Genomic DNA, 72089 nt, shown 5'->3' on the forward strand with positions numbered 1-72089 from the left:
GCTAATTTTTTATTTAAATATATATGTAACCCCAAGACTTTACACTTGTTTCAGATCTGCAAAACTAGGCTCCTGGAAAAGCGTTCTTGGGATTGCAGTTCTCTGATTAGGTAGGTGGCGCTGTCACAAAAAAATAGGGTCCTAGAAATGCGGTCCTGAAAGTGCAGCCTCCGGTATTGCAGACGGATAATGTTGAGTTTTGCAAGCGCGAGGAGGAAGGCGGGTCCACCTTCTTCTGTAGCCAATCAAATGAGCTGCTCGCCTTCCTATCCGCCTTCCTCCTCGCGCTTGCAAACTTCAGCGAGTGAGAGAATCATGCCAAAACTTTAAGCGCAGCTAAAAGAAAGACAGTACTGTACAAATCGGTTTCTCTCTGGAACTTTTTTGCCCTACGTACACAAGTCATGTAAACATTTGCAACAGTTTTTTTTTTTTTTACACAAAGGTTGGTTTTACACGGTCAATCTGTTTGATTTTGGCTGTATCTTGGCGAAAGAAACATGTCAAAAGTCTTAGCATGGAAAAATGGAAGAATACAGATCATATTTATTTTGCGTTAACATGAAGCTGCAGTTTCCCAATACATGAATTACACTTACGAATAACAGTAAAATGCTGCAAATATTTTTTTCTTACGCTTGAAAGGCAATTTACACCTTTACAAAACATATCTTGCACATGCAAATTTAATTTACGCTTGCAATCTTATGTACACTTTCACAAATCTTACCCTGCGCTTGCAATTATTTAAGGCATCAATTTACCTTCATATCTCCACATTGGAAGTTTTCAAAACAATTCCAATGACTGGGGAGCCGAAGCTCATTATAATATGCAAAACTGTTATTCAATCATAGCGGTGGGCATTTACTTCCATGTCTTCAATGCGGCATGCCCATAAAAACCGAGCGTTCCAGAAGCTAGGCTCAAAACCAGGGTAGAAAATAGCCTATTTGTCACCGAGTCAAGCTCCGTGATTCCCTCCTCTGACCGCCAGAGGGCTCCATCACCCGAGTATTGACTGTCTGTTCCCCACACTACATTTCCCATGAGCCCCGTACCTTGCTCTGATCCCTGCTCCAGCTGTAGCCAATCCCCTGGTCCATTTAAGCTGACTTTTCCCCTGTAATCACTGCAAAGTTTTGTATTGCCACGGTGTACAACTCTGAGCATATTTATTCTGTTCATTGCCTGCCTGTTGTGACTTCTCTGTGTTTATCGTCTACGACCCATCGCTGCCTGCCTTTCCGACCCTTTGCTCTATCTGGACCTGTGATCATTATCTGCCTGCCCTGACCCTTTGCCTGTTTTACCGACCTGTATTTTTATGCTCTCCGTTTGCCTGTTTTGCTGGTGCTTGACCCTTGCCTGTACGACTTCGATTATCAATAAAGTATGCACCTGGATCCCACTTCGAGTGACGAGTCCTTACAGAAAACTTCGCCACCTCACGATCCAGCGACTGTCCCCCAGCTCTCGTCAGCGCTGTCTGCCCAGACGAATCAACTCGCTGCGCACCAGCATCAGCTAAACCGCCTGACTTCGCTCACAGAGGAGCTCGTAAAAGCACTCCAGAGCCTCCATAGCTCACCACCAGAGGCTGCCGCAACTCCACCGAGCACCGCCAGTACACCCGTCTCTGGAACGCCGTCCCAAGTGAGTCCCCGTCTCGCATTCCCAGACAAGTTTGACGGAGACCCAACGAAGTGTAAGGGATTTATCCTCCAATGCTCGCTGTTTGTTGAGCAGCAACCCACGCTATATTCCACCGAGGCTGGTAAGATCGCTTTTGTCTGCTCCTTACTAACTGGAAAGGCTTTAGAGTGGATTAGCGCTGTGTGGGGAGAGGGAGGCATGGCTTTCCCGTCCTTTGATGTCTTTCTGCAACCTTTTCGCAAAGTCTTTGATCATCCCAGAGAAGGCAAGAGTGCGGGTGATCGCTTTCTAGAACTTTCTTAAGGCAGCATGACTGCAGCTGAATATGCCCTCGCGTTTCGCACCCTCGCCGCTCAGACTTCGTGGGTTGATGACACTCTTAAAACTCTGTTCAGAAAGGGATTACGTCACAAACTACAATCTGAGTTGGCCTGCTGCGACGAGGGAAGGGGTTTTGACCAGTTTGTTGAGCTTGCCATTCAGATTGACAACCTTATTAGATCACGAGGATCAAACACTCGCAGCATTCCTTGAGCACCCGCGACTCCACACACAGACGAAGGGGAACCTATGCAAATCAACACCTACCATTTATCCGCCATTGAGAGAGCTCGGCAATTGGCACAGCACCTATGTTTGTACTGCGGTCAACCTGGCCATCTACGAATTTCCTGTCCTTCTAGACCAGTCCCAGAATCCCAGAAGCCGGTGAGTGTTGTCCTAGACACTTTAAACCCTGATCTGTGTGTTACTGTGCCTATCACCATAACTGCTAATAGTCGTTAAAATGTCCACCACCGCTTTACTGGACTCAGGGGCGGCTGGAAATTTTATGTCCAAAGATTTTGCCCAGCTTAACAGCATTGCTCTCACTCAGTGCTCTTCTTCTCTCTCAGTTGAAGCGACAGACGGCCGTCCGCTGGGCCATCCGCTGTGTCATTTATCACCCAAGAGCTGTTGATGCACACTGGTGTACTCCATTCAGAGACGATCCAATTCTACATCCTGTCTTCCTCACACATGCCTGTCATCCTCGGTTTGCCTTGGCTCCACCTACACGATCCTAACATCTCTTGGAGGGCTGGTCAGATCACCCAGTGGAACAGTTCCTGCTACCCCTGAAGCAGCAGGTGAAGCGGCAGGTCAGATACCTGTCTCTTCTTTTATACACATATCCTTTTCAATTATTCTTTTTATTATATCCATAACCTGAATAATCAAGGATAATCAAAATAAATATCTCTTTCTCTGCTTTCATATGTGTAGTGAAGGTTCGTATGTGGATGTGGGAAGGAAGAAGACAGGGGTCGGCTTTCTGGGACTCGTAAGTACTTTTTATTTACTCTTTGGTCAGTTAGCAAGCTGCTGTGCACTTCGTATCACAATATTCATTTAACTCAAAACTTGTTCTCTAAATCGTCGGTTTGGGCAGTTCCTCTCTGCGTCTCTCCACTCTCTGTACACGAGTCCCAGTGTATCTCTCTCTCCCTCTCCACTCTGCTGTGCGGCTTTTATGCGGTCTCTCCACGCCAATTACTGCAATGAGACACAGGTGTTTGTTATCTGCACTTGACCTACTTACTCACCGCTCGGTCCCGCCCTCTCTCTCCCGCTGCAGACCTCGCGAAACCACGCCCCCTCCGCCACATACCCCCACCGCTTGTACCAGACCGGGGAGCCATCCGGTCTGCAGCCCCCCCCCCCCCCGTCCTGGAGAGGAAGTCCGCCACAGCCATCTGAACACCCGGCCTGTGGATCACCTTGAACTTAAAAGGCTGTAAAGCTAGATACCAACGGGTGATCCGCGCGTTGGTATCCTTCATGCGGTGGAGCCACTGCAAGGGCGCGTGGTCCGAACAGAGGGTGAACTCCCGCCCCAGGAGGTAATAACGAAGGGTGAGAACGGCCCACCTGATGGCTAAGCACTCTTTTTCAATGGTGCTGTACATAGTCTCTCTCTTGGAGAGCTTGCGACTAATGTACAGCACCGGCCGCTCCTCACCCTCCACCTCCTGGGACAGGACCGCGCCCAGCCCTCTGTCCGAGGCGTCAGTATGCAGAGAAAAAGGGAGAGAAAAGTTAGGAGCTTGAAGGAGCGGCCCACCACACAGAGCAGCCTTTATTTGGGTAAAAGCCTGCTGGCACCGCTCCGTCCACTGAACTGTATCTGGTACCTCTTTTTTAGTTAGATCAGTCAGCGGGCTAGCGAGGTCCGAATAATTAGGTACAAACCTTCTGTAGTATCCCGCTAGCCCCAGGAACTGTCTAACCTCCTTTTTGGTCTTAGGTCTTGGACAGGTCGCAACCGCCGCTGTCTTATCAATTTGGGGACGCACCTGACCATGACCCAAGTGGAAGCCCAGATATCTTACCTCCACCCGCCCAACCGCACACTTCTTTGGGTTCGCCGTGAGCCCCGCCCTTCTCAGCGACTTTAGAACAGCCCGCAAATGCTGCATATGTCGCTGCCAGTCCGCGCTGTAAATGATAATATCATCCAGGTAGGCAGCGGCATATGCAGCGTGCGGCCGGAGAATCCTGTCCATCAGACGCTGGAACGTGGCAGGGGCCCCAAACAAACCGAAAGGAAGCGTGACAAATTGGTGCAATCCAAACGGCGTGGTGAAAGCGGTCTTTTCTTTGGACATTGGTGACAAGGGGATCTGCCAATATCCCTTAGTTAAGTCCAGTGTCGAGTAAAAACGAGCGGTCCCTAGCCGATCAAGCAGTTCGTCAATCCTCGGCATTGGATACGCATCAAACTTCGACACCGCGTTCACCTTACGATAATCCACACAGAAACGGACCGAGCCGTCAGGTTTAGGAACTAACACAATCGGGCTCGCCCAGTCACTGTTGGATTCTTCTATCACCCCCATATCAAGCATCGCCTCTAATTCTTCCTGAACTACTTTTTTCTTATGTTCAGGCAATCGATATGGCCGGCTGCGAATCACAACTCCCGGCTCAGTCTCAACGTGGTGCTGTATGAGATCGGTGCGACCCGGAAGGGGCGAGAACACGTCAGCGAACTCCGCCTGTAAACGTTTGACGTCAGTGAGCTGCGAGGGCGAGAGGTGGTCTCCCCCCGGGGCCAGAGCGAGAGATTGAGGTTTTTGAACCGCCTCTGGCCCGAGATCCTCCTCTCCGCTCACCACCGTCGCGAGCATCACTGACTCCGCCTCCGACCATTTTTTAAGTAGGTTGAGATGGTAAATTTGACGTGCCCCGTCCCTATCGGATCGAATCACCTCATAGTTGAGATCGCTAACTCGCCGTGTAACCACAAAGGGTCCTTGCCACTTTGCGAGTAATTTTGAACTCGACGTAGGGAGTAACACAAGTACCTTATCTCCCGGAGTGAATTGACGCAGCCTAGTTCCTCTGTTGTACAGCTGTTTCTGTCTGTCCTGAGCCTGTAACAAATTCTCCAATGATAGCCGCCCCAAAGTGTGGAGTTTTGTTCGCAGGTCCAGGACATACTGAATTTCATTCTTACTCGCTGAAGGTCCGTCCTCCCAAGCTTCTCTAAGGACATCCAGCACCCCCCGAGGCTGGCGTCCATAGAGCAGCTCGAAGGGGGAAAACCCCGTGGAGGCTTGGGGGACCTCGCGGACAGCGAACAACAGAGGCTCCAGCCATCTATCCCAATTTTTGGCGTCTTCGTGAACGAACTTACGAATCATGGACTTTAACGTGCGATTAAATCGTTCCACCAGTCCGTCTGTTTGTGGGTGGTAGACGCTGGTGCGAATCGATTTAACGCCCAACAATTCGTACAGTTCGCGGATTGTCCGTGACATAAACGCCGTGCCTTGATCGGTGAGAATCTCTTTCGGGATTCCCACCCGGGAGATTAATGAAAACAGTGCACTCGCGACACTTTTCGCTGAAATAGTGCGGAGTGGAACTGCTTCCGGGTATCGCGTTGCATAATCCACCAGGACTAATGCAAAGCGATGCCCCCGTGCTGACCGCTCTAATGGCCCGATGAGGTCCATACCAATTCGTTCGAAGGGGACCTGCACTAAAGGAAGCGGGCACAATGGTGCTTTTGGAGTGGCCGGTGGATTTACCAACTGGCATTCACGACACGACGCACACCACTTGCGTACATTCTCGTGAATGCCCGGCCAGAAGAACCGGGCCATGAGGCGGTTTAATGTAGCTGTGTGTCCCAAATGCCCGGCCATCGGATTAGAATGAGCCGCCTGGAAAAGCATTTCCCGGCGGCTCTTCGGGATTAACAACTGGGTTGTATCTTGTTTTGACTGGGCGTCCTGGGTCACCCTATACAACCTGTCTTTTATAATCGCAAAATACGGGAAGGAGAGCGGTTGCCCAGGATGGACGAGGCAGCCGTCGATGGATCGGACCTGATTAAACGCATTTTTAAGCGTATCGTCCTGGGACTGTTCCAGGGGAAAGTCGTCGCGATCTGTGAGCACTGGCGCCCGCAGTTCGCTCGTTTCCCCTGAAACCGCCGCCAGAGGTCCCGGCTCCGCCTCACCCACGTGCGCAACCGCCACCTTCCTTCCCGAGCGGTTTTCCCAAGAGGCATCCGCACACAAATATCCCAACAATTTGTTAAACGCCGGCCAATTGGTCCCCAAAATCAGCGGATGCCGGAGGTGTGGGTTAACTGCCACCTCGACACTATGCGTTTGTCCCCTGAATTGAATTGTGACGGGCACTAACGGATAATTCACCACTTCCCCGTGCACACACCGCACCGTAACCACACGGCTGTTACCCAATGCCTCAGGCTGAATCAGGCTTTGGTGAATAGAGGTCTGGTTACAACCGGAATCCACCAACGCCTGATAAGTACCCCCCTTGATACTCACGGGTATTAGGTACAATCCAGCTTGATCAGGGGCGGCTTGTGGAGCGTCGGGAACCCGGACCAATGTCCCGACCTCCATGACCGGGCAGCGGTCGATAAAATGGCCCGGATCCCCGCAGCGCCAACAAGCCGGCCCAGACCTTCCCGCTGCCCTAGTGGCCGGAAGTAGATCGGCAGGTTGGCGTGGAGAGAGCGCGGGGGCTGGGGAGGAGGGATAGGGATCCGGCGCTGCAGCGCCTCCTCTCGGCGCCGATCGAAGAGGTGCCGGTGGCTCGCTGGCTCCGCCCAGCCTCCATCGTGGTAGCGGCCTGGGCGCCACGCCTCCACGGGACCTAGGGAGAGGGACAGGTCGAGACACAGAAGGGTTGGGGAAAGAAGAGGGGAGAGAGAGAGAGAGAGAAGCCGATGGCAGGGGCTCGCCGACCCCGTGGCACGCCACCATCTGGTCCTCCGCCAACTGGATGGCCTGGCTCAGCGACGTAGGGCGGTGGCACTGGACCCACTGCGCGGTCTTTCGCGGAAGCCGCGCGACGAACTGTTCCAGCACCACTCGATCTATGATGACCTCGACGTCGCTCCCGTCGGCCATCAGCCACTTGCGGCAGGAGTCCCGGAGCTGGTGCGCAAAGGCGAAGGGCCGGCCGGACTCATCCAGTGCCAGCGTGCGGAAACGCTGGCGATGTTGTTCCGGGCTCCGGCCGACCCGCTGTAAAATCGCGCGCTTGAGGTCGTCATAAGCCAGGAGATTCTGGACTGGCAGTTGGTGGGCGGCTACCTGGGCTTCCCCTGATAGCAGCGGCAGGAGCCGCATCGGCCAGTCCGCTATGGGCCATCCCCTGGACTCGGCGGACCTCTCGAAGAGGTCGAGGAACGCCTCCGGATCGTCCTCGGGCCCCATCTTCGAGAGGTGCAGGACGGCCGCCGAGTCTGTGTTGGTGGGGGGGACGGCCTGAATCCCCTGGCTAATCCAGCTCCGGAACAGCTCCCGGTCTTCGTGCTGGGCCCGGAGGAGAGCCTCAAAGCGTTTCTGCTGCTCCTCCCTCACGGCCAGCAGGTCCTGGTGTTGCTCCTGATGAAGACCGGCGAGTGAGTTGACCAGATCCGCAAGTGGCGTTTTTGGCGGAGTCTGCATGGCGGCGGCTCTCTTCTCCCTTCCCGGGTTCCGGCACCAGTGTAGTGAAGGTTCGTATGTGGATGTGGGAAGGAAGAAGACAGGGGTCGGCTTTCTGGGACTCGTAAGTACTTTTTATTTACTCTTTGGTCAGTTAGCAAGCTGCTGTGCACTTCGTATCACAATATTCATTTAACTCAAAACTTGTTCTCTAAATCGTCGGTTTGGGCAGTTCCTCTCTGCGTCTCTCCACTCTCTGTACACGAGTCCCAGTGTATCTCTCTCTCCCTCTCCACTCTGCTGTGCGGCTTTTATGCGGTCTCTCCACGCCAATTACTGCAATGAGACACAGGTGTTTGTTATCTGCACTTGACCTACTTACTCACCGCTCGGTCCCGCCCTCTCTCTCCCGCTGCAGACCTCGCGAAACCACGCCCCCTCCGCCACAATATGTAATCTAGAGATGATTGTAATTCTGTGTGATTTCATACCTTTATACATTTAGTTTGAGGATGATTTTGTAGTATTAAAACTAGTCTCCCCAGATGCTCTGGGTTGACCTCCATGCATGGCTCCCTCTCGCGATAGTTATGACGGAGTCGTTGTTTGGGTATTGAGTGTTCTCTAGATAAGCGGTCATAATCCCCTGACATTAATTAGAGTGTGATGCCCTAGTGCTTGTATGTGTGTGCGTCTTTACAAGTTCTGTGCAGGTTTGTTGGAGCTATCTGATTGGGGCCTGACCCCCTCACGGCAGGCAGGCGCCCTTTACGACGTCCGAGGCCAATCTCACCCTCCTGGATAGGATGTTGTGACGAGCATCCCGACTAAACTACGCCATTCCGGCATGTCTATGCATGTGTGACAAATGTTTAGACGTTTAGGCCTCCGTAGCCAATTAAGGCTTAGGCCATCTGTTATTGTTGATGTAATCAATGTCCTTGTAACCAGTATAATTGGTGAGCAGAATTCTCTGTGAGTTAGAGTCTGGCCGGCGATTCCACGAGAAAATCTGACGCTGGCTTCTGCTGATGAAACTGCAAACTATTCTTCAGTAAATATGTCTTTAATTAATCTAACTCTTGACTCCTGGTCTTCATTCAACATATCTGGTCTCTGGGTCTAAAACTGTGTCCCCAACACCCCAAATGTCTTTCTCAGATCTCGTCCGTGCCGGTCCGGTCTGTCACTGTCTCGGAGGAATGCACTTCTGTCCCCAATCTTCCCAACGAGTATGCTGATCTGGCTATAGCTTTCAGTAAGGTCAAAGCCTCTGAACTTCCACCACACAGGACCTGCGACTGCGCCATCGACCTGCTCCCTGGCTCTTCCCCTCCCAAGGGTCGCATTCCAGAGGGGGTCGCGATGGATGAGGGGAAGGTCCAAGCAGTTCTTAGCTGGCCACAACCCACCACCTTGAAGGAGCTCCAACGCTTCGCTAACTTTTATCGTCGCTTCATCAGGGGTTTCAGTTCAGTGGCCAACCCTCTAACGTCCATGGTTAAGAAGGGAGCCAACCGCCTCCAATGGTCCGACACAGCCGTCCAGGCTTTCGAACAACTGAAACAACGGTTCGTCTCAGCTCCCATCCTGCGCCATCCTGACCCTGATCTCCCCTTCGTCGTTGAGGTAGATGCCTCCAATACTGGCCTGGGTGCTATCCTCTCCCAAAGACAAGGTATGCCTCCTAAGTTACATCCATGTGCCTTTTACTCCAGGAAGTTGAATGCGGCCGAAAGGAACTACGACACTGGAGACAAGGAACTCTTAGCTATGAAAGCTGCCTTCGAGGAGTGGCGCCACTGGTTGGAGGGATCCACTCATCCGTTCACTGTCCTAACTGACCATAAGAACCTGGAGTACCTGAGAACAGCCATGAGACTCAACCCCAGGCAGGCACGCTGGTCTCTCTTTTTCACCCGCTTTGAATTCACAGTCACTTACCGCCCCGGCTCCAAGAATACCAAGGCCGATGCCCTGTCCAGGCAGCATGAACCTGACCAATCGCCTCAACTTCCTGCAACCATCCTGTCCCCCAAACTCCTAGTCGCTCCTGTCCAGTGGGACATTAAAACTGAAATCGAGCAGGTTAACGCTCAGGCAGAGGTCCCCAATGGTTGTCCCCCAGGCAAGACCTTCGTTCCAGAGGCCCTCCGTACCCGGGTCCTCGAACAAGTCCATTCCCTACCCAGTTCTGGTCACCCTGGCATCACCGCCACCATCTCACTCCTACAGAACCAGTTTTGGTGGCCCTCCCTGTCCAAGGATACCACTACGTTCGTCCACCGGTGCCAGACCTGCAACGCACAGAAGATCATGGCAACTGCCAGCAGGCCTACTCCAACCTCTCCCTATTCCATAATGTCCTTGGTCGCACATTGCCGTCGACTTCATTACCGACCTGCCAGTTTCCAACGGCCACACCACCATCCTTACCATCGTAGACCGATTTTCTAAGGCCTGCCGCCTCATACCTCTACCCCAGCTTCCCACTGCCCTACAGACAGCCGAACACCTCTGCAACCTGTTCTTCCGCTTCTATGGGTTACCTGAAGATATAGTTTCCGACCGTGGCCCCCAGGTCACTTCATGAGTCTGGGCTGCCTTCTTCAAGACGCTCGAGGTTAACGTAAGCCTCACATCTGGGTATCACCCACAGTCCAACGGTCAAACCGAGAGGTTGAACCAGGAGATCATCCGGTTCCTGCGATCCTATTGTAACCAACATCAGAACGACTGGAGTCGCTATCTGGTGTGGGCTGAGTATGCCCAAAACTCCATCCAGAAACCCTCTACTGGTCTTACCCCCTTTCAATGCATTCTAGGATTCCAGCCACCCCTATTCCCCTGGTCGGGAGAGCCCACTGAGGTCCCAGCAGTTAATGACTGGCTACGCAGGAGTGAGGAGACCTGGAACCAAGCACACACTCCCCTCCAACGAGCCATTCGTCGGTAGAGAGGACAGGCTGATCGTCACAGCCGCCGCGGTCCTGAATACAGCCCTGGCCAGTGGGTGTGGTTATCCACCAGGGATTTACGGCTTCGACTCCCCTGTAGAAAGCTCAGCCCCAGGTACGTGGGTCCATTCCAGATTCTCCAACAAATTACACCTGTCTCTTACCGCCTTGCCCTGCCTAACCATTATCGCATTTCTCCCACTTTTCATGTTTCTCTGCTCAAGCCCACGGCTGGTCCGAGAGAGGAGGAGGAGGAGGCGTCCGGTGATCAGGGCCCCCTGCCCATCTTGGTGGAGGGCGAGGAGGCGTACCAGGTTAGAGAGCTGCTAGACTCCAGACGCCGAGGACGAACTCTCCAATATGTGACCAGTCACGGAAGGTAGGGACACAAGTCGGTTCTGGAGCATTTTGAGTTATTTACAGATTCTGAAAATGTAATCTCCAAGCTTTCCAGTGATGTGTAACACATGGAAATCTGATAATATTCTGAGAAGTTGTGGCCATTTGAAAGTAGGCACTCAAAAAAGCTTAACAGGGAGAAATTTGCCTCTAAAGATTTTGTTCTCACCTGCTGGGAGTGACAATAGGGCTCATTTACATCTCATTTAGATAAGCCATACCCCCTGTAAAGCTGCATGGTTACAATCGGACCGCATACTATTAATAATAAAGGATAATGTGCATTGTAAATGTCAGTAATTTATCTTTTTTGACTAAAAATTATTTAGAGGCTGAAATATGTGAGTTTTATCTTTTTATAAAACCTTTTTATTTGTTATTTGCTGGTTTTCTACATAAAACTTGGGGAATTGATTTCCTTGTGTAGCATTGGGACTTTTTAACAGGATTCTGTGATAACCGTCATGATCAACTATGATAAACTAAAATCAACTATAATTATGTGTTTTTATAGTATAATATGCAAAGTACAATTTTCTATAACAAAAAAAAAAAATCTCTGATTCTGTTCTTTTCTCTGACATTTAAGGGTAACATAGGCCTACAAAGGCTCTTTTAGGTCTAAAACAGTTTGGATAGTTGTTCATACAGCGTTCCCACAGCTTGGTTAACTTCAAATTCAAGAACCTTTCAAGGACTTTACTTTTGGCCATATGACAGAGGTCTGATATTCTATTTGTCATATTTCTGTTTTGCATAAAGAATACCAAAAAGAAATATTCGGTACATCCTATACTGTATTCTAAAATGATCTGATATTAACTTTTGCATGGATTTTATTGAAAAGAGCTTAGGCTCATGTAACCAGTCTATTTTTGCAATATTTCACGGTGTGTCTGTGAAACGCTGAGGTACCGTAGTGGTTTTGTGCGCGCGTGAACATCATGGCAATGTACAACACAAAGTACCTCACGCGGGAAACACTTAATGTAATGCATAAATGCAAGTAACAAACGTAAATCAAGCATAGTCCACGAAGTGTTGGCGAAATAACACATTATCGGACCGGAGAGAATAATATGGAATTTCATTACGCGTTGCAGTTTCTCCCATTCATAAGTAACCGCACCCGACCGTCTTTCTATATAGTATTTTGACTATATATGAGTTGCCAGTTCCTGTGTGCTCATTTGTCTTGAAAAAATATCTGTAAGTTTGGCACATTTGGCTGCGTCATCCTCCAATTTTTTTTTAACTTGGCTTTTTCAGCTCCCCCTGGCATCTTTTTACTATCCATTTTATTCTTCCACGATTAGCTTACTCTCCCCACATCATTAAATGACGGTTTTTTTTTTCTTTTTTTTTCTCAATGGCAACGACTTGACACGCGACGCACTTGAGTTTAAAGAGAGAGAGAGAGCGCGCGCGGACAACAGAAAGCGGCACTTTTTAATGCACGGTCTGATGCGCTGATTTAAATTCAAATCTAGTGTAACGAGCTGTGTTATATCAGTCACACAGTAACTTAACACATATAGACATACATAGAAAATGAAGAGAAGAGGGAAAGATGATCGTGTTGGTTCTTTACTGCTTCAGACATTGTGTTATCTGGGCACTTCGTATCAGCTGCTCGTTGCTCGCTGCTCGTGTATCAGCCAACAGGGTTGCCAGGTTTTCACAACAAAACCTGCACAATTGCTACTCAAAACTAGCCCAATCGCGTTTCAGAGGGGCTTCTCCGGTAAAAATCGCATTTCAGGGGGTAAAATGTGTTTTTTTGGCATGGTTGCCTACTAAAATTCACATTCCCGGGGCTAAATATCACATAATTGGGGTCGCTTCAACCCGCGGACATGAAAAACAGCGGACTTGGCAACACTGAGCCACGCTTCCCTTTGAGGGCGGGACAATAACAAAGGAGAAACACGCCTCTGCTGCATGCTAGAATCTCCTAAAAACAAGGCGATTTCAACCTCAAAGTGTATGCTTTTAAATATACCAATACTGCTATCTCAAACATGGAGAGGCTTCTTCATGATCTCAACTAACAGATTCGGCAAAAAAGCCAAAATCACCAATTTTGAAAAAAAACGCTTCATTCCCATTTTGCTCGAAACTTGTGCTGCCGACTTGTGTCCCTGGTTGCCGTAACGGGTCACATATCTGATCGATTGGGAGGGGTACGGTCCGGAGGAACAGTCTTGGGTCAACGCAGATGACATCCTCGACCCCAACCTTGTGGAAGAGTTCCACCAAACCCATCCGAGTAGACCGGCCCCTCGGCCACGGGGAAGACCTCGGCGTCGCTTGCCTCCTCGCGCCAGGAGTCGCTCGCTGTCACCGAGTCGAGCTCCGTGATTCCCTCCTCTGACCGCCAGAGGGCTCCATCACCCGAGTATTAACTGTCTGTTCCCCACACTACATTTCCCATCAGCCCCGTACCTTGCTCTGATCACCGCTCCAGCTGTAGCCAATCCCCTGGTCCATTTAAGCTGACTTTTCCCCTGTAATCACTGCAAAGTTTTGTATTGCCACGGTGTACAACTCTGAGCGTATTTATCCTGTTCATTGCCTGCCTGTTGTGACTTCTCTGTGTTTATCGTCTACGACCCATCGCTGCCTGCCTTTCCGACCCTTTGCTCTATCTGGACCTGTGATCGTTATCTGCCTGCCCTGACCCTTTGCCTGTTTTACCGACCTGTATTTGTATGCTCTCCGTTTGCTGGTGCTTGACCCTTGCCTGTACGACTTCGATTATCAATAAAGTTCGCACATGGATCCCACTTCGAGTGACGAGTCCTTACACTATTACTTATTCATTATGATTTTTAAAGACTCATGTAAAAACCACACAAACGTCAAAAGTTGACCTCAGACAACAGTATAACATTTTTTAAAAAGTCAGTTAGTGACCCGTTAAAGAGAGACTCAACTAGATCAGTTGTGTAGGTTTGGTTTTAGGTGTTTGTTGAGAGGAACTGTGGGTTTGTCTATTCATGTTAAAGTTCATCTGCTGTTTCCTGTGTTTAGATTTTGTCAACGCTGGTCACTTTCTCTGGGTTGATGCAGAAGGTTATTACTCTCAAAAATGAAAATGTATTGTTAAGTTTAATTCATTTTTAAATGGATATACTGACCCTCATGTCATTCCAAAACCAGTATGACTTTATTTCTTCTGTGGAACACTAAAGGAGATCTTTTGCAGAATATCCACACTACAGTATTCCCAGCATAGCAAACATAACACAATGTTCTTTTAAGTATATGAACACATGAATAATACATTAATATTGAATATTTCTTCTATGATTGAATTTTTTCCTCCACAATAAATGTATCTGATATATGGTTTGAAATAAACAAAAATAACATTCCATTTCTTTTTATCTTCACAAAATGATCTTGGTTGCATCAATGCACAATGCAGTCATGCTTTAACAGCAAAGCAAGAAAAAAAGTGTGATAAACACTCAATGTGTGAGCAAATGCATGTTAGGACCACGGCAGTATTTTTGTGTGTTTTTGCAATAATATTTTTTTTTATTATTATTCACAGACACGGTTCTTTAGCTGGGAACTCTTGATTTGATGCACATTTTAAGTCCTTCAAACACAAATCAAATGCTTATTTTTAATGGTATAAAATGATACAGTAGGTTGTTTGAAATTAATGAGAAAAACATTTCACTTCTGCTTTTTGCATTGAAGGCGCTCTCAAATCTATCTCAGGCAGATTTTCTCATTGATTCAAAGGCTGTTTCCTAGTGATACACTGTGACTTCACCACAACTGAAGTAAAGGTCACTCTTGTTTGGAGCGCTGTAGACTTTATTTAAGGTAAACTATCAAATTTGTTTTAAATTAGAAACTGTTTAATTGTAAACTGTTACAACTGTCAAGAAAAATGACTATAAAAGAGATGCTTATAAACTGTACATTTAATCTTCATTATTTCTACAGGTGATTCTCAGAATGCTTGTTGCAGATTTTCTTCTATTCTGCTCCATTCTATCAGGTTGGTCTTTTTTTCCTTTTTCTTTTGTGTTTTCATTAAGAATACAAGTCAATTAACAATGACCCCAAAAAGTATTTTGAACACTTTTGGACACTCATGTTATACTTATGTCTTATATTCATTGAATTAACAAATATACAAGAGCTTTTCTCAGAAGTAACTTCACTTTCAGAGCCACTTTATACACTCGCTCCTAAAAATAAAGGTTCCTAAAAGGTTCTTCATGGAAACAAATATGCCAAACCTTTATTTTTTAGAGTGTATGAGGTGTACTATAAAGTCGAACAACCAGAACGTTCATTTTGAAACCTAACAAGCTTTATTGAGTGAAATACTTTGACTGAAAAGTGTGCTTGTGCTATTTTCTTTCACATACATGTGTATAGCCTATAATGCAAAGACATGTTGCCTATAAATTGTTATTTGTGGCTTAATTGTCAAAATGTTTTTGAGGGATAATGTATATATGTGACCCTGGACCACAAAACCAGTCATAAGTCGCTTGGGTAGCTATATTTGTGACAATAGCCAACAATACATTGTATGGGTCAAATATCGATTTTTCTTTTGTGTCAAAAACATTAGGATATTAAGTAATGATCATGTTCCATGAAGATATGTTGTACATAAAACATGTATTATTAATAGTAATATGCATTGCTAAGGACTTTTTTTGGACAACTTTAAAGGCGTTTTTTTCAATATTTAGACTTTCAAGACTCTTGCGACTCAGATTCAAGATCTGCTGTATCCTAACAAACCAATTGAAATATGATTTATTCAGATGATGTATAAATCTCAATAAAAAAAGACCCTTATGACTGGTTTTGTGGTCCAGGGTCACATATAGGCCTATAGATGTTTATTATATTTAATTATTGCACATTTGTATTCCAGTTGCCTGTTGTCAGTCAAGCATGAACGTAACGGCCCCCAAAAAACTAAACGCCACCAGCGGCTCCTGCCTTTTGATTCCCTGTGTTTTTACAATTTCAAAGGATAAAGAAGCACTTCTTGACAGTTCACCAGTAGTAACATGGAGACGAGGATCTCTGTGGTCACTCTATGATACAGATAATTTTAACCAGACTCACCGTCAGATGGAGCCTCAGATGAAGGTGGTGGGGGACTTACGGATGAAAAACTGCACCTCTGTCATGATGAATCTCACCAGCCAGCATTCAGATCGCTACTACTTCAAGTTTCAAACTCAGGGCTTTGGTGTGCTTGAAACAAAAGCTTTGCAGATACATGTGTCAGGTAAGGGAGTGCAAATGTTTCAATAATAATCAAAGACATTACTGTTCAGTTTGAGAGGTTTGTGGCATCAAATCTTTGAAGAATGTTATGAAGGGGCAGATATTAGTTGCTAAACTAGTTCAATAAACAAGTTAATATTGAGCAATTTACATTTTAGGTCAAACATTGCCACTCATTTTGTGAATTTTTGTTGTTTTCCGTTCCTGAATTATCAGTGTTGTTCACTCAGTCCTTCAGCAAAAATACATAAAATGTATTTCAAATAAGAATACAAAATACCTTAGTTGAAATGTATCAACATAAAATACCAAATACTGAGTGTGTGAAAAAAATTGGAAATACAGAACACGTGAAATTGGCCATTCAGTGAAATACTATAAATAAATCACTTGTAAAACTGTGGGAACTTTTCCTGCTATCAAGGAAAACGGATGGGCGATATGGCCAAAATCGTATATCATGATATGATAATTTTTTTATCATTATATAGTGTTTTTTTTTCTGGAAATAAGGTTGTTACGATACCAAAAGTATCGTCACTGTTTTCATGTTCAATAACACAGAAACTAATACTAGGCTAACGTAAGTAAAAAGTTCTCAAGCAATTATTGAAGAATGTCAGTAAATGGTCAGTAATAAAATAAAAATTAAGAAACAAATGACAAGCAATAGGACAAATAAATACAATAGAACAATAAAACATTAAATAAAGAGTGCTATGTGTTTCAGGTAGGTCTACCTAACAAATGTAAAATAAATAAATAAATAAAAAATACTACAGAAATGAAATAAAGTAATTATATGTAAAATAAAACACTGCATCTTCAGTGTAATTAAATACTCACTGATATTTATTAAAGCTACAAAAGTGATTCAGTCAAGAGGAGAGAGTGATTTTCTCGTGTTTTTTTGTTTGTTTAACATTAAAGGGATAGTTCACCCAAAAATGAAAATTAACCCGTGATTTACTCACCCTCAAGTCATCCTAGGTGTATATGACATTCTTCTTTCAGACGAATAAAATCAGAGTTATATTAAAAAAGTCCTGGCTAATCCAAGAATTATAATGGTGGTGAATTGTTGCCTCGTTTATGAAGTCCATAAAAGTGCATCTATCCATCATATAACTGCTCCACATGGCTCCTAGTGTTCTCTCCACTAAACTTTTATGGACTTCATAAACGAACCAACAATTCACTGACATTATTTTGTCATTTTTTTATATAACTCAGATTTTATTCGTCTGAAAGAAGAATGTCATATACACCTAGGATGACTTGAGAGTGAGTAAATCATAGGCTAATTTTCATTTTTGGATGAACGATCCCTTTAATGACACAGAACGCATCAGGTTGCTGTCACTTTAAGAACTAATGCACGGACCCAATGATACACATCCGATTCTCCCAATTTTTTGCCTTTCTTGCATCCCAATGTGCATATTATCCATTCTAAATGATATGTGAGATTGGAATATGTGTGTCCCAAAGCATAGTAGGCCTATGTTAAAAAGAGTAATGCAAAAGTCCCCAGATGTTCTAGTATTTCTGGTAGATTTTCGAAGTGTGTATCCTGCATTGTACACATTCTAATATTGCCCACAACCCATTGTGCTTTGAAGGAGGATTCGGTTCAGAACTACTAGCATGAATAAAAAGTGTTAAAAAAAACCTACTTTAGATTAAGTTACTTTAGATAAAGGAGTTTGAGTACTAATAATCAACATTTAACCTGATAAATATTTATTTAATGTTATCCGTGTATTTCGTCCGCAACAAAAATATATTTTTATAAAGATCCGTTTGGCAATTAACTTTTAAATGCATCATTATGAAAAAATATAAGGAGAGTTCTCTGCATGAAAAACCCTTTACTGGTAGATCAACGTGTTACTTCTTTCCTCTCCAGGACAGTAGGAAATAAAATAAAATAAAATAAAATAAAATGTGGAGGACGTTAACTGTGACAAGATGATTAACGGGCAGTTTACTGTGACAGGATGTGACTATGCGACAGAGCATCCATTAAAGACGCAATTTTATGACGGTATAGTATGCCCCAAAGCTTGTCAACTCTTCTACTACATCCTCAAAAGTATGTCGTTTTTCTTCATAAAAAAAAAGTAAATATTTTGAGGGCATAGTATAAGTTGGTGAATTGGAATGCAGCACTTCATTCAAGACATAAATCAAATAAATACTCACACTTGTGGTCTTGGCCACTTGAGAAGATGGGCATGCAACAGGAAGTAAGTTAGCAATACTTAAGCCAAAGCGTATTGCCCTTAACACACACAAAACCCACACTAGTCTAAGCGTGTCAAGCCCACACTAGGCTAAGTGTATCAAGCCCACACTAGGCTAAGCGTGTCAAGCCCACACTAGGCTAAGTGTATCAAGCCCACACTAGGCTAAGCGTATCAAGCCCACACTAGGCTAAGCGTATCAAGCCCACATTAGGCTACTAGGCTAAGCGTATCAAGCCCACACTAGGCTTCTAGGCTAAACGAATCAAGCCCACACTAGGCTACTAGGCTAAGCGTATCAAGCCCACACTAGGCTAAGCGTATCAAGCCCACACTAGGCTAAGCGTATCAAACCCACACTAGGCTAAGCGTATCAAGCCCACACTAGGCTAAGCGTATCAAGCCAACACTAGGCTAAGCGTATCAAGCCCACACTAGGCTAAGCGTATCAAGCCCACATTAGGCTAAGTGAATCAAGCCCACACTAGGCTAAGCGTATCAAGCCCACTCTAGGCTAAGTGTATCAAGCCCACTCTAGGCTAAGTGTATCAAGCCCACACTAGGCTACTAGGCTAAGCGTATCAAGCCCACACTAGGCTAAGCGTATCAAGCCCACACTAGGCTAAGAGTATCAAGCCCACACTAGGCTAAGAGTATCAAGCCCACACTAGGCTAAGCGTATCAAGCCCACACTAGGCTAAGCGTATCAAGCCCACACTAGGCTAAGCGTATCAAGCCCAGCTAAGTGTATCAAGCTCATACTAGGCTAAGTGTATCAAGCCCACACTAGGCTAAGCGTATCAAGCCCACAAAAGGCTAAGTGTATCAAGCCCACACAAGGCTAAGCGTCTCAAGCCCACACTAAGCTAAGCGTATCAAGCCCACACTAGGCTAAGCGTATCAAGCCCACACTAGGCTAAGCGTATCAAGCCCACACTAGGTTAAGCGTATGTAACGTCTACCAGAGGGTGAAGTCTGCCCAGACGAAAAACATAAGAAACAGGAGGCGAGAAGAACGACACTGGTCAAAATGAACTGGTAGTCCCACGAGTCTTTATAAAGGGTTCGCACAAAAGAATACACTCTTTCCATACATGTAAAAAGAGTGAGGGGAAAATGAAAGAAAACACTCTGAAAAACGTTACAAAATCAAAGGGGAAAGGTAACATTAATAAACTGAAACACCAGTTGGCCGTAGAGCAGTCATCTCTCTCGTCACACTCAACATGCGTGCGCGCTCACATAAAAACAGCGTGCACCATAGAAGCGGTCATCTTAAAGGCACAACAACATTAACATCCTGCACCGTATTCCAGGTGGCCGTTACAGATCCCCCCCAGGAAGGTAAAGGCTGGCCTCTGCCGTGCACAACTGAGTACTGCATCGCTTTGAACAACCCCACACATGAGAAGTTGTCAATTTCAGAACATACAGGAGTATGTATTAAGGCATACACTGGCATACATGACAGTACAGATGGACCAAAATACATAGTCTGCAGCAGCATATTTAAACAAATGAAAACAGCCTGTAACCAACCATAGACAAAATATGGGACATTCCTTTTTTTTCATTTTTCTTTTCGTTGAACACTATAACAAACAACATGTCAACAGACTGATCATTTACGCTAATGTCCTTTTTTTCCACAGAAGGTGGTAAACCTTTTGCACTTCCCAGCTCAAAACATGAACCCACACTTGTACCATTACCACACTATTTAAGATCAAGTTTGTCTGTGTGGTACACATTCGTCCACCTGTTAGTCGACCAGTCTGAGGTGATTCTTGGTGCATGTCGAGGTCTTAAGTTATAATGTTGTCTGTCAAGATCATTATCATCAACAGTCAAGTCATCATTCAGAGTCCCCGAGTCTATCTGTAGGTCAGGAAAACAACCTACATTGTCCACCTTTCCTGACAGATCCTGAACACTGGTCGTCACTGGGCAACTGTATTCGTCCTCAATTTGCAGGTCTGTTAAGTTTGCGGCGGTAGGACCACGACTTGTCCCCTCATGCACTCCCTTTGACAAAGAACTGTCAGCCGTCGCTTCTATAGCAGAACCGTCTGTAGGCACAGTCTCGGTTTCAACAAGTGGGTTCCAGGTACGAAAAGGCAACAGATTTGCGACATGAAATACACCTGCGTCTCCTCCTGTATTCACATCAACTAGTCTGTAGTTCACTTCTGACAGCTTTTGTGTAATACGATAAGGGCCCGTATATACAGGTGCAAGCTTAGCCGTGAAGTTTGCCAGAGCATCAGAACGGGGATGAGTTTTTACTCTGACCAGTTCGTCCACTGAGTAAGATACAAACCGTAGTACTTCTTCCTTTTGGCATGGCTTTCACTCAAAATGGACCTAGCATGATCATGCGCTTCTCTAATTGATGATTCCAAGCATTCTGGGTACGGAATACCAGGTTCATCTGTACCATCACAGTTCGGCTGAGTGATAATGTCAAGAGGAGTACTCAATTCTCTTCCGTACAGCAACATGGATGGGCTATGGCCAGTGCTTTCGTGTGGTGCAGTTCTCAAGGCAAAGCAAATTTGGGGCAGGTAACGATCCCAAGCAGTGTGTTTGTTGTCAACGTAAGCACGGATGGCGGTCTTGAGCGAACGATTCACCCTCTCCGTTGCATTCGTTTGGGGGTGGTATGCCGTTGTAAGTCTGTGTTCCGACCCCAGGGTGGTGAGTACACGCTTGAAGAGTTCACTGATGAATGGGGACCCTCTGTCTGAGATCATATAAGTAGGAGCACCATGACGTGCAAAGACCTCACTTAGCAACTTGCTGGCGGCAACTTGGGCAGTTGCTTCTCTCACTGCACTTACTTCCACCCATTTCGAAAAATAGTCCACAAAGACAAGGATGTACGCATTTCCGCTGGGTGTGCGCGGTAAAGGCCCTACAAAGTCCACCCCAGTATACTCCCATGGTTTTTGTGGGCGGATAGGAATCATAAAACCTGCAGGTTTCCTCTGGGTCGGTTTTGTGAACTGGCAGACAGTACAGGAGGCGACGTACTTCTTAGTGTCAGATGACATCTTTGGCCAATAAAATCGAAGTTTCAGTCTCGCTATTGTTTTTGTCATCCCCAAGTGCCCCGCCATCGGGTGATCATGGTAGTATTCCAACAAACTCCTTTTAACAGCTGTAGGTGCATACAGTTTAAGACGCTTCATGGGGTGAAGATTACAAGACACCTTGTCATCTACAAAGTACAGGAGTCCATCCTGGATCACATATTGAGACTCCCCAGCATTACTCTCATCCCTGCTCTCCAATGTGCGCAGAATTTCCCCCGTAACTGGGTCATTGAGCTGTAGCTGCCTAAGATGTTCCCGATCCGAAAACATTACAGGGGGTAGAGTACGCAGGTCAAGGCCCCCAATTATGGCATAACCAGGGAGGATTCCCAAGGGTGCACCGCAGGAAGGAACAGGGTTACGCGAAAGGGCATCGGGCACTTTATTACTTGTCCCTGGCTTATGGACAATGTCAAAGTCAAAGTCCTGCAATCTGAGAGACCACCTAGCCAGCCGGCCGGAGAGGTTCGGGCGTGACATTAGCCACCTCAAACTGCTGTGGTCTGAAAAGATTGTCACATGAAGTCCTTCAACATATGGCCTGAAGTGTTCAAGGGCCCAGATGACAGCCAAGCACTCTTTCTCTGGCGTAGAATACGGCCTTTCAGACTTGTGTAGAGAACGACTCGCGTAGGCCACCACCACGTCCCTGCCATTATCGTCCTTTTGCATAAGTGCGGCGCCAAGTCCACTGTCACACGCATCCGTATGGATAAAGAAAGGAAGAGAAAAGTCTGGGAACCTCAAAATAGGCGCAGAAGTCAGCTTGTTCTTTAGATAATCCATGGCCGTCTGACACTCACTCGACCACCCAAAAGGAACATCCATCCTGGTCAACGCAAAGAGTGGCTCAGCATGGCGGGCATAATCATGGATAAAACGTCTATAATAGCTGGTCATTCCCAGGAACTGTCTGACTTGTTTTGTGTTACTCTGAGTTTTGAAATCCGTCACTGCCTTTATTTTGTCCTCATTTGGTAGGATCCCTCTTGCGTTGACACTATAACCCAGAAAGGTGAGTTCACTCCTGCAGAACTGGCACTTTGCAAGCTTAATGGACAGTCCTGCAGACTCCAGCCTTGTAAGAACATCTTTTAGGTCAGCGAGGTGTTGCTCAAAAGTAGGTGACGCCACCACAATATCATCCAAGTAGACGGCACAAGACTTGTAGATGAGACCAGCGAGGACTGTGTTCATAAGCCTCTGGAAAGTGGCAGGCGCATTGCACAATCCAAAAGGTAAGACACGAAACTGATATAACCCGCAATGGGAAACGAAAGCAGTCTTTGGCCTTGAGTTCTCCGCCACTGCTACCTGCCAATAACCTCTGGCCAAGTCAATGGTGGAAATGAAAGTCCCTCTTGCCAGGAAGTCGAGAGATTCATCAATCCTCGGGAGTGGATACGAATCCTTAACAGTGAGCTTATTGAGTGCCCGATAATCGACACAGAATCTTGGCTCACCTGATTGTTTTGGGACGATTACAACTGGGGCAGCCCAAGGCCCAGAAGCGGGTTCAATTATACCTTCCTTTAACATCTCCTTGATTTGAGATTCAATGAGTTCCTTTTTAGCAGGAGAAGTGCGGTACGGAGCAAGGTGGACTGGCTTTACATCACCCGTGACAATCTCATGCTCCACCAAAGAGGTTCGTCCCAAATGTCCGTCAAACAAATCACTGAAGGTCTCGAGCAAATCAGTCAATCTCTTTTTCTGTTCGTTATCCAGGGAGGCTTCTTTAACCTTTTCAGACAGGGCAAAAGTACTGACCTCCAGGCATGACAAATCAGAGACAGGCATAATTAAGTCAGTGCCCTCCAGCTCCTCAAGGGGCACCGGCTCATCACCGAGCACCACTGACCTGGACGGAACATGGATCGTGACTGAAGATCTCAACATAAAGTCCATTCCCAAGATAACAGGAGAAGAAAGATTATGGACAACAGCGAAGCGATGATAAAAACGCTGGCCCATAAAACCCAGAGATAACCAAATGACACCCAGTGGGCAACAGGGGGCTCCATCTGCAAGATGAATAGGAGGTGCGGACCATGGCTTAATTTTTATGTCCCCCCCAGGAATAGTCTGGATGACCACTGACTGCACCGCAGAAAGAGAAGCACCAGTGTCCAGAGTGGCATCAAAAGCTTGTCCATAAAGATTAACCTTTACTCTGAATGGCGTGTTCCAATAGGACGTGGAAACAACATCCTCTACATGACACAGCGTAGGTTGATCACTCATGGAAACATCAGGTAAGCGAGGCCTGTTTATCTTCTGGAGGGAGGATTGCCCCGTTTGAACGTCCTCCCTCCCCTGAAGTTTCCCCTCTGGGTTAAGTCTGAGGCCACTTCCCCTACCTCAATGGGCTGGTTAGAGCCATCCATCCAACTCCCATCCGACGGTCTATTTACAGTATCACCAGTCACTCTTGGGGGCTCTGTTGGAGGTGAACGCGGCCTTAATCCTGGACTACAGTTCGGACATGTACGGGTGGTGAATCCAGGCAAGGAGCATTTAAAACAATGAACATCCCTCGATGGCATAATGCTAGCCTGTCTCTGAGGCGGACACCCAACACTTGGACCAAGGACTGCATGAAGCTCGTGAGCCCGCAAAAGAAGGTCCATGACTGACGGTATGGGTGCGCCATAAAGAGCGACTCTGTATTTCTCCAGCACATGCTTCCGTATCAAATCTATTTGCTCCTGTTGGGGCAAATAGACGAAAGCAGTCTTTGGCCTTGAGTTCTCCGCCACTGCTACCTGCCAATAACCTCTGGCCAAGTCAATGGTGGAAATGAAAGTCCCTCTTGGCAGGAAGTCGAGAGATTCATCAATCCTCGGGAGTGGATACGAATCCTTAACAGTGAGCTTATTGAGTGCCCGATAATCGACACAGAATCTTGGCTCACCTGATTGTTTTGGGACGATTACAACTGGGGCAGCCCAAGGCCCAGAAGCGGGTTCAATTATACCTTCCTTTAACATCTCCTTGATTTGAGATTCAATGAGTTCCTTTTTAGCAGGAGAAGTGCGGTACGGAGCAAGGTGGACTGACTTTACATCACCCGTGACAATCTCATGCCCCACCAAAGAGGTTCGTCCCAAATGTCCGTCAAACAAATCAGGAATAGTCTGGATGACCACTGACTGCACCGCAGAAAGAGAAGCACCAGTGTCCAGAGTGGCATCAAAAGCTTGTCCATAAAGATTAACCTTTACTCTGAATGGCGTGTTCCAATAGGACGTGGAAACAACATCCTCTACATGACACAGCGTAGGTTGATCACTCATGGAAACATCAGGTAAGCGAGGCCTGTTTATCTTCTGGAGGGAGGATTGCCCCGTTTGAACGTCCTCCCTCCCCTGAAGTTTCCCCTCTGGGTTAAGTCTGAGGCCACTTACCCTACCTCAATGGGCTGGTTAGAGCCATCCATCCAACTCCCATCCGACGGTCTATTTACAGTATCACCAGTCACTCTTGGGGGCTCTGTTGGAGGTGAACGCGGCCTTAATCCTGGACTACAGTTCGGACATGTACGGGTGGTGAATCCAGGCAAGGAGCATTTAAAACAATGAACATCCCTCGATGGCATAATGCTAGCCTGTCTCTGAGGCGGACACCCAACACTTGGACCAAGGACTGCATGAAGCTCGTGAGCCCGCAAAAGAAGGTCCATGACTGACGGTATGGGTGCGCCATAAAGAGCGACTCTGTATTTCTCCAGCACATGCTTCCGTATCAAATCTATTTGCTCCTGTTGGGGCGGGGGGGTCTTTAGTTTACGGAACTCACCCAACATGTGAGCAACAAAAGTTGGCAGCGGCTCATCAGGCATTTGCACGCGGTCCAAAATGCCCCTCAGAATACGTTCTTGATTATCGGAAGGCAGAAAGACAGTCCTGAAAAACTCACAGAACTGAGCCCAAGTTGTCACATATGTGCTAAGGATGGTAAACCATTTTCTTGGCTCTTTTGACAGGAAACGTGGGAGCTCGAGGAAAATCTGTGCATCCGTGAGATCCAATGAGGTTCTGTACACATTAAGTGACTGAAGCCATTCTTCAGGATTCAGGGAACCATCTGTAGAGAACACGGGTGGCTCGAGTCGTGATTGGTGAAGCACAGATGTAAGGGCTTTCGTTGTGGTATTCATATCCATAGTGAGTGGCTGAGCAAATATGGGTGCAGTACTATATATTTTGCATTGACTGGCACTGACCTTGAGGCTATTGATGGAGCTTGCGCCAAACCGTAAGGCGTCGAGCTGGCCAAGGGAGCTGGTTGTGGTACGGTACACTGTTGATCCGCTAAACGGTCCAGCATGTCTTTTTGTAGGTTAATTGAGTCACGAAGGCACCGCTGCAGCATTGCCACCTCTGCTTGTAACAGCTGAACTTGAGTCTGTACGTCTCCAGCACCTTGCTGTGATTCCACCTGTTGTGGAAGAGAGTCTGCGACTGAGGACCAGTCAGTTAGGTCAGACTGACAGTCAGGGTGAGTAGCCATTATGTACAACGACAGTCACGGTTAGTCAATGCAAACAATACTTGAAAAACTGTAAATTTTCACAAATAAATGGAAGAAAAACAGAACTTAGTAAAATGTCGTATAAGCACACCCACAGGGAAGAAACATCAGTAATTATTTTAAAAGTTTACAGTTAACTAACATGCACATTGAATTTTCCTGTTAACAGCACCCTGTGATATGATTTCCAACAGTGAAACCCAGCAATGTGAGTAATATCAAAAAGTGTCAGAAAAACGTGGAAACACTGATGATTTGCCCACTATAAAATGTTACCCAATCAAGTGTCCTTGCAAACAGCGATCCATTCCGTGCGTTCTGGCTTGAAACGAGAAGACGCGCACCACAAAAAGGAGAGAGAAGAAAAAAAATAATGTCCCGCGTGTGATTTCTTCACTTGATCTTCAGAGTTCACATGTTCACAATGTTCCTCATTGTCACAGACTCGTCGCATAAAAGTCAGAGTGATGCAAAAGACAGCAGTTTTCCCCGTAGTGTCCTGATGCAATATAATACAGTTCAGTTCAAAAAGTGATCAAAAGGCAAAAACGGTCGGGGGGGAAAAACGTCCAAAGATTCGCGTATGCAATTGAATCATTCAATATTCCGACGATCCATGAAAATAATACAAGCTCAGAAAAAAAAATACTCACAGTCACGTAGCGACCGCATGGTCCCCATAGATAGCAAGCTAGTCAGCCAGTTACGATTGCTGCAGCGCGATGAAAAACTCCAGCAACGAAATCCTCTTCCAAAAAGATAAACAAAGTAGAACATCCGTGTCAAAAACGAAAGATGACTGGTATGGATCTAGTTGTTCGGGCGCCAATTTGTAACGTCTACCAGAGGGTGAAGTCTGCCCAGACGAAAAACATAAGAAACAGGAGCCGAGAAGAACGACACTGGTCAAAATGAACTGGTAGTCCCACGAGTCTTTATAAAGGGTTCGCACAAAAGAATACACTCTTCCCATACATGTAAAAAGAGTGAGGGGAAAATGAAAGAAAACACTCTGAAAAACGTTACAAAATCAAAGGGGAAAGGTAACATTAATAAACTGAAACACCAGTCAGCCGTAGAGCAGTCATCTCTCTCGTCACACTCAACATGCGTGCGCGCTCACATAAAAACAGCGTGCACCATAGAAGCGGTCATCTTAAAGGCACAACAACATTAACATCCTGCACCATATTCCAGGTGGCCGTTACACGTATCAAGCCCAGCTAAGTGTATCAAGCCCATACTAGGCTAAGCGTATCAAGCCCACACTAGGCTAAGCGTATCAAGCCCACACTAGGCTAAGCGTATCAAGCCCACACTAGGCTAAGCGTATCAAGCCCACACTAGGCTAAGCATATCAAGCCCACACTAGGTTAAGCGTATCAAGCCCAGCTAAGTGTATCAAGCCCATACTAGGCTAAGTGTATCAAGCCCACACTAGTCTAAGCGAATCAAGCCCACACTAGGCTAAGCGTATCAAGCCCACACTAGGCTAAGTGTATCAAGCCCACACTAGGCTACTAGGCTAAGTGTATCAAGCCCACACTAGGCTAAGTGTATCAAGCCCACACTAGGCTAAGCGTATCAAGCCCACACTAGGCTAAATGTATCAAGCCCACACTAGGCTAAGTGTATCAAGCCCACACTAGGCTATGCGTATCAAGCCCACACTAGGCTAAGTGTATCAAGCCCACATTAGGCTTCTAGGCTAAACGTATCAAGCCCACACTAGGCTAAGCGTATCAAGCCCACATTAGGGCTTCTAGGCTAAACGTATCAAGCCCACACTAGGCTACTAGGCTAAGCGTATCAAGCCCACACTAGGCTAAGCGTATCAAGCCCACACTAGGCTAAGTGTATCAAGCCCACACTAGGCTAAGCGCATCAAGCCTTCACTAGGCTAAGCGCATCAAGCCCACACTAGGCTAAGCGCATCAAGCCCACACTAGGCTAAGCGTATCAAGCCCACACTAGGCTAAGCGTATCAAGCCCACACTAGGCTAAGCGTATCAAGCCCACACTAGGCTAAGCGTATCAAGCCTACCCTAGGCTAAGCGTATCAAGCCCACACTAGGCTAAGCGTATCAAGCACTCACTAGTCTGAGCGTATCAAGCCCACATTAGGCTAAGTGTATCAAGCCCACACTAGGCTAAGCATATCAAGCCCACACTAGGCTACTAGGCTAAACGTATCAAGCCCACACTCGGGCTACTAGGCTAAGCGTATCAAGCCCACACTAGGCTACTAGGCTAAGTGTATCAAGCCCACACTAGGCTAAGCGTATCAAGCCCACATTAGGCTTCTAGGCTAAACGTATCAAGCCCACACTAGGCTAAGCGTATCAAGCCCACATTAGGCTTCTAGGCTAAACGTATCAAGCCTACACTAGGCTACTAGGCTAAGCATATCAAGCCCACACTAGGCTAAGCGTATAAAGCCCACACTAGGCTAAGTGTATCAAGCCCACACTAGGCTATGCGTATCAAGCCCAAAATAGGCTAAGTGTATCAAGCCCACACTAGGCTAAGCGTATCAAGCCCACGCTAGGCTAAGCGTATCAAGCCCACACTAGGCTAAGCGTATCAAGCCCACATTAGGCTAAGTGTATCAAGCCCACACTAGGCTAAGCACATCAAGCCCGCACTAGGCTAAGTGTATCAAGCCCACACTAGGCTACTAGGCTAAGCGTATCAAGCCCACACTAGGCTACTAGGCTAAACGTATCAAGCCCACACTAGGCTACTAGGCTAAGCGTATCAAGCCCACACTAGGCTAAATGTATCAAGCCCACACTAGGCTAAGTGTATCAAGCCCACACTAGGCTAAGCGTATCAAGCCCACATTAGGCTACGTGTATCAAGCCCACACTAGGTTAAACGTACCAAGCCCACACTAGGCTAAGCATATCAAGCCCACACTAGGCTAAGCGTATCAAGCCCACACTAGGCTAAGCACATCAAGCCCACACTAGGCTAAGCGCATCAAGCCCACACTAGGCTAAGCGCATCAAGCCCACACTAGGCTAAGCGTATCAAGCCCACACTAGGCTAAGCGTATCAAGCCCACACTAGGCTAAGCGTATCAAGCCCACACTAGGCTAAGCGTATCAAGCCCACACTAGGCTAAGCGTATCAAGCCCACACTAGGCTAAGCGTATCAAGCCCACACTAGGCTAAGCGTATCAAGCCCACACTAGGCTAAATGTATCAAGCCCACACTAGGCTAAGCGTATCAAGCCCACACCCACACTAGGCTAAGCGTATCAAGCCCACACTAGGCTAAGCGCATCAAGCCCACACTAGGCTAAGCGTATCAAGCCCACACTAGGCTAAGCGTATCAAGCCCACACTAGGCTAAGCGTATCAAGCCCACACTAGGCTAAGCGTATCAAGCCCACACTAGTCTAAGCATATCAAGCCCACATTAGGCTAAGTGTATCAAGCCCACACTAGGCTAAGCATATCAAGCCCACACTAGGCTACAAGGCTAAACATATCAAGCCCACACTAGGCTAAGCGTATCAAGCCCACACTAAGCTAAGCATATCAAGCCCACACTAGGCTAAGCGTATCAAGCCCACACTAGGCTAAGCGTATCAAGCCCACACTAGGCTAAGTGTATCAAGCCCACACTAGGCTAAGTGTATCAAGCCCACACTAGGCTAAGCGTATCAAGCCCACATTAGGCTAAGTGTACCAAGCCCACACTAGGTTAAACGTACCAAGCCCACACTAGGCTAAGCGTATCAAGCCCACACTAGGCTAAGCGTATCAAGCCCACACTAGGCTAAGCACATCAAGCCCACACTAGGCTAAGCGCATCAAGCCCACACTAGGCTAAACGCATCAAGCCCACACTAGGCTAAGCGTATCAAGCCCCAGCCTATCAAGCCCACACTAGGCTAAGCGTATCAAGCCCACACTAGGCTAAGCGTATCAAGCCCACACTAGGCTAAGCGTATCAAGCCCACACTAGGCTAAATGTATCAAGCCCACACTAGGCTAAGCGTATCAAGCCCACACCCACACTAGGCTAAGCGTATCAAGCCCACACTAGGCTAAGCGTATCAAGCCCACACTAGGCTAAGTGTATCAAGCACTCACTAGGCAAAGCGTATCAAGCACTCACTAGGCAAAGCGTATCAAGCCCACACTAGTCTAAGCATATCAAGCCCACATTAGGCTAAGTGTATCAAGCCCACACTAGGCTAAGCATATCAAGCCCACACTAGGCTACTAGGCTAAACATATCAAGCCCACACTAGGCTAAGCGTATCAAGCCCACACTAAGCTAAGCGTATCAAGCCCACACTAGGCTAAGCGTATCAAGCCCACACTAGGCTAAGTGTATCAAGCCCACACTAGGCTAAGTGTATCAAGCACTCACTAGGCAAAGCGTATCAAGCCCACACTAGTCTAACCGTATCAAGCCCACATTAGGCTAAGTGTATCAAGCCCACACTAGGCTAAGCATATCAAGCCCACACTAGGCTACTAGGCTAAACGTATCAAGCCCACACTCGGGCTACTAGGCTAAGCGTATCAAGCCCACACTAGGCTACTAGACTAAGTGTATCAAGCCCACACTAGGCTAAGCGTATCAAGCCCACACTAGGCTAAGCGTATCAAGCCCACACTAGGCTAAGTGTATCAAGCACTCACTAGGCAAAGCGTATCAAGCCCACACTAGTCTAACCGTATCAAGCCCACATTAGGCTAAGTGTATCAAGCCCACACTAGGCTAAGCATATCAAGCCCACACTAGGCTACTAGGCTAAACGTATCAAGCCCACACTAGGCTACTAGGCTAAGTGTATCAAGCCCACACTAGGCTAAGCGTATCAAGCCCACACTAGGCTAAATGTATCAAGCCCACACTAGGCTAAGTGTATCAAGCCCACACTAGGCTAAACTTATCAAGCCCACACTAGGCTAAATGTATCAAGCCCACACTAGGCTAAGTGTATCAAGCCCACACTAGGCTAAGTGTATCAAGCCCACACTAGGCTAAGCGTATCAAGCCCACACTAGGCTAAATGTATCAAGCCCACACTAGGCTAAGTGTATCAAGCCCACACTAGGCTAAACTTATCAAGCCCACACTAGGCTAAGTGTATCAAGCCCACACTAGGCTAAGCGTATCAAGCCCACACTAGGCTAAGCGTATCAAGCCCACACTAGGCTAAGCGTATGAAGCCCACACTAGGCTAAGCGTATCAAGCCCACACTAGGCAAAGCGTATCAAGCCCACACTAGGCTAAGCGTATGAAGCCCACACTAGGCTAAGCGTATCAAGCCCACACTAGGCTAAGCGTATCAAGCCCACACTAGACTAAGCGTATCAAGCCCACACTAGGCTAAGCGTATCAAGCCCACATTAGGCTAAGTGTATCAAGCCCACACTAGGCTAAGCGTATCAAGCCCACACTAGGCTAAGCGTATCAAGCCCAAACTAGGCTAAGCGTATCAAGCCCACACTAGGCTAAGCGTATCAAGCCCACACTAGGCTAAGCGTATCAAGCCCACACTAGGCTAAGCGTATCAAGCCCACACTAGGCTAAACTTATCAAGCCCACACTAGGCTAAATGTATCAAGCCCACACTAGGCTAAGTGTATCAAGCCCACACTAGGCTAAGTGTATCAAGCCCACACTAGGCTAAGCGCATCAAGCCCACACTAGGCTAAACGCATCAAGCCCACACTAGGCTAAGCGTATCAAGCCCCAGCCTATCAAGCCCACACTAGGCTAAGCGTATCAAGCCCACACTAGGCTAAGCGTATCAAGCCCACACTAGGCTAAGCGTATCAAGCCCACACTAGGCTAAATGTATCAAGCCCACACTAGGCTAAGCGTATCAAGCCCACACCCACACTAGGCTAAGCGTATCAAGCCCACACTAGGCTAAGCGTATCAAGCCCACACTAGGCTAAGTGTATCAAGCACTCACTAGGCAAAGCGTATCAAGCACTCACTAGGCAAAGCGTATCAAGCCCACACTAGTCTAAGCATATCAAGCCCACATTAGGCTAAGTGTATCAAGCCCACACTAGGCTAAGCATATCAAGCCCACACTAGGCTACTAGGCTAAACATATCAAGCCCACACTAGGCTAAGCGTATCAAGCCCACACTAAGCTAAGCGTATCAAGCCCACACTAGGCTAAGCGTATCAAGCCCACACTAGGCTAAGTGTATCAAGCCCACACTAGGCTAAGTGTATCAAGCACTCACTAGGCAAAGCGTATCAAGCCCACACTAGTCTAACCGTATCAAGCCCACATTAGGCTAAGTGTATCAAGCCCACACTAGGCTAAGCATATCAAGCCCACACTAGGCTACTAGGCTAAACGTATCAAGCCCACACTCGGGCTACTAGGCTAAGCGTATCAAGCCCACACTAGGCTACTAGGCTAAGTGTATCAAGCCCACACTAGGCTAAGCGTATCAAGCCCACACTAGGCTAAGCGTATCAAGCCCACACTAGGCTAAGTGTATCAAGCACTCACTAGGCAAAGCGTATCAAGCCCACACTAGTCTAACCGTATCAAGCCCACATTAGGCTAAGTGTATCAAGCCCACACTAGGCTAAGCATATCAAGCCCACACTAGGCTACTAGGCTAAACGTATCAAGCCCACACTCGGGCTACTAGGCTAAGCGTATCAAGCCCACACTAGGCTACTAGGCTAAGTGTATCAAGCCCACACTAGGCTAAGCGTATCAAGCCCACACTAGGCTAAATGTATCAAGCCCACACTAGGCTAAGTGTATCAAGCCCACACTAGGCTAAACTTATCAAGCCCACACTAGGCTAAATGTATCAAGCCCACACTAGGCTAAGTGTATCAAGCCCACACTAGGCTAAGTGTATCAAGCCCACACTAGGCTAAGCGTATCAAGCCCACACTAGGCTAAATGTATCAAGCCCACACTAGGCTAAGTGTATCAAGCCCACACTAGGCTAAACTTATCAAGCCCACACTAGGCTAAGTGTATCAAGCCCACACTAGGCTAAGCGTATCAAGCCCACACTAGGCTAAGCGTATCAAGCCCACACTAGGCTAAGCGTATGAAGCCCACACTAGGCTAAGCGTATCAAGCCCACACTAGGCAAAGCGTATCAAGCCCACACTAGGCTAAGCGTATGAAGCCCACACTAGGCTAAGCGTATCAAGCCCACACTAGGCTAAGCGTATCAAGCCCACACTAGACTAAGCGTATCAAGCCCACACTAGGCTAAGCGTATCAAGCCCACATTAGGCTAAGTGTATCAAGCCCACACTAGGCTAAGCGTATCAAGCCCACACTAGGCTAAGCGTATCAAGCCCAAACTAGGCTAAGCGTATCAAGCCCACACTAGGCTAAGCGTATCAAGCCCACACTAGGCTAAGCGTATCAAGCCCACACTAGGCTAAGCGTATCAAGCCCACACTAGGCTAAACTTATCAAGCCCACACTAGGCTAAATGTATCAAGCCCACACTAGGCTAAATGTATCAAGCCCACACTAGGCTAAGTGTATCAAGCCCACACTAGGCTAAGTGTATCAAGCCCACACTAGGCTAAGCGTATGAAGCCCACACTAGGCTAAGTGTATCAAGCCCACACTAGGCTAAGTGTATCAAGCCCACACTAGGCTAAGCGTATCAAGCCCACACTAGGCTAAGCGTATCAAGCCCACATTAGGCTAAGTGTATCAAGCCCACACTAGGCTAAGCGTATCAAGCCCACACTAGGCTAAGCGTATCAAGCCCAAACTAGGCTAAACGTATCAAGCCCACACTAGGCTAAGCGTATCAAGCCCACACTAGGCTAAGCGTATCAAGCCCACACTAGGCTAAGCGTATCAAGCCCACACTAGGCTAAGCGTATCAAGCCCACACTAGGCTAAGCATATCAAGCCCACACTAGGCTAAGCGTATCAAGTCCACACTAGGCTAAGCGTATCAAGTCCACAGTAGGCTAAGTGTATCAAGCCCACACTAGGCTAAGGCCCAATCCCAATTCTATTCTATACCCCTTCGCCTTCCCCTACCTGTTCCCCTTGCCCCTTGAAACAGAGTTCCAAGGCGTAGGGGTGAAAATATTCCCCTAAGAAATGGGACACCATTACACATAATCATACCCCGTTTCTTTTATAATAAAATCCTGTGACATTTAACCAGTATGAACAGCAATGAAGTGTGTAGTCTATATCTAACAGATCAGACGCGAGCACGTTTAACAAATTACTCACTCCCAACAGAGTTTTGCGCTGTATTTGGACTTAATAAAATGGCGCTAGTTTTCAGTTCAAAAACATATGAGCCAGAGTTTCCTAAGATGATACAGAATACAGAACATACAAGACTAGTGAAGCCGCTTTTCCATTGGACCAAACTGTTCTCTATGTTTATTAACCGTTCTCTTCCGTGCTGGTCCGAGCCGGCCGGTACGGATATGGTTTCGTTATCCACTGTGGTGCTGCGATAATGTTCATACATAGTCAGTCGTTGCCTTGGTAACGCGAGAGTTTACAGACGATATGTATTGTAAATATCGACTGCGTTATGAAGGATGACCAGATATATATTTTTTAATTATTATTAATATGTGTTCAAATCACCCAAATAGTGTGTTTAGCAAGCTATGGAGAAACGGCAGCCAGGCGACACGCAATAAGTGATCGATCCCGAGTGGCAGCACACACACATTCTATGCAGCACGGTAGTCGGTGGAGGGAAACTCCTCATACCCCTTCGTTCGAAGTGTGGTCCTAAAAAATCTTAGTTTGAAGGGCTATCTGGCCCTTCCCCTTACCCCTATCACTCCAGCCAAAAAAGAATCGAGACAGATTTTAGATTTAGCTTGTTTTAAGCAAAATAATAATATTTTTTAGGGTGTTTTTTTTCTCTCCAGAAAACAAGACCTCATTTCTTATGCCATTTCACTTGTCTAGTAAATGTATCTTGAATTAAGAATAATTTATATATTTGAACTGGAAACAAGTAAGATACTAAGTAAGAAAAGCATAAGGTTTGCTTCTTCACACACTATGGTACAATAACAGCTTACCTGTCTTTCACAGTGAGAGCATAAGTCTCTTCACAACTGGGTCCTGGCTCTCTTTCTGACACTAAATGAAATTTGTTACATTTATTTCTCACCACAAATATCCCCTTTTTACAAAGCTTTCAAATCAAGTCAAGTCAGTTTCATTAATGTATTGCTGAATCATCAGGTATCATTAATTATCTCTGGGCATTTTTCATTGAGCAGGGCTCTTCGTTACTATTACTAGTTCTTCTGAATGACAATCCTACCTGCCCATTCTGGTGTGTTGGGCTCATTACTGGTGCTTGGTAACGTTACTGGGCCTTGCTCTTCACTGTTAGCAGCAAACCGGACTAGAGGTGCCTGCTGCTGAAGAGCTACAAGAAAAAGTTTGATACATGAACGTGGTTTGCAGACAACGTTGTTTTGCACGGTCGCTAGCATCTCGCACTGCTCCTAACTACCTTGACGTTAGCTTACTTACCGGCCTCGTCGTCTTCATTTGTTTTTTTGAGGAAAAATGTGCTCAGCTTAGAACATTTGGCCGCGTCAGTTTCCAAAGCTTTCTTCTTTTTTATTCTGGCCTTTTCAGCGCCGCCTCTGCGCTTCCTATTATCCATTTTTATCTGACTTTTTTTATTTTGAGCAACTTGCAAGGTGCTGTGTCGGGGGCGGGGCCAGGGAGTGAAAAGATAATCACGTCATCATTAACCTGCAGGCTGCACTCTGCGAGAAAATATTAAATAAAAAAGAGTGGGACTGCGGTAAAATAATAAATAAAAAGAGTTGGACTGCGGTAAAATATTAAATAAAAAAGTGGGGCTGCTGTGAGTGCAGGCAGCCTAGGGACAGCATCCATATTTCAACCCAGTGCCATGATAACAACGGCCCTCGTGGCCAAAAAAACAGACCGGCCCACCGGGAATGTTCCCGGTGCTCCCGATTAGCCAACCCGGGCCTGGCCGGCGTTCTGACACATGACCTGGAAGCGAGGAGCTTTGTTTAAAAGCAGAGGAAGATGCCCCATATCTGAGCTGTCATGCTTTAGGTCTTGGCGTAGTGGTCAAAATGGTGCTAAAGTGTGCATTTCCTGGATGCCCGAACACAGGCTCTACGTCATATTCTCGCGCATGCGTCGTGGTGCTTCGTGAGTTCACGTCAGAGGCCCAGACGGAAGACAAGAACTTGTTGAATAAAGTCGTTATTTTGTTTTGTTTTTTTGTGCATTAAAACTTCTCGTCGCTTCATAAAATGATTGTAGAACCACTGTAGTGAGATGGACTTGGTAACGACGTCTTTAGTACCTTTTATGGGTCTTGAGAGAGGAAATGTCATTGCTGCCAATGGAGGCCTTTCTGAGCCATCGGATTTCAACAAAAATATCTACATTTGCATTCTGAAGATGAACGGAGGTCTTATGGGTGTCGAACGACATGAGGGTGAGCAATTAATGACAATTTTCATTTTTGGGTGAACTAACCCTTTAATGCAAAGAATTCTCTCACACTGTGCTCTAGAAACATACAAAATCAGCTTTTTTGTTATTGAACAATATAAATTTACAAACTCAAGTAGGGAACAATAATATGCATATGAAAATATAAACAATTACACAAATAACCATTACATTTCCAGTCGTATATCTATCACACATATACAGCTGCAGCTCATGCGAGTGAAAGCGAGGGCCTGAACTAGTTGATACAGGAAATCAGTAGCCTAATAAAATACTAAACTTAAATGTATTTAAATACAAATTACATTTTATTAAATAGTATTTTGTATTTCAAATAGGCCTGTATCTGAAATACTGGCTATCACTGCCCTTGGTTCGTAACTGAATGAATCAGCATCTTTAAAGATGTTCCCTTGGCGCCTTCTACTGGTGTAACAATGTAATTTTTTTTTTTATTATTAATGCAAAAAATATATAAAAAAATTGTAAATACAACTCACAACAAGTATAAAACAAAAACATAAGAATATGAAAATTAAAGTAAGTCATGCCAGGGGTAAAATTACAACAATTTAAAGTAACAAAAAGCTTCATTGGTCTTTCTTGCTTTTTTTTTTTTTTTTTACGTGAATGTGATATTTTCCCAAGTAAAATAAAAAGTTGTACAAGGAAGCTCATCATACTTTTGGAATCAACATTGTCTTGTACAAAGAAAAATACTACGTCATACAGATCAATTTGTATACATGTTCCAAACAATCTAGAAATGAAATTAGAAACAAACCAACTTTTTTTTTTAATATATACAATCAAAACAAAGATGAGTCAGATTCATTGGCATTGCCACAGAATTCACATACGTTTTCAATATTCACATGGAAACGTTTAAGTAACTCCTTAACAGGGTAAATTCTGTTTAAATACCTCTCTAATTGTATTATTAATAAAAAACTTTGTTTGTAATTGACCATACTCTTTCCAGTTAATATTTTCATATTTAGTAGACCAAAGCACTGTTGAACAAGGCAAATAGTTTGTTTTTAAAATATTTCTAATATATGTTACTGCATTTATCTATTATTATATGAATATCCCCAATAAATATCGTATCACTACAAAAACTGGTTTGACAATCAACGTTTAAAAGATAAAATCCAGGATTTCGTAATAGTGATACAACTCTGCCAGGGATTGCATCAAAGATAATAGCATTATTCTTTTGGCCTCACAGGAATAATACATTTATTGAGAAATTCAGAAGCAACTGACTAACAATAAGAATTCCATTGTCGTGCCAAGTCTTATTAAAGATTGTTTGTACAAGATATCTTTGTTATTCCATATAAAGTATCGATGCGGTGAAAAGTTATGTTTATATATTGATTGCCAAGCCAGCAGTGCCTGCTTATGAAAGTTTGCCAGTTTAACTGGGATTTTTTCAACCGGAAAATTACATTTCAAGAGTTAAATATGTAATTTGGGAAAACATTCCATATATTATCTTTATTTTTAATAAATTCTATTATCCATTTAATCTTAAACACATTATTGAGATCTGTAAAATTTAAAACTTCAAGGCCACCAAAGTCTCTATTATTATTTAGAATATCTTTCCGTAAATAGTGTACTTTCTTCCTCCAAATAAAATGAAAAAGAATCTTATCTAATTCCCTAACAACATTTGGAACGTCTGCTGACATACATATATAAACAGACCTTGAGATCCATTTAGGGACAGATCTCTCATAAGCCACATCTTGAATCTGTTTTAAATTTTCTCAATAATAGGCCCAAAATGTAACTGGCTTCTTTAACTCAAATCTTTACATACCTTTATCCCAAGGCATGTGATATTGTCTTAAATTGGTATACCACACATTTCTTTCAACACACAGTCTTTAATAGAATAAAGTGGACTTATTCTTATTCATCTTTAATCCAGAGATTTCAGATAATAATGATGAATAACTTCATCCAATTAGTCACTATTTTTGACAAAAATTGTGGTATCATCTGCTAATTGGCTAAGTTTAATCTCTTTTCCAAACACTGAAATTCCTTGAAAACTTACTTCAATGTAACATGGGAAAACAAAAAGCTTTCTTTAACGTCAGTCACACGCACACTTCCTGTGTTAGCTGAGAGAAAAAATTGTGTCAAAATTGTACCTTTAGGTACCTCTATACAGCACACATTTTGATAGCACATGATAAAAATGCTTCCACATCATTTCTTGGTTCATTTGGGAACGTGTTACTGATTAAAAAATATATTTTTTGACAATGGTATAGAATCAAAGAGAAAATTCACAAAATAATTCACAAATCTTATTAATATTAATTCACAAATCATTAGACAATGCTCAGAGAGCAAAACTTTTTAAAAAATGTCAAGATATCAAAAATAAATATATACAACTATAATTAGAGCTTATATCGTGCACTAATACATGATAATATGAGAAAGTCCAAAGACATCCTTGAATACATCTCATTTTACGATCCCAGAAAAGGAAGACCCACTTTCAAATGGTGCTTGATGTGACTCCCACACCTTATCGGCTGTTCTTTGATTCTTTTTGAACCATTCTTGATTGCAAACATTTAAAGAAATGTACTGAAGGGTCTTAAGAAAACGTTCCATTGCCTGAGGGTAACACTTTGCTGTAGAGGGTTAAAAGGACATATTTGTACCTTTTTTTTACTCCTAAAAGTTTCAAATTAGTATCTAATAACAATACCTTAAGGTACTACTTTGAACCTTTTTGCGGTATTAAAAAGGTACAAAGATGTGCTTTTAAGAGTACTGCCCCAGTGACAAGCTCTTGTAACCCTAAAGGTACAATTTTGACACCTTTTTTTCTCTGTGTGTACCCAGAGTAAGCTGCAAACTTGATCAGACTTCATGTCTGAGTTTTGTTTTTCCAAAAGTCTTTAGTAATTGTATCATCTTATTAATGTATTGATAAATGTGTCCTGGAACTTATTTGTATAATTACAAGGTAACAAGGGCATCTAGAAATAAAGTGCAACCATTATTATTTGTAAATGTAAATGAGTTTCTACAAATGAACACCATTCTTTCTCCTCTCCATATCCTGATAGACTCCTTGGCTGAGCCGCATGTGAATTTGCCGGTACTCAGAGAGGGTGAGGTGGGGAATTTGACTTGCACCGTTCCAGTGCCTTGCCCCGGTAACTATCCAAATGTAACATGGGATCCTGCATTTGGTGGCAACATAACACAATGGACACAGTTAAATGCTGATGGGACACAGAGTGTTTCTGCCATTTTGAACTTCGGCCCATCATTCCGTCATCATGAGCTGAACGTGAGCTGTGTTTCCATCCATCTGCTAAACAGACAGGACAAACCAATGCTCAGCCACAAGACCGTCATCCTCAATGTGGAGTGTGAGATTTTAACCCAACACAGTTTGCAGCTTTTCTCTTATTGTGGTCGTTCTGAAAATACACACTGATTCTTCTTTGTCTGGTCCACAGATCCTCCTAAGGAAACATGGATCTCTCTTACAGGCTCAGTCGGCCTTGGTAATAAATTAACCCTCACCTGTCAAAGTAATGCCAACCCTCCGACGGACCACAGGTGGTTCTTGAAGAAGGACGGCAGAGTGGAAGAAGTGGGTGCCTCTCTTGTGCTTTCCTTTACTATGGCCCATGAGAATACTGGGGAATACACTTGTGAGGCACAGAACCTACACGGTGCAATGAACTCCACAATCCTACCGATCAATGTCCCAGGTCAGTCTGTGCTTGAGGCTGCACTGCAGAGCAAGGTTCCTCAAATCCTGCCCTGCCACTGTCATGCGTGGTTTAGTTCAGATCCTGATCAAATGCACCTACCTGCAATTTTCTAGTAACTCTGAAGAGAGATTGTCTTATTATTGGGAAATAAGAGGGTTTGTGGGTCTTACCATTGGAGAAAGTATAATGGCTAACTTGGATCACGTACGTGTGCCTAGATAACCACTCACATTAAAGCTTTGATGTCATTGAATTTCACGCAATCGAAATGTCACGCAATTGTCTCTCGTACTCATACATTTAATTTGTACAGAGAGTCTGGCCACTCTCCATTGAACAAGCGTTAACTTCCTTGAAGGTGGGTACTCTGTTGAAGTTTAAAACTATTGGATCTGCCCAGTGCCACTCTGGATCTGCCATAACCAATCGCTAATGTTTGGTCGTGACGTATGTCACGCGCCGTTCGCCTTTGATTCTCACATTAACCCTTTCGCACGTACGTTCTAAATATTCAGACTGGCAGCCTGGCGTGAGTTTTTTTTTTTGCGACCGTTATTATGCAATGACATGCGTTCTAATTTCCATGGTAACACATCAACCTTGACACGTGAGTTTTTGCAGTCACAATGGCGCTCATGGTGGATGACCGCGTGCAGGTGAACACTATGAATGTTTTGCTTTATTTTTTTAATTCAAAACCTCTCACATTATTTGTTAGCGTGTACACACTATGGTTGACATGTTTATGTTGCTATTTTTTCCCACTGCTTTGAAATTCGCTTGCACACGGCATTTTGCATCTCCCTCACAACATCCGCGTGACAATTGGTGAGTATATTTTAGTTTTCATTTCCTATTTTGGAGCACATATAATTATTTACAAGCATGCAATAAATATGAATAAAGATGTTTTAAAAATTCTCTTGTAAAACGAACAGTACTCAATAATGTGGACGTTCAAATGTCATGTTTGTCGTTTTGCACATTGCAAATATGCTCCGTGCATTCGGTAAAGTTATTAGGGTTCAGTTGACTTGATACGTAACATGAATAAATTATATATTATTTATGTTTTAGTGTTAATATTGTTACTGAGTTTTATATCTCACTAGCAAAGCAGAATGGTCACGCCTCACTATTAGCTTGCATATATATATAGTTTACATGATGTCAAATACCATGTACCTTTTCTCTGCTTTACTAGTGAGAAATGTGTTGTATAAGTTTAGTATAATTCAAACGCATGTCATTTGTTAAAAAGAAATTGCAAAATTTACACATTTCATTCATGTTTTATTAAATCTTCAATTTAAGCTAAATGTTTTTTGTTTAAACTATTATACATACATACACACTTTCTAATAAAATTACAAAAATTATAAATATGATTACAATGAACAACAATCAAAATAGTATTATAAACAAAACAATAAATATACTCTGGTAAAAAAAATCTTTAAAACAAACTATATACATATGTTTATACTAAATAAATTACAAATATAATTACAATTAATAAACATAAATAAACTCTGACTTTATACACATTTAATATTTCTTCAGTGTGTGGTACTCCTCAAAGCAAGGGACCGCACACAAGGGAGTGTTGCACGGCACACACATGTGCTTGGTAAGACGCCTCTGCTTGCTCTTCCGTGTGCTGGAGAGGCAGACCTTGCAGTGCCGCCTGGTCCTGCTGCCCTGGGAAGTGGTCTGAGGGACTTCAGAGAGAAAATGCCTGGCCGTAAGGCGCAGAGGAGTGTCTAAGGCAGATCGCCCTCCTTTGGCTGGACACCGCGGTGTGCTGTACTCCTCCAGCAGCCCTCTCATCAGGTTAGTCCTGAACTGCAGGGAGTAGGGCTGTACGATTAATCGAAAAATAACCGAAACCGACATTCAGAACCTCTAACCGACGTAATTTTCCCATGTCGGTTATTTCGTTTTTTTCCCTTTAAAAACATACTGCCGCGCCACGTGCACACAGTCACGTGACTCCACCCCGTCAATGTCCGTCGTTTGGACACATTTTGGCTTCAGTAAAGACGACACCGAACAAAATCGAGTTAAATGTAAACACTGCAGAAAGACAGTTTCGACAACTAAAGGTAATACAAGCAATTTGTTTCAACACCTGGAGCACAATCACGTTACCGAGTATAAACAGCCCTGTCAGGGGAAGTGTATGTGACCATTTCATTCGTGAAGCCAATCCTACACATCCTCAATTCACGAGTGCTGGCTGAGGAGGAAGATGAGACAGAGCTGACCAAAACGCTCAAAACCAGCATCCTTGAGTACCTTAAGCGGAAGTACTCAGACCCCACAACAGAAGAGCTACTGGACACTGCCAGTTTTGTTGATCCAAGATTTAAAACCTCATACATTTCTGCGCAGCATGTTCCCACCATTCAGGAGAAAATTAAAACCGAGATGGAGTCAGCAGCTACAGTCCACAGGGAAAGTCCTGCAGAGAGTGCAGAGAGTACAGAGCCCTCAACTTCATCTGAAGCAAAGAAGCCAAAGAGGTCACTGGGAAGTTTTTTCAAAGGAAGTGTGGCAAGTCCTTCAACTGCACCCACTTTGTCGCTTCAGCAAACAATAGAAGCAGAGCTGAGTAGTTACTTGGTGTCCCCCTTGCTGGATAGTGAGGAAAATCCACTGGAATGGTGGAGAAAGCATCATGTATACTTTCCCACTCTAAGTAAGGTGGCAAAAATGTATCTCTGTATACCAGCCACTAGCTCCCCATCAGAGCGGGTTTTCAGCTCAGGAGGAAACATTGTTACATGTCTCAGATCCTGCCTGAAACCTGAAAATGTAAACATGCTAGTGTTTCTTAGTAAGAACCTAGAATAAATACTTGTGCATCTAGAGTGACAGGACTAGATCACTGAGAGGATGATCATATGCAACACAGTCTGCTGATCTATCAGAGGTGCCCTGTCCAAGCCTTGCTCTTGCTCTTAATCAGCAGTGTTCTATTTACATTTTTGCACATGGCATTATTTAAAATATTTGTTTATATAATATTTGATACTCGAAACCACGATCAGCAATGCAGCGATTGGCTGGCGTCAAGACAGCAACGTAATGACATCATATAATTAAAAAAGCCACCTGGCAAAAAACTTGACAAATTATACAATAAAAACCCCACAAATTTCTGGACCTTTATAAGGAAACAGCCAAACCACCATAAAAGTTATTATTGATAAATTATACAAATTTTTTTTCGTAACATGATTACCAATTATTTATATTCACGATTTTATACAGTATTTGTACACCCTTTACATTTTTATTTCAATGTTGTAATTTAATTTTTAATTCAATTTGGAGCAGATTTGTAACGTGACCGTATTAAAGTTTCTTAAGGGTCAAGATCAAATGATCTGCATCTCTTGCGCTGCATCAAGCCATCCCATAATATCCGTGATCACTTAAATGAATGCACGGCTCAGAGTAACTGTACAACACATGTGTAAACCTCCAATAAAATTATAAAGTAATTATTCCATCACAAATAAATCGCTCAATCAAGTGGCTGTGTCTATATTATTATATACAACATTATAATATTATATACATTCTCATATGCATATACAATATAACATTTTTATATTATTATTATTTAAAATTATTATTATTGCCCCTGGTTCAGTAATGAACTCTTGTAATAAAGTAGTAGTGGCTGGGACAGATTTTAAGTATCAGCTCAAGATGCAATCTAATCCTGTTTACATGGAATAAGCCTGCTCATGAGCAGGTTTAGCCTTACGGACCTGTTACTATGACAGCAAGTCCAGGATGAGCTTCGAAGAACCAAAAAATCCGAGATCATGTCAAATCGTCAACAATCAAATCCAGCTAACTGAGTTAGCGACGTACGAAAAACGGACCCCAGGTCCTCTCTCGTCCTTCTCCAGTGTTGCTCATCCTTGCTCATATGCCTCCGGTCTCGAGTCCTCTCATGAGGGAGCACGATGTGTCTCATTCTCAATCCCGCACACCGATCTCGCTCACTCCTCCCATGTCTCGGCCACTCGTCCACCTCACCACACTCCGGCTTTAACTTCTGGACATTCGTCAGCGATGCCAGTGCCACACACTCGCATCTTTCACCGCCGCCATTACTGAACTACAACTCAAACTAGTGCACGACATCAACGTCATCGCTCTCAGCCACTCCCTCTGTTCGCTGATTGGACCGGTAAAAAATTGTTGGGGAGAAAACCTAAGCATATACAGCAGTCCCAGACGTAGTACTGAAGAAAAATGAAAATTGAGCGGAAGTATGTAGGAGGTACAAGGTCCTTGACTTCTCTTATAAAACAGCATTGTCACCCGCCCCGTCCTCCACAGACTCGACGCTCACGCAAAGACGTGAATAGGCATTCTGCGGCGTGATTCGCACGAATGACTCGTGACTCCGAGTTGAAAAATCTGAACTTTGGCGGATATTCGCGCCGCGTTAACCAATCAGGAGCATTCTCTAGTAGTGACAACAATGAGGACAAAATTATATGTGGATACCCGGAGCGGTACAATACATCTTCATACTTATAGAAACAGGAAGAAAAAAGGATCTTGCTTGGAAGAAAGTGAGTGAGGAGGTCGGACAATCTGGTAAGTAAAAAAAACACTCTTTACTCAATTTGAGTTATACATAGGGTGATTTCAGGGTGATTGGGACATTATTTGAAAAAGTGTCCCAATCACCGTGAATTCACCCTATTGAGACTACAAGCTAGTTAAAGCCGGCAAATGGAGCTTATTCGCCGTATTTTAAAACAATCTATGTCATTTCGCAACGAGACGAGCTGACTGGAAGAAGCCCCTCCCATGACGTTTAAATCGCGTCTGTTGTGTAGTGAATTTCACGCACGAATGAAACGAGTAAACTCAATGTTAAAAGGCGCCCAAATACTCACGATTTATTCACTTCATTCATATCTGGTGTGAATTAACGCACCATTAAATTATATACAGCACATTTAGGAGCAAAAATGCTGAAGATTAGCCGATAGACTCTCGATTCATTAAATGATAAGCTATTTCCTCACAAATTTATTCATCGTAGTGAAGCCGATCTCCTCCATGGCATCCATTAAAAAAAACAGCCTCTGGTGTATACAGCAGCGTTAGCTAGCTTTACGCTTTTTTTCGGCTAAGGTTGCAGGCTTGTCTTCAAGTGGCTTTGCACTGAAGACCTTGATTAGCTTGTTCAGGTGTGTTTGATTAGGGTTGGAACTAAACTCTGCAGGCCAGTGGCCCTCTATGAGCGGATTTGAGGAACCCTACTGTAGAGCTTCACCATATATTTGTGCATTACTGTTTTGCTCAATCGCTTTGGCTCAATTCTCAAATTAGATTTTTTCTTCTTAAAAAAAGAAGTACATGGCCTTTCAATACTTAGTTTCTTGTTTGCTTAGTTTTGTTTTTGAAAAGAGTTAGTATAGTTTTGGTGGCACTGGCCAATTTAATGACACAATAACTAGGTTTTGAAGCATGAATTAAATGCTTTGAGTGAGTTACTACATTTTACAGACATGCAGTAGTCATTATTTCCCATAAAATCATTTTAACAATTGCATGTACAGTTTAAAGAATATTACGACTGTTTAAAAAAATGAGCCAAAGCGACTGAAAAAAATTATTAGTTATGCATGTTGAGACATTAAACCGATGCAATGAACGGGCACAAAAAGTTCTCTTTGTTTTTGCAGACATATCATTCACTGTTTTCCCTGCAGTTTTGGCACCGCTCTCATTGCTTATATTTGCAATTTCTTTTCTTCTGATCTACAAAAGGTAGGGTCTCGCTAGATATTAAATGATAAATTATATAAAATATAACATTATTTGAGATAAATGAGAATATTTTCTTTTTATGGTATATGCAGGTGCAAAAAAACACACAGAAGTGTAAGTATATTTTCTGCAATGATTGATAGATATGTATGTATGTATGTTATATGTATGTATGTATGTTATATGTATGTATGTATGTTATATGTATGTATGCATGTATGTATGTTATATGTATGTATGTATGTATGTATGCATGTATGTATGTATGTAGTTACGACCCGCTCGTTTGAAGTCGCTACATAAAAGGTGGATCAGCTCTCTAAGCTGTTTCTTAGTTGTAACTTTTAAAGAGGAACACCAACGGTCAAACAGGTTCTCTTTCTCTCTAGCGAACTCAAGATACGCGTACTTGTCAGCCTTAAAATGACTCCTAAATTTCTGCCGATATGCCTCAGGTGCCAACTCATAAGCATGCAAAAATAGCAGACTTAACAACATCATAGTCATCACTTTGTTCCATAGTCAACACTGAATACACTTCTTGTGCTCTACCTACCAACTAATCAGAGATGTATAAAGTACTAGAGACACATACTTGAGTAAAAGTACAAGTTCCTTATCAAAAAAGTGACTTGAGTAGAAGTTGAAGTGCTCTTTAAGCACCACACTTAAGTACTAAAGTATTCAAAAAAAATTCTACTTAAGTATTGCAAGTAGTTTATTTTAAAATGTACTACTCAAGTACTGAAAGTAAAAGTACAAGTATTGTGTTATGTAGTTATTAAAGAAACGAGTCAAAAGTTTGAACATCATATTGTTTTTATTATTTCAAATGATTAACCTAAAGGACAATCACAATGTTGGTAGGTAATTTGTCTACACATTGCCATATAAATAACTTTTACTTAAACGGGTACTTTAGAGCTGGGAAGATGAATGTGTATTTAAACTGGGTCATTTATGTAGTAGAAATGTAAAATTATTTTTTAATTTGGTGCCTTCTAGACAGAGAAAAGACAGAAAATGTATTTTTTTCTTATGTGGATGAAAGACACCACTCCCAGAATGCACTTGCTTCGTTGCCCTACGAGGCCACTCCGTACACCGTCGTTTTGATCTTCATGGTAATACAATAATTTACAATCAATTAAAAACTGAACGCGTCTTTTCAATAAAGTGTGAGTGAGCCGAACGAAAGTCACGGCACAGACGCAGCAGTGTCAGATTTAATTCATCATGAAGAGCTGAGGTAACTTTAAAGGAACACTCCACTTTTTTTGAAAATAGGCTCATTTTACAAGTCCCCTAGAGTTAAATATTTGAGTTTTACCGTTTTTGTATCCATTCAGCTGATCTTTGTATCTGGCGGTAGCACTTTTAGCATAGCTTAGCATATATCGTTGATCAGTCCATTAGATTCTCATTCAAAAAATGAATGAGACACTTTCAATATTTTTCCTATTTAAAACTTAACTCTTCTACAGTTACATTGTGTGCTAAGACCAACTGAAAATGAAAAGTTGCGTTTTTCTACACCTATAGGCAAGGAACTACTTTCTCATTCCTGCGTAATAGTCGTGGATCTTCGCGGCCCTACCATGGCTGCAGCGGCGCAATGATTCGTTGGTATTCTGTGAAACATTGTGGTAGTATACATCTTCGACTTACTATCACAGCCCTTTACAACACACAGAACCATGGCTAATAGGGCTGTCAAAATGTCTGAAAAGCTAAATTCATCTATATAAAAAGCATCTTCTCTTTCATTTATATCCATCTCATGCTCCTAAGCCCTGATTGCCTTCTTCCGCACTGCTCTGTGTCTGACTGAATACGCCGTTGAACAGATTTTCAACTACACGAACACGAGGTTCTCTGCAACTACACAAACTTAAGGCCTGTTCACACCGGGACGATTTTCGCACGCGTTTATCGCCGACGTTTAACGCCTCGGGACTAAACAATGGGCGCCAATGTGAGTGTTCACACCGACGCGCAAAACGGCAGGCGTAAAAGCGTCATTTAAAAAAAACCGCCTCGGGTTCGTTTTTTTATTTTGACGCGGCGCGTAAAAAAACTGTCCGACCAATGAGATCGGCGCTTTTGTTCACGTGCCTGGAGCTGCTGAAGTGACAGTAAAACACGACTTGGTGGCGCTCAAGCACAAAACAGTCTTGCCGTGCACACATTGATACGACGAAGAAGTAGTAAGTAGACAAAGAAGAAGATGAACTGCTAATGCTGCTTGCAAGTTAGCAAAAAGTGTGTGAATGGTTTTGTCCATTTACATAATATGTCTATGGTTTTGGCAAGCACGTAAATACTGTCTCTCTTCTCCTTCTGTGTGACAAGCGAGTGTCAGAGGCTTAAAGTGCCGCAGCACCATCTTGTGTACCGGGAGCGCATCTACTGAATGTGCACGTTCACTCGGCGCAGCGCCAGTGAAAATCGCTTGGGTGTGAACACTCAAGACGCGCCGAAAAATGGCACGAAAAACGCTGGCGATAAGCGCGCGCGATATTCGTCCCGGTGTGTACAGGCCTTTAGTGCCGGTCACATTGAAAAGTTCCCTAGCTGGAGGCTACTTTCAGGCGCTGCGTAATATCATTGCACTGCTGCAGCCATGGTACGGCCACGAAGATCAGCGACTATTACGCAGGAATGAGAAAGTAGTTCCTTGCCTATATGTAGAAAATCGCTAATTTTCATTTGAAGAGTTTCGTTGCAAAACGAGATATATCCATTTTGAGAAATGTTGGTTATTGACATTATTATTTAAGACATCAACAGTCAAGTTCATTCACAATTTTTTGTACATTAAACTATTACTTGAGCTCAGTGAAGGCCAGGGACACAATATTCTTCAAATCTAGGATATTTTTTATTTAATTTTATGTCCATAAATAGTTCATAAATAAGTCAAAAACCATGCCAAAATGCAACATATTTATCTTAACATTGTCAAACATCTTAAATTGGTTAAAAAAACAATACATCATAAATATATGGAATAGTATATACAAAGATTGATTAATAATAATAAGATTCCGAGTTAGTTTTGGCCAGAACATACACAACATAACATTTTTTTTTTTTTTTTTTTGCAAAACGCTATATCCACCTTAGGTTATATTCTACTACTGTAATACCATTAAGAAAAGCTAGTGAAACAATGTTATCCTGGTCCACTTTTGTAGCGTTTTTATAATTTTTTGTGAAGTTGAAGGCTACATCTTCATCTGACAGTTTGTCGGCATGACACAGACCAACATTACTCGCGGTCGCACGATGACCAATATTAATCTTTGGATGTTTTCCCTCCCCTGAATGCCTTGCCCATTTGTCTTCTCCCTTTGATTTTCTTTAGATGCCTTCCTCTTTCTCCCAACAGCAGCTGGAATGACCGGCTCTAATCCGTCATCGAAATCCATAACGTTAGCTTGACTCTGAAGCTTTGATTCTCTGACTGACAGACAGCTGTTGATCAGTGACTTAGCCTACGTGACTGACAGCTCGTCTACAGTATAAACAATTAAATGGTAAACGTTTTATTAGTTAGCCTATTGAATCCTCTTTTTAAAAATATGTTTTTTGTTTTGATATTATCGTTAAATCACTGAGCAAACTCGGAGCACTTCACCGGCGGTGACTCTCTCCTCGCGGGACATACTGAGCTCGCGCAGCAGAACGTTCTATATCGCACTTTGTAAAGAAACTGGGCTGGCGGATATCGCGTTTTGTGAAAAAATACATTTTGTAGTAGGCTTAAAATGTACATTTTTAAATCTTATTAATGGCAGCAATTCATACATAGATTAAGGTACATCTAAACAGTGATTTCCAATAATAAAATCCAAATGTCAAAAAAATGGCATTTATCGCGTTTTGCAACCGAACTCTTCATTTTCAGTTGGTCTTAGCACACGATGTAACTGTAGAAGAGTCAAGTTTTTAATAGGAAAAATATTGAAAGTGTCTTTGGTCATTTTTTTAATGAGATGCTACTGAACTGATCAGAATCAATGATGTATGCTAAGCTATGCTAAAAGTGCTACAGCCAGATACAAAGATCAGCTGAATGAATTCAAAAACGGTAAAACTCAACTATTTAACTCTAGGGGACTTGTAAAATGAGCCTATTTTCAAAAAAAGTGGAGTGTTCCTTTAACATTAAAGGCCAACTGAAGTGCCTTGGAACGCGCAGCATTATTCAATGTGTTGACGTAATTTCCCCTCAAACTGCTCCAGCTGTTAGTTTTGAATGCTTATATCTCCTAAATGCAAACTTTGTCATTGTTTTGGAACACACCAGCTTATTCATAAGCTTAAGGCTAAGATAATCATACTAAAAGCTAAAAAACTTTATATTGATTTGAGTGGGCCTTTAAGCGCCAGTCTGGCACGTTTTCAGATTGCATATGGAAGCTAAACTATCACAGGAATTCATTGAAAATTTGAAACACTTACTCTGCATTGCTCCGTTATTATGATTGTCTGTGCGGCCGTCTGTGTCTTACATTCTGTGAGTGAGATCTCTCCCCTACAGCTCCATCTAGTGGCTGTAGTCTAAAATGACGAAATTTGCATCATCTGAGGATTTTTTCCAGAAATAAAATGCATAATTCTGTCTCAGGGGGATATGAGGGGGGAAAGTACCATAATTTGAATATACTACCGGGTTTCTACTGATACAAAGCCTAATGCTAAATCACTGAAGTAACCCACATGAAAAAATACTATAGTATATTATAGTAAAATTACTCTAGTAAATACTATAGTGTTTTTGAACCGTACTATAGTAAATATACTACAGTAAATTAACAAAGTGTAGCCTAGTAAATACTATAATATACTACAATTTACTGTAGTATCTTTATTATAGTATGGTACTATAGTCAAAAACACTATATTATTTACTAGAGTAATTTTACTATAATATAGTATTTTTTCATGTGGGAACCCTTTAAGCATGTAGCAATCCGGACGAGCGCCCAATTTTATGTTACGACCCGCTCGTTTGAAGTCGCAACATAAAATGGGGATCAGACAACAACGTCTCTAATAAGTGAAAATTGTTTATTAAATTGAAAAAAATAACACAACAATGAATAATGAAAGATAAACAGAAGTCTAGGGATAATAAATAAATAAATAAATAAACTTTAAAACAAATCATGTATGCTACATGACATAAATACAAACAAAAGCAAAATTGAAATAAATCAGTAAAGTCTTACATACCGAACAGGAGACATCTCTGGGAATGACTGTCATGAGAGTGCCTACCTCAAATGATACACACCACTCTTATATACTCAAGTTAATCATCAATTAACATAGAAGAACCAATCAAAAACTTCCTCCATCCTGCCCAATAGGAAGACAGGAAGACTCAGGGTCGTCACAATATATATAATATATATATATATATATATATATATATATATATATATATATATATATATATATATATATATATATATATATATATATATATATATATATATATATATATATATATATATATATATATGAGAACAAAATAACAACAGAAGTCTACACTAAGGACGACAGAACAATACGATATATACAGAGAACATACACAGCAACATATTAAAAATAAAAACCAATTTATCTGAACAAGTAGGCAATGATTAGACAAAGACAAATGTATAATATAAAATATATAAAATATAATAATAAATATATAAACTTGTAAGTACAAGTTTACAGCTAATTTTTGAATGCATTTCAGGAAACAAACCAAGATCAGGACATTTACGCCAATGTGTCTGCAAGTGCAGCGAAAAGCCATCAGTTTCAGTCAAAGATATGTGGACATGAGTACATTAACCCCACTTTCAACAAGAATCTCTCCTGCGAAGACATCTATGCAAACTGTTGAAGTGAGAAGTGGAACATTTTGAACACCCTTTCATGGATCACCACTGAGCAATTAGTCTACTTTCTGTATGCCAGTAAAAATACTTTCTGTATACTCCCTCTTTAAAAAGCATCAGCATATGTAAACTTCCCATCTATTGTGTTCAGAACTACACCATATCTTTGCTACTTCCTTTCTCTTTTTAAGAATGAAAACTCTCCAAAAATTAAACTCTGAATCTATACTTAATTGTATGTTTCTATTTAAATTTTTTATGTGATGCACTTCACTTTGCTTAATTAATTTTGAATTTTTTTTTTTAATGGAATAATTGCATTATAAATAATTTACTTGTGCACTATTATATATTTTTTTAATTCATCATCATCATTATTTTTTTTTTATTAATGTGTCATCATAATCTTTAATCAAAATTTCTTGCCAGATCTCTTCTCTGGTGAGTGTTTACTGCCGTGAGGGTGGGACAAACTACCATTTAATCAATTCCCCATGGTACTGTCACGATCCCAGGTCTGGGTCTTTTGTTTTGTATGGACTTTTATGTTGAAGTGCTTTCTATTTTCATTGTTTCCATGTTCTTTTCCTGTTTGGTTTCTGTATCTTTATGTTGTCTTATCAGTTGTTATGCTTACCTTCATTGTACACACCTGCAGTCTATTATCTACTCATTGTTTTGTGTATTTAAGGTCTTGGTTTTTCATGTATGGTGGCTAGTCGTTAATTGTAAGTCTGGATGTTCTGATCTGCTTTTACTGGTCTCTTGTATGGATCACGTTTGTGTTCTGGTTTTGATGTCCCTGTATTGTTCTGAGGAGTCTTGGAATTAAAGCTATGGTCTACGATTTCAAAGATTGTTCATTATTAATAATCTCGTTTAGATGCTGGTTATGGTTCTACAGTACAATCCTAACAATATGAAGAGAAAAAAGAATGAAAAAAATCCATTCACTCTATTGGGTGTACACCCGCAGAGAAATTGACCAATGTAAGCTGTCCGGCCGGACAGCTTACATTGGTTAACTGCTCTCATCCAATCCCTGCTCCACTCGCGTTTCCCCCCGACTGCACCCCACCCTGCCCCCTCCTGCGACATGAAATTTTGCTGGCAAGTAGGCAGCGTCAACTCAGCAATGGAGAAAAAACAACAAACAGACAGCGGCAAGCGGCCCCTGCTCGCCCCAACAGTCAAGGTTGGAATAAAGAGAAAGTCAATTGAGGAAAGAGCAGATATTTAAAATAAATGTGAAGAACGCCGGACTCAAAGCCGAATCAATATAGGGTCCACCGTTGCCCGTTGGAGGAAGCTTCAGAGAAACCTTTGGACTTAAAACCGACGCTGATTATTTGTTGAGCAGGTAAACATTTATTTATACTTTTATGGTGTGGTGTATTACATAAATAGCTTTTTATCAGCATGACAACATGATCATGCTGCCGGTCGGCATTGGAATGTTAGCCGTTTAGCATCGCCTATCACGGGTCAAAGTAATTATATTTCTTGAAGTGCTTGACTATTTCAATAGGCCTAACGTTAGCGGTTTTCTGTTCGAGCCGATAGAACATTGCATGTGTTGCTAATCTTGCGTGGGGGTAAACTCAAACGTGTGCCTTTGAGCTATCAACATCTCTGTTCCAATGTTTACTCCTGCTTGACTGAGTGACGTTGTTCAGGTCGTTTCCCGGTGGGAGGGATCAGGTAGCACAGAGGGGAGGGGTGTGCGTGTGGAGGGGCGTGATGAGTTTTTTTTTTTAATTCAGGCTTTCTCGACTGATTTTCAACATCGTAGACTACAGCTTTAAATGTGTGCGTGCAAATGGATTCTCTTTCAGCTTCTTCTCTCAGTGATCCGTGACAGAACGACTAGCCAAACATGAATCCAGCCACGCTGGTTTTCACCCTTCGTCAAGGAGATCGGAGGATAGAGGACCATGTCAGGGAGTGGTATGAAGTGGCACAATTATCTGGATTAGACTCTCAGTGCCTTATGATTTTTTTTCGAGGCGGACTATCTGAGCCACTCAAGTTGCTCATGCCCTGGCATCAACCTAATTGGACGTTGGAGGAATATGTGGGAATCGCATTGCGGTTGAGTGGCTCCACATATACTGTGGGTGTTGTAGAGGAACGCGGCACTCCCGCGGTACCCGCCAGTTCAGAGTCTGGTCCCGTCCTAGCCTCCATCCAGAGCCCTGTTCCGGTGGACCCAGTTCCGGTGGACCCAGTTCCGGTGGTCCCCGCTCCGGTGGTCCCTGTTCCGGTGGTCCCTGCTCCGGTGGTCCCGAGTCCGGACACGGCCTGGAGGGCTGTGATGGGATGTTTTGTGGTGGCAGTCCTGCGTACTTGGGAGGAGCACAGGGCTTTCTCCAAAGCTCCGGAGGTGGTCCCAGTTCCGGTGGATCATGTTCCGGTGGTCACAGTTCCGGTGGTCACAGTTCCGGTGGTCCCTGTTCCGGTGGATCGTGTTCCGGTGATCCCAGTTTCGGTGGATCGTGTTCCGGTGGATCGTGTTCCGGTGGTCCCAGTTCCGGTGGTCCCAGTTCCGGTGGTCCCTGTTCCGGTGGTCCCTGCTCCGGTGGTCCCGAGTTTGGACACGGCCTGGAGGGCTGTGATGGGATGTTTTGTGGTGGCCGTCCTGCATGCTTGGGAGGAGCACAGGGCTTTCTCCAAAGCTCCGGAGGTGGTCCCAGTTCCGGTGGATCGTGTTTCAGGGGTCCCCACTCTGCCTGCGCCGCCCTGGCCACCTGAACTCTGCGGACCGCCCTGGCACCCTGCTCTGCCTGCGCCGCCCTGGCCACCTGAACTCTGCGGGCCGCCCTGGCACCCTGCTCTGCCTGCGCCGCCCTGGCCACCTGAACTCTGCGGGCCGCCCTGGCACCCTGCTCTGCCAGCGCCGCCCTGGCCACCTGAACTCTGCGGGCCACCCTGGCACCCTGCTCTGCCTGCGCCGCCCTGGCCACCTGAACTCTGCGGGCCGCCCTGGCACCCTGCTCTGCCTGCGCCGCCCTGGCCACCTGAACTCTGCGGGCCGCCTAAACGCTGCGGGCCGCCCTGGCCGCCTGAACTTTTTGTTTCCCCCGTCCCTGGATTCTTCAAATGGATTCTCTTACAGCTTCTTCTCTCAGTGATCCTTGACAGAACGACTAGCCAAACATGAATCCAGCCACGCTGGTTTTCACCCTTCGTCAAGGAGATCGGAGGATAGAGGACCATGTCAGGGAGTGGTATGAAGTGGCACAATTATCTGGATTAGACTCACAGTGCCTTATGATTTTTTTTCGAGGGGGACTATCTGAGCCACTCAAGTTGCTCATGCCCTGGCATCAACCTAATTGGACGTTGGAGGAATATGTGGGAATCGCATTGCGGCTGAGTGGCTCCACATATACTGTGGGTGTTGTAGAGGAACGCGGCACTCCCGCGGTACCCGCCAGTTCAGAGTCTAGTCCCGTCCTAGCCTCCATCCAGAGCCCTGTTCCGGTGGACCCAGTTCCGGTGGTCTCAGTTCCGGTGGACCCAGTTCCGGTGGTCCACGCTCCGGTGGTCCCTGTTCCGGTGGTCCCCGCTCCGGTGGTCCCTGTTCCGGTGGTCCCTGCTCCAGTGGTCCCGAGTCCGGACACGGGCCTGGAGGGCTGTGATGGGATGTTTTGTGGTGGCAGTCCTGCGTGCTTGGGAGGAGCACAGGGCTTTCTCCAAAGCTCCGGAGGTGGTCCCAGTTCCGGTGGCCCCAGTTCCGGTGGTCCCTGTTCCGGTGGTCCGTGTACCGGTGGTCCCAGTTCCGGTGGTCCCCGCTCCGGTGGTCCCCGCTCCGGTGGTCCCCGCTCCGGTGGTCCCTGCTCCGGTGGTCCCGAGTTCGGACACGGCCTAGAGCGCTGTGATGGGAAGAAAATCCCTGCTCTGCCTGCGCCGCCCTGGCCACCTGAACTCTGCGGGCCGCCCTGGCACCCTGCTCTGCCAGCGCCGCCCTGGCCACCTGAACTCTGCGGGCCACCCTGGCACCCTGCTCTGTCTGCGCCGCCCTGGCCACCTGAACTCTGCGGGCCGCCCTTGCACCCTGCTCTGCCAGCGCCGCCCTGGCCACCTGAACTCTGCGGGCCGCCCTGGCACCCTGCTCTGCCAGCGCCGCCCTGGCCACCTGAACTCTGGGGGACGCCCTGGCACCCTGCGTCGCCCTGGCCACCTGAACTCTGCGGGCCGCCCTGGCACCCTGCTCTGCCTGCGCTGCCCTGGCCACCTGAACTCTGCGGGCCGCCTAAACGCTGTGGGCCGCCCTGGCCGCCTGAACTTTTTGTTTCCCCCATCCCTCCCTGGTCTGTTCCCCCTGGCCTGCCATCCCGCCCCCGGGTCCGCCTCCACTTTACCTCCCTCCTGGACCTTTAGGAGCATCTGGTAGCCGCTCCATTGAGGGGAGGTTATGTCACGATCCCAGGTCTGGGTCTTTTGTTTTGTATGGACTTTTATGTTGAAGTGCTTTCTATTTTCATTGTTTCCATGCTCTTTTCCTGTTTGGTTTCTGTATCTTTATGTTGTCTTATCAGTTGTTATGGTTACCTTCGTTGTACACACCTGCAGTCTATTATCTACTCATTGTTTTGTGTATTTAAGGTCTTGGTTTTTCATGTATGGTGGCTAGTCGTTAATTGTAAGTCTGGATGTTCTGATCTGCTTTTACTGGTCTCTTGTATGGATCACGTTTGTGTTCTGGTTTTGATGTCCCTGTATTGTTCTGAGGAGTCTTGGAATTAAATGTGTGCGTGCAAATGGATTCTCTTTCAGCTTCTTCTCTCAGTGATCCGTGACAGGTACAAAATCAAATCCTGCCCTACATTTTTTTTCTTGTTTGAGAAGCCGTTTAACTAAATGTCACAATAGTGTAGAAAAAACTACCGCAACTTCCATTTCATGCCAAATATAATATTTATGGGTAATTTTTTCATTCTTTCATACACTAAGTAGTAAAGATCATTTACAGTGAGGACAATAAGTATTTGAACACCCTGCTATTTTGCAAGTTCTCCCACTTAGAAATCATGGAGGGGTCTGAAATTGTCATCTTAGGTGCATGTCCACTGTGAGAGACATAATCTATTTAAAAAAATCCAGAAATCACAATGTATGATTTTTTAACTATTTATTTGTATGATACAGCTGCAAATAAGTATTTGAACACCTGTCTATCAGCTAGAATTCTGACCCTCAAAAACCTGTTAGTATACCTTTAAAATGTCCACCTCCACTCCATTTATTATCCTAAATTAGATGCACCTGTTTGAGGTTGTTAGCTGTATAAAGACACCTTTCCACCCCATACAATCAGTAAGAATCCAACTACTAACATGGCCAAGACCAAAGAGTTGTCCAAAGACACTAGAGACAAAATTGTACACCTCCACAAGGCTGGAAAGGGCTACGGGGAAATTGCCAAGCAGCTTGAAAAAAGGTCCACTGTTGGAGCAATCATTAGAAAATGGAAGAAGCTAAACATGACTGTCAATCTCCCTCGGACTGGGGCTCCATGCAAGATATCACCTCGTGGGGTCTCAATGATCCTAAAGCCCTATTCGGACGGGATTAGTTTAACATGGGGAGGTGGGGGTAAAGTAATTATTACCAGAGGTTCTCTGTGATTTTAGTCCCGTCCGAATGTGCCATCTCGGTAATCATTATGGACAATGTCAGTAAAGATTACGGAGACTTTTACCTTCTGTAAAAAGGTCCGGAAAAATGACCTTGGGTAAAACTAATCCCGTTCGAATAGACCCGCTGTAAAAATGTACGGTAAAATTCCATCATTTCCTGTTTAAAAGTAGTTTTGGGGACTTCCGGTGGCGTTAGAGAGATGACAGACGCATGAAAGTTAAGCTCCGTCGGATTATTGCAATAAATCCCGATTTACATAACCAATTCAGATATATTCAGAGTTTTTCAGAATGAGTACGGCAACAAGACACAAGAATACCTCCAAAAATGAAAATTCGAGAGAAAGAGACGATAAGAAAATATCACCTAGCCCTGCTAGGCCTACTGAACTGGTTACGGCCCGGATCCGGCTGACTGCAGTAAACCTCGGGATAAAACAGAGAGACTATCATTAGCGTAGATGCCATTCTTCTGATGATGTAACGAGTACATCAGGTGTTATGGGAAGTGTTCCCGGTTCCGGCTGACCTAGTTAATGCAGCCTAACAATCATTTAATTGAAAAAGTGTTTTATGTGTATGCCACAGTAAAGAGATGTGTTTTTAGTCTAGATTTAAACTGACAGAGTGTGTCTGCTTCCCGAACAATGTTAGGAAGACTGTTCCAGAGTTTCGGAGCTAAATAGGAAAAGGATCGACCGCCTGCAGTTGATTTGGATATTCTCGGTATTATCAACTGGCCAGAATTTTGAGACCGCAGTAGACGTGATGGAGTATAATATGTTAAGAGCTCGCTCAAGTATTGGAGAGCTAAACCATTTAGTGCTTTGTAAGTAATAAGTAAGATTTTAAAATGTATGCGATGTTTAATAGGCAGCCAGTGCAGTGTTGACAGAACTGGGCTAATATGGTCATACTTCCTGGTTCTAGTAAGAACTCGAGCTGCTGCGTTTTGGACCAGCTGGAGTTTATTTATTAAGCGAGCAGGGCAACCACCCAGTAGAGCATTACAATAATCTAGCCTTGAGGTCATGAACGCATGAACTAACTGTTCAGTATTTTGCATTGAGAGCATGTGCCGTAATTTAGATATATTTTTAAGATGGTAGAAAGCAGTTTTACAGATGCTAGAAACGTGGCTTTCAAACGAAAGATTGGTATCAAAGAGCACACCCAGGTTCCTCACTGATGACGAGGACTTGACAGAACAGCCATCAAGTGTTAGACAGTATTCTAGGTTACTACTTGTGGAGCTTTTTTGTCCAATAATTAAAAATTCAGATTTTTCTGAATTGAGTTGCAGGAAATTACCGGTCATCCAATGTTTTATATCAGCTATGCATTCCGTTAATCTTGTGAATTGGTAAGTTTCTTCAGGGCGTGAAGAAATATAGAGCTGAGTATCGTCAGCATAACAATGAAAACTAACGCCATGCTTCCTAATGACATCTCCCAGTGGTAGCATGTACAGGGTGAAGAGTAGCGGTCCTAGCACTGAGCCTTGTGGTACTCCATACTGAACTTGCGATCGGTGTGACATATCTTCATTTACTACTACAAACTGATAACGGTCGCATTGGTATGATTTAAACCATGATAAAGCAATTCCACTAATACCTACATTATTTTCGAGTCTATTCAAAAGAATGTTGTGGTCGATAGTATCAAATGCAGCGCTAAAATCGAGTAACACTAATAGAGAGATACAGCCACGATCGAATGATAAGAGTAAATCATTTGTAACTCTGATGAGAGCAGTCTCAGTGCTATGATACGGTCTAAATCCTGACTGGAAATCCTCACAGATACCATTTCTTTCTAAAAAGGAACATAATTGTGAAGACACTGCCTTTTCAAGTATTTTTGACAGAAAGGGTAGATTTGAGATTGGTCTATAATTGACTAATTCTGTAGGATCAAGTTGCGTTTTTTTAATAAGTGGTTTAATAATAGCCAACTTAAAAGTTTTCGGTACATATCCTAATGACAGAGATGAATTAATGATATTAAGAAGAGGATCTATGACCTCTGGTAGCATCTCTTTTAATAGCCTAGTCGGTATAGGGTCGAGCATACATGTTGTCGATTTTGATGATTTAACGAGTTTAGCCAATTCTTCTTCTCCTATAGCAGTGAATGAGTGTAATTTTTCCTCAGTGACACTACAATGCTCTGTCTGATGTGATGCTGTAGTAGACGGCTGCATGGTTAAAAAATGTTTCCTAATATTATCAATCTTACATGTGAAGAAGTTCATAAAGTCATTACTGCTGTGCTGTTTACAATCATCAGAAGTTGAAGCTTTATTTTTGGTTAATTTAGCCACTGTATCGAATAAATATCTTGGGTTGTGTTTGTTTTCTTCCAAGAGAGTTGAGAAATAAGCAGATCTAGCAGTTTTTACGGCCTTTCTGTATGTGATCATGTGCTCTTTCCATGAATTACGAAATACCTCTAATTTTGTTTTCTTCCAGCTGCGCTCCATTTTTCTGGCTGTTGTTTTAAGGGCCCGGGTGTGCTCGTTGTACCACGGTGTTGGACTATTTTCTTTAATCTTCTTTAAGCGCAGAGGAGCAACTGTGTCTAAAGTACTGGAAAAGAGAGAGTCAATAGTTTCTGTTGCAACATCGAGTTCTTCTATACTATCTGGGATGCTGAGCAGATGATACTGATGAGGAAGATTATTTAAAAAGCAATCTTTAGTAGCGGCAGTGATTGTCCTACCATTTTTGAAGCGAGGGGGCGGCTTTGCAGCCTTAGCTAAATTAAGTATACATGATATTAAGTAATGATCTGAGATGTCATCGCTCTGCTGCAGAATTTCAACGGTATCAACATTTATTCCATGTGACAATATTAGGTCTAAAGTATGATTATGGCGATGAATGGCTCCTGACACGTGTTGCCAATAGAGTTTAGTGTGTCTTTAAATGCTAATCCCAATACGTCTTTTCCGTTGTCTACATGGATATTAAAATCACCAACAATTTGTACTTTATCTACGGCCAGTACTAACTCTGATAGAAAATCAGCAAATTCTTTGATAAAGTCTGTATTATGCCCTGGTGGCCTGTATACAGTAGCTAACACAAATGTTGAACGGGTTTTATCATGTACACTTGATAACATATCACATATTTGAAACTAGACTTCTGAGTAATACTGAAGATATTATTATAAATTACAGCAACCCCTCCCCCTTTACCTTTCAGACGCGGCTCATGTTTATAACAATAATCTTGGGGGGTGGACTCATTTAAGGTAATGTAGTCGTCAGGTTTTAGCCAGGTTTCTGTCAAACAGAGCACATCTATTTTATTATCTGTAATAATATCATTAACAATAAGCGCTTTTGGGGAAAGGGATCTAATATTCAGCAACCCAAGCTTTATCAATTGTTCATCTGTATTATATCTTTTGTTTATTTGTTGGACATCAATTAAATGTTTACTGTTGAATGGTTTTGATGTTTTTTTGTATTTACTAATTAGGGGAACAGACACAGTCTCTATATGATAATATCTAGGTGAAAGAGTCTCTATGTGCTGGGATTTATCTGACTCCGGTAACGTGAGACAGCTAGCAGACGGTCGGTTTAGCCAGTTTGTCTGCTTCCTGACCTGGGCCCTAGTGAGTCAAGGTTTAGCTCTAAGACTATGTGCCAAATTAGGGCACATAGAGGGATGGATGCCCAAGAGGGATGGATGCCATCCTTCTTCAACAGGTCAGGTCTGCCCCAAAAACTTTTCCAATTGTCTATGAACCCTATGTTATTTTGCAGACACCACTTAGACAACCAGCCATTGAGTGATGATAGTCTGCCAACTATCTCATCACTCCTTTTTACAGGGAGCGGTCCAGAACAAAAAACAGCCTCTGACATCGTACTAGCGAGTTCACACACCTCTTTAATGTTAATTTTGGTGATCTCCGACTGGGGAAGTCGAACATCATTAGTGCCGACGTGAATAATAATCTTAGAGAATTTACGATTAGCTTTAGCCAGCACTTTTAAATTTGCTTTGATGTCAGGTGCTCTGGCTCCCGGTAAACAAGTGACTATGGTGGCTGGTGTCTCTATCTTCACGTTCCGTGTAATAGAATCGCCAATGACTAGGGCACTTTCAACAGGATACTCAGTGGGTGCTTCACTGAGAGGGGTTTGATGTTCTAACCGGAACGGAAAAGCGGTTCTTTGGTCTGCGACTATGCTGCCTCACTGTTACCCAGTTTCCCTGCTGCGGGGGCCCTGCAGCCGGAACCGAAGAATGTACAGAGTTCACTAAGCTATTCGCATCCAAATCAGTGTCTAAAGCTGTTACATCCTCACTACTCTCAGATAAAGTATGGATGCGTGTTTCTAATTCTGAAATCTTCTCCGTCAGCCTAACTATCTCCTTACATTTATCACATGTGAAGCCCTGTTCGCCAGCGGAGAAGCCTATACTGAACATGCGGCATGCGGTGCAAGTGATAATGACAGGAGAAGACATGACTTACCGTGTTTGTTGATTACTCCAATTTACCACTTACCACAATCGTTTGCTGGACACAATTTACTAATCCAAGTTAGGAACTCAGAAAAAGGGAGACCCGGGTGCAGAGATAACAAGCTAACAGGCTAGCGAAATGCTAAAGTGTGATGGTGATTTAGATTAAAAGCTAGCGATGTCAAATTTAATGTGATAGGCAATTTTTAAACAATGTATGGTGATGAGTAAGTTATATTTAGCAGTAGAAGAAAGAGGAAATATCAAAATAAAGATTCAAACGTAAGCAAGGCTCTACAGAGCTACAGACTTGAGCTACAGAGCAACAGACACAGCAGGAGGCAGACAGGAGCAATCGATCAGGCAGGAGCAATCTCAGGCCTCAGGAGTGAAAACTTTTCCTACCCTGATGGATGCTGTACCACCACTGCGGGACCTGGGAATTAAAGTTCGAGTGGATGAACGAGACCGACAAGCAAGAGAAATATCGAAGGCAAGATGGTCAGTGCAAGGTAAAGGTGGACGCGGATCTTCAAGCATTTTTACAGAAGGAGTGAATTCGCTCAAAATATGTAAAGAGGTACATTTAAACTGGATATTTCTGCTTCAGAATGTGAGTAAACTCTGGCTAAATTATAAAAGAGACTGGCTTCTTTGTAGAAATAAAAAAAATAACTTTACTCTCGGGATAATAATTGATGTTTTTATTTCTAAATTGACGGATGCTTGCTGACATTTCGCTGAGTGGCAATCACTCTTGGAGGCGGCCGTGGTTCGAATATGGCTGCACGCACTTGGTGCACTTTTGACCAAGTGGAGACCCCAGGGAGAAAACGTCACAACTCCCTGCCCTTCTTGCATCGGGATTTGGCCTACAAGACATGAACTGGGCCGAATGGATGTGTGGAAGTCTTGTTCATGTACATAGTTTCTGTTGCTGTTTTTGTTTACGTTAATTATTTTCCCTTGACAGCTAACGTGTTTTTTGTTTTTCTATATTACTGGAACACACTGGTGACTAGCACACACAACATCTATAATAATATCAATGGATAATTTAATTTGTGTCAGTTATAATGTGAAAGGACTGAGCAGCCCAATTAAAAGAAAGAAAATATTTAATCAGCTTAAAAAAATGCATTGCTCCATTGCACTGCTTCAAGAGACCCACCTGTCTGATGGGGAACATTTAAAACTGAGGAGGGAATGGGTGGACGAAGTTTACAGTGCCTCATATAACAAGGGGAAGAAAAGAGGTGTCGCAATCATGTTTGCCAAGTCTGTCTTTTTTAATATGGAGCAAGTATACAAAGATAAAGAGGGGAGATACGTCATGGTAGTTGGAACAATTTCAGGCAAAAAAAATACTATTCTTAATCTTTACGCACCTAATGAGGACTACCTACAATTTTTCAAAAATGTTTTCTCTCTTTTGGCACAGAAAGGCGAGGGAATTTATTTAATTGGTGGGGACTTTAACTGTGTATTAGATAGTCATGTTGATAGGTTACCAGCAGAAAGGGGACCACAGTCAAAAAAAGTAAAAGCTCTTTTAGGAATAATGAGAGAATTAGGTTTAACGGATATTTGGCGATCCTTGCATCCTAAAGAGAAGGATTTTACCTTCATGTCACATGTACATGGTAGTTATTCTAGAATAGACTTATTTTGTGCATCTAGAGTAGATTTATACCATGTCAAAGAATGTTATATATATCCTATAACAATATCTGATCATGCTCCAGTTAGGCTAAAACTTCAGTTAGGACAAGATAAACTATTTAAATACTGGAGATTAAATATCTCAGTAATAAATGATTGTAAAGCGAAAGAAGAAATAAAACAACAACTGATTGAATACTTTGATATTAATGATAATGGACTGGTTACACCATCTATTTTGTGGGAGGGGGCCAAAGCAGTGACAAGAGGTAAAATAATAGAAATAACGTCCAGGAATAAAAAAAATTAGATTAGCCAAACAAAATGAGATAGAGAATAAAATCAGGAAACTGGAAACTGAACATAAGCAAACCGGTAAAATAAAAATTTTAGAATGTTTAAAGCAGGAAAGAAAGAAATTGGATGATTTGCTTACATATAAAGCAGAGGTGTCACTCAGATTTGTAAGCAGAAAATACTATGAGATGAGTAATAAGGCTAGTAGGCTCTTGGCCTTTCAATTACGTAAAGCTCAAGCAAGGGTAGTTCCAAAAATCAAACACCCAGATACTTCAACAATGCTAACACAACCAAATGATATAGTTAATGCATTTGAAGATTATTATAAAAAATTATATGAAGGCCAGAAATTAATAAATAAGGAGGAAAAAGTTAAAAGTTTTTTACAACCAATTGAATTAAATAAATGAACAGAGGAAGAAGCAAAGGAAATTATATCCCCCATCACAAGAAGAAATAAGGGAGACTATTGCGAATTTAAAAAACAATAAGTCACCAGGGGTAGACGGATTCCCCGGGGAATTTTATAAGGCATTTGTAGAGGAACCGGCTCCTAATTTATGTAAGGTGTTTAACTATGTGCTACATAATGAAGACCCCCCACATTCATGGTCTGACGCAATAATTACTGTAATTCATAAAACTGGAAAAGACCCTACACAATGTATGGCTTATAGACCAATAAGCTTACTATGTCAGGATATGAAAATTTTAACTTCAATAATAGCAAACAGAATTCAGAAACATATTAAAAAGTTGGTCAAACCGGATCAGACTGGATTTATTAATAGAAGATATGGAACAAATAACATAAGAAGAGCTTTAAACTTACAACAAATTGGAAAAGATAGTAAAACACCCTCAATGCTTCTCAGCTTAGATGCTGAGAAACCATTTGATAGGGTGGACTGGGTGTTTCTGGAACAGACTCTTAATTATATGGGGTTTCATGACACTTTTGTTAAATGGGTAAATATTTTTTACAAAAACCCTAAATCAAGAGTTCGAGTTAATGGTCATTGCTCAGAGTTTTTTAATCTAGGTAGGGGAACTCGTCAGGGAGATGCAATGTATCCAGTCTTATTTGCTCTTAGTATTGAGTCACTAGTAGTGTTGTTTTTGGCGGCCTGTTTTAATTTTAGTTTTAGTCTAGTCTTTGTGTCAAGCTTTCATTTTAGTTTTTATTAGTTTTAGTCATAGTCATACTCTTTTTAGTCTAGTCAAGTTTTAGTCAACTAAAAGTCTAAGCATTTTAGTCTTATTTTAGTCAGAATTATCTATGACTATTTTCGTCTAGTTTTAGTCGACGATAACTGATGACATTTTAGTCAAGTTTTAGTCAATGAAAATTGTATTTTAGTCTCTTTTTAGTAATGCAATTCTATTTAACCCAGTCAATATAGTATAAGTACATATTATAGACAAAACCAAAATCTTCTTTTAGCCAAACCCATTTCAAACAATGTTATCTTATTATATTATTGTTACCTTATAGACTCAAGAATACATCCATTCCAGACATGGAAGACGCTATGATTTGAAGTTACAACATATTTATTTTACCAACTAAACATGTTAGAAGTACACACACATACATTTAAATAAAATAAATAAAAACATTGAGATGTCTCTTAAGGTTTGTGGTGTTTTTTCCTGTGATTTTTGTGGCCACATTTCTCCCCATCTTTTTCCACAACACCCGTTTTATTTTCCACTTCAATGTAATAAAAGTTTTTCCAAATGTCTTAATAAGAATAAATGCATATTTAATTTAATAATAGGAAAATAATATCCAAATTATTATTTAATTCTTTAAATCTGTTTAAAATTAGACCCACATTATAGTTAAAATATTTTTCTGTCTTGTATTTTATCTCAAAATAAAGGATGTAATTTTATTCCACATGGAAATGAGCGGAAATAAGTGAATACAGCCTCTTATTCGCTTATGAGGTAATCATAATGCTGCGGTTATTTTAACATATATAATTGCTGCCGTTATAACGGCACATTTCAAATGTTTACGTGCTTTTCTTTCTTTTTTTGAGCGGTGATGAAATATCTTGCTCTTGTTAATACTTGCCAGCATTTCAGTCTAGATCTTTCAAATGCATCCAAATAACAGCGAAGCACAACCGCACGGTGCTCTGCAGTTGCCAAAAAGGATATAAACCGTGAATTCTGAAGTTATAAATTATTGAAAACTCAGAGATGTGGATTCAGACGGCACCACACGACGTTGGTGTTTGTCAAACAGTAAGTTAGGTCATTCGGCCGGAGATTTTTACACGGGTGGTGGGAGAAAAACACTGATATTCTGGATTAAAGACGACAATAAAATCACTGACTAGCCCCTGTAAATGATAAAGACACCTTACGACCGCTGGACAAACAATTACCGTCCGAATAGTGCTTACGAACCCCGTCCCCGACTGGCCGCCCATCGGTCTCGTTCACTCACCGGAGCTAAATCTTCTAAAATGCCGCGCGAGTGGGGTTTGAAGAGAGTGATGTCGCCTGCGTCTGCGCAGTGCGCCCTGATGCAGCCCCTGAATGAGACGCACAGAAATACTGCAAAATAATAATAAAAACGCGACTTTTCATCTCGTCTCATTTTCGTCAACGAAAATGAAGAGACATTTTAGCATAGTTTTTATTTCGTGAACCACATTTAGTCTCGTTTTTATTCGTCATCGTCACATGACCAGCATTTACGTTGCGTCTCGTCTTGCACGTTATAAAGGTTCGTTGACGACGATATTTAGTCATACTTTTCGTTGACGAAAACAACACTAGTAGCAGAGTTAATAAGGAGCAACCCCAGAATACAGGGGATAGCAGATAAAGGAGGGAAGTGTCATAAAATATTGCTATACGCCGATGACATTATTATTCATTGTTCATAGTTTCATCTATCCCAGCCCTTTTAGAGTGCCTTAGAGACTATGGCTTAGTCTCTGGATATAAGGTAAATACTGAGAAATCAGAGGCAATGATGATATCAGGACATTGGCCCACTCAGTTAGATAATGAACTATCTTTTCGATGGTCTAGTCAGGGTTTCAGGTAATTGGGTGTTATCCTTATACCTATGACATCTCGTTTATACTCGGCTAACTATACACAGCTTTTTGAGATCATAAAAAAAGACTTGGCAAGATGGGAGGTACTACCTCTTTCTATGTTTGAAAGGATTGAAACAGTGAAAATGAATATACTACCGATGCTTCTCTTCCTATTTCAATCTCTTCCTGTTCTGGTTCCAGTCTCAGCGTTTAATAAACTTGAAAAATTGATTTCAAAGTTTATTTGGCAAAATAAAAGGCCAAGAATAAGACTTAAAATACTTATGTCAAATAAAGACAGGGGGGGTTTGAACCTTCCTAATCTTAGATACTATTATTGGGCTGCTCAGCTTAGGGCTATGGCTGCCTGGCTTGGCATTGATAAGGAGGCAGAATGGGTTAATATTGAACAGAATTCACTTCCTGGAGTCTCTCTGACAACTCTGCCATTCATGGACTTGGAAGCACGGAAAAAAATGAATGGGAAGAGAATGGTTTAAAGCAGCACTAGGTAGTTTTTGCTCAGTTGGGAAACAGTATTGTCCTCTACTACTGTCGTAAACTGTCATTCTACATCAGTGGATGCATCGCACTTGCATTTGTTGACATGACAACCATGATAGCCCTGAACACTGCAGGAGTTCACATTCAGGTGTTCTGCTTGCGACGCGTGTGAAATGTCTTCATCCCAGGTACAGTGGCACATGTTTCAGCATGTCATATGAATATAATTTCATGGGTTTTATTTTTTTCAAACGCCAAATGATCGCGATGCTCATGTTTACAAGTCAGCGTCATTATAGTAGCCTAGTCTATTGGTTACCGTTTTACGGAATCTATATGATACTTCAATTCAATGTTTGAGTGGTAGGTAATAACCATATATCGTCAATATTATAATATCAAGCTACCCTAGATGAATCTGCAAATTTGAAAAATCGATTTGCATTATAGCTTGAGGCAAGACAAATATATGGAGTCAAAATAGGGCCACATATATCTGCAAAATAACACAATGTTTTGCAAACAAAAAATATGTTTTGCAAAAAAAAAAAAGTTTTGCAAAAAAAAAAAATAATTTTGCAAAAAAAAATAGAATATTGAGAAAAAAATGCTTTTTTGCAAGTAAAAAAATAGTAATTGCAAAAGAAAAGTTACCACTGAGAGGAAAAATAAAGTTTAGCAAAGTAAAACTTGCAGCATTGACTTTGCAACACCTTTGCGCCGCTCCTTTAAATCCGCGTTTCCGTCATCCGTGCCTCTGAGGCGCAAGCTTTCCTTTGCGCTTCATTTTTCTTTGCGCCTCGCTTTGTGTCCCTGATTTGACGTGGGGGAGGGGTCAAGAGGTTGGGGTGTGTACATGGGTGTGTACAAGGGACGAAGGCGCGTCCTTCTCGTTACGTCATCAGCGCGAGCCCCAGACCGTATGGATCTCGAGACCTCTGTGTGTCATTCTGCTGCATATCATCTAACTGTCTTTGAACACAAGAATATATTGGGCATGATTAATTGCATACATTTTTTTAATCATGTGTTTTTTTTTAATTAATGAGTTAAATTGACAGCTCTACTTGTAACACTTTACCCCAACACTGATGATGTGTCAGACAGATTCAAGAAATGATTCCTGATGTAGTTTGGTTAGTTAACATAGCTGAGAGCTGCATGCATGCAACATGGGTATTTATAACCCTTACACCAGAATGCTAGACATCGATGGATCATCCTCTGCATAGAAAGTGAATGAGATTGGGCAAATTAATTGAGACAGCGAGAGATCAGCACAGTTGCTCAGCCTCAAGGGCGAGTGGCCAAATTTAAGTCAGATTGTATTGATTGACGTAACGAGAAGGACGCGCCTTCGTCCCTTGTACACACCCATGTACACACCCCAACCTCTTGACCCCTCCCCCACGTCAAATCAGGGACACAAAGCGAGGCGCAAAGAAAAATGAAGCGCAAAGGAAAGCTTGCGCCTCAGAGGCACGGATGACGGAAACGCAGATTTAAAGGAGCGGCGCAAAGGTGTTGCAAAGTCAATGCTGCAAGTTTTACTTTGCTAAACTTTATTTTTCCTCTCAGTGGTAACTTTTCTTTTGCAATTACTATTTTTTTACTTGCAAAAAAGCATTTTTTTCTCAATATTCTATTTTTTTTTGCAAAATTATTATTTTTTTTTTGCAAAACTTTTTTTTTTTGCAAAACATATTTTTTGTTTGCAAAACATTGTGTTATTTTGCAGATATATGTGGCCCTATTTTGACTCCATACAAATAAACCAATATCACAGACATGTTAGGTATCCTAAAATATGATTTTGTACGTCTTATCATATGTACTTACTTGCAAGAATGTAGCCCCTCCTCCTCCGGCTCACGCCAACGAGCAAACGCTGGCCCAATGTTGATCCTCGTCCTGCCTTTAATCCGATCACTTTCTTGTTTCCACTTTTTGCTTTCCTCCAACAAAACCTTTGCTTTCTTATTTTTCTGTGCTGCTTCGACCATGACTATAACATTTGGCAAACAAATGATAGTTTGGCTCGCACGTCCGAATTTAAGGAAGTGGGGGTGGTGGTGGAAGTGACGTATATGCCGTAAAGCAGTCGAATTTTGTAGTTCTTTTTTTTTCTCGGGTTACTACCCGAAACCCGAAGTTTAAAAGTACGATTAAAAACGATACAGACCCCGTCAGGCTATGGCAGACGTGTCATTCAACCTATTGTAATCGATGTATCATCACAAGAGGTTTGAAAACATATTATAAAGGTTGAAAAGTTACCTAGTGCTGCTTTAAAGATAATTAATAACATTTTTGATGGAGAAACCATAAGATCTTTTTCTCAATTACGCGATAGGTTTACACTGAGATCTAATGATTTCTTTAGATATTTACAATTACGACATTATATCACAATTCATAAACATTGGGACATAATTAAAAGATCTCCAACAAATGTTGAAAAATATTTTATCAATATTATTGAACATGATCTACCTACTAAAAATCATATAGCACATATTTATGGAAAGTTAATGCAGGATCAATCTGATGACACGTTTCATATCAAAAGAAACTGGGAACTAGAGTTAAATACTGTAATAGAAGATGAGATGTGGATAAATATATGTGCTGGCTGTCATAAGGGCATCAACAGCCAAATTTGGAAGGAATTTGATTGGAAAATGAAAATGAGATTCTTCAGGGTCCCACTGCAGTGGGTTGCCAAATGTGCCATTTTGAATAATGGCCATTTTGAATAATGGCCAAATTTGCCATTGCCGTTTTGTGACATTGTTTTTTTAACGTACACCTACGCTAAACCCTAAACCTACCCGATAGTGTTAACAAAAGCAAATGTGACAAAAATGCAATAGTAACCATGTCTTTTTAGCTTGTGTGAACTCATCTTTTAGCTCTTTTATCATGACTTGTCTTTCACGGGATTCGTACCTGAGCTTTCATTATTACAAGTACAAATCTGTACCAGCTGAGCTACTGAGCAAGCTTGTTATATAAAAAAAGCTGAGCATATGGAGCAGGTTAAGTGACGCAAACTCCAAAATGTATTCATTTACATGGTACAAAAAAAACTATTAAAAGTGCTTGCTGTTTTACTGCCTCTAGTGTTCATTTCACTTTGAAACTGCAGTGATATGTACATATTGGTACATATTTTGGCGGTTTGCAAAAACGTTGCCAGAGGTACATTTTCTCAATGAGACCAGGTTGCTTCTGTCACAGTGGGTTCGTGCACCTTCATCCAGTTCACAGTGATTATCTTCCTAGCTGCCATTAACAGTATATGCAATACAAATAAGTGGGATTTACTGAACAGATCTGAGGGGAAACCCTCAAGTAGAAAAAATTCTGGGTGCATTGGAAAATCTCTTAAAATGTATATGAGTAAATGATTTTGTGTAATTATATTAATTACATCAGATTTGTAAGTAAAAATTACTCTATATAATTTAAAGGGCCAAGTTATATTTACTTGTCCACTTTATTTATTTTACCTTACATAGTTAAGTAGATTTACTTAATATCCATATGTGTAAAATGTACATAATTTTTTTTGCAAGTTTATGCACAAATATTTTTGGAGAAAATCTAATCTAAACCTTTTTTTCATTGTTTTGAAAATATATAAAACAAAGACTGAAACAACTTATTTTAAGTAGCAGATCTTTGAAATATTTTATCTTGTAAAACATCTATAGTGTTAAAAAAATCATTGTTGAAGTTATTTCCATTACTTGAACTTACCGTAAAATAGGACTCTATTGCTTTAAATATTCAAGTACTTTAAAATAAAAATCTAGTGTAATTTATAAAAAGTTGAAAATTGTTTAAGTTATTCTGCTTAGTTAAAGCAATGTAAAAACATTTGCTGTCATAACTTATTGATCATATAAGTTTTACAGTGTACAGTGGAGTGGAGGGAGAGGAGTAGATGGAGGAGAGGAGTAGTAGGATCAGGACAATGGGTGGAAGGAGAGATAGAGGAGAGAAGAAAAAATATGTACATTCTTGGCAACATACTATCTAAAAGTGAACGAGTCAATACTAAATAGGACACATTCAACAAAATTGTATATTAATATTTACTATTATATATATATATATCAATGGAATGCATATTGTCTGCAGGTAGAAACTTGACAGTAATGCAGTTTTCATAATACCATCAATTGTTATTTGTCATTGTGCACTATGTTCATGTTGGATAGAAATTAGTTCTAGAGTTTGACAGAATGATTCAATTTTGAATCGGGTTTAATCTGTTTTGATTACAATAGTTATATTTTAAAAGGTAGATTTTGTATTTAACAAAATATGGTTTGGGG

General features: G+C 42.9%; 1 protein-coding gene across 1 annotated transcript; it reads left to right on the top strand.

Moving 5' to 3' along the window:
- Positions 1 to 10807: 10807 nt before the first annotated feature.
- Positions 10808 to 53010, top strand: LOC307122470 (sialic acid-binding Ig-like lectin 7). Its single transcript, XM_079846451.1, has 9 exons — positions 10808 to 10949; positions 14681 to 14809; positions 14933 to 14987; positions 15885 to 16247; positions 39713 to 40021; positions 40112 to 40369; positions 46099 to 46183; positions 46276 to 46297; positions 51939 to 53010. Exons 3-9 carry the CDS (start codon positions 14945 to 14947, stop codon positions 52086 to 52088), a joined length of 1230 nt encoding a protein of 409 aa, XP_079702577.1. The 5' UTR covers positions 10808 to 10949; positions 14681 to 14809; positions 14933 to 14944; the 3' UTR covers positions 52089 to 53010.
- Positions 53011 to 72089: the final 19079 nt, after the last annotated feature.

This window comes from Gobio gobio (genome assembly GCF_949357685.1).
Source record: "Gobio gobio genome assembly, contig: scaffold_128, whole genome shotgun sequence".
Classification (NCBI taxonomy): Eukaryota; Metazoa; Chordata; class Actinopteri; order Cypriniformes; family Gobionidae; genus Gobio; species Gobio gobio.

Coding starts and splice junctions, on each gene's coding strand:
- LOC307122470 (XM_079846451.1), top strand. CDS start 14,945: ATGCTTGTTGCAGATTTTCTTCTATTCTGCTCCATTCTATCAG. Junction 16,248..39,712: donor TTTGCAGATACATGTGTCAG/GTAAGGGAGTGC, acceptor ATATCCTGATAG/ACTCCTTGGCTGAGCCGCAT. Junction 40,370..46,098: donor CCTACCGATCAATGTCCCAG/GTCAGTCTGTGC, acceptor TTGTTTTTGCAG/ACATATCATTCACTGTTTTC.